General features: G+C 38.5%; 1 long non-coding RNA gene across 1 annotated transcript; it reads right to left on the reverse strand.

The window, feature by feature from the left end:
- Positions 1-8678: 8678 nt before the first annotated feature.
- On the reverse strand, positions 8679-32021 carry LOC138148718 (uncharacterized). The gene is made up of 3 exons (XR_011165130.1): positions 31875-32021; positions 26526-26654; positions 8679-8926 (listed from the first exon to the last, which is right to left on the reverse strand). It is a non-coding gene; the product is annotated as an uncharacterized lncRNA (long non-coding RNA).
- Positions 32022-72089: the final 40068 nt, after the last annotated feature.

Raw genomic sequence — 72089 nt, forward strand, 5'->3', positions numbered from 1 at the left:
CTTGCTCCAAAGAGATAGTTCTCTCCCTTCCTAAAGCTAATCTCTCTACCTGCACTTTGATTCTTTCCCTTTTTTCTTGGACTTTCTCAATAAATACCACTCCTCCTCCCTCAATCTTTCATTTTTCCCCTTCACAGATACCTTACTATTAGCCTACAAACATACTTCAAAAAATCGCTACCTTCCCTTGATTATATCATCTCCTCAAACTATCATATCATCTTTCACTGCTAATCTTATATGAAGAATGGTTGACACTACAAAGCCTACTCTCTCAACAACTTCCTATTCAATTCTTTGTATTCTGGCTTTCTTATTCACCACTCTACTGAAAGAGCTCCTTCCAAAGTCATTATTGACTTCTTAGCTAAAGAAGCCTTTTTTTCTCATCCTTCTTTCTTTGACATTTGGCCTTGTAGATCCTCTTCTTCTTGATAACCTTTTTCCCCCACTTTGGCTTCATGATACTTGATTATCTTTATCATGGTCCTCTCTTACTATGCTTCTCTGTCTCTTTTGCTTCTTATTTCTTTCACTTGTAAAAACTGGCAATCCTATTACAAGTACTGTCTACTTTTCTCTACTAGATCTGTTAAAATCTTTGGAATGTACTAACTCTGCCAAAGGTCATTGCTCATTGTAACTTAGGGATTCTCTTTGGTAATGGAAAACAGGATGCTTCTTAGACTGAATCCTATTGAATAAAAAATTAGGGTGTGTGTGTATGAGGGAGAGAGAGAGAGAGAGAGAGAGAGAGAGAGAGAGAGAAGCTTTTAGGGAAATTAATCTATCCAGGTTTCTTTTTAAAGAAACTTGCAATTCCATAAATGACTTCTATAAATTGAGAATACATTCTTTACAGTAACTCTAAAGACACAAAACATGAAATGTTTCTGAAAGTAGGATAGAAGTGGGTTTCTCTCACATGCATCTAGTTTTTCCTTCCTTGAAGCCAGGACACATGTACTTCCCAACTCCTAGCAAATATAGATATACATGCAAACAGGTGGATAGACATATGGACAGTCAGGCAGATAGATTATTTCTTGCTACTCTGTTGTCAGGAAGAGGGAACAAAGTTTCTGTCTACCACTGGGCTACCAGGGAGTCTCCAATCCTCCTTCTCTTTCTAAGAAAGTGAAGGAAATAAAGGAGATGTAGACAATGTAAAAGAAAATATGTGAATATATTTAAAATTTATGAAATAAAGGAAGACAACAAGCATTTATATAATGTCTACTATGTTCCAGTCAATGTGCTAAGCCTTTTATTTTTTTACAAATGATAACTCATTTGATACCCAATACAACCCTATAAGATATGTGCTATTTTACAGTTGAAGAAACTGAGGGAAACAGAAATGTGTTACCTAGGATAACATAGTTAGTAAATGTCTGAGGACAAATTTTAACTCATGTTTTCTTGACTTCAGGCTCATTGCTCTATTACCTGAACCATCTCTGGAAATACAAAAATAGAAAACCACAATATAATGAAGAGATTGATCCTGGAAAAAAAAAACATTTCGAATCATACTAAGAAAGTGATGAGAATTTCTGTACCTTTAACTCAAATATTTAACTGCTAGATATATATCCAAAGAACTTTAATGATATAAAGAAAGGTCTGAATACACTAAAATATATACGACAATGTTTATTTTTTCTCATAAGAAAGAGCTAGAAACAAAGCAAATACCCATGGATCAAGAATACAAAACATATCATGGTAAATGGGCATAGTGGAATGTTATTGGGCCATAAAAATGAATATGATGAATACAGAGAAGGATGGAGAAACTCTAGTGAATTCATGTAAAAGTAAACAGAGTCAGGGAAAAAATATACTCAGTGACTACAGCAATAGAAATAGAAAGGAAGAATGCTACAACCAAAAAAATCAAAAGTGAATGCTCTGAAAAATAATGGAGGCCACTAGGTGGCTCAGTGAATAGAGAGCACTGGCCCTGGAGTCAGGAGGACCTGAGTTCAAATCTGAGCTCAGACACTTAACACTTACTAGCTGTGTGACCTTGGGCAAGTCACTTAACCTCAATTGCCCCTCCAAAAAAAGCAAAAAAAAAATTGGTTGGTGAAAAATAATGACCATGCTTGGCCATCAAGAATAGCTATAAGAAGTCACCTTTCTGATTTCTATGCAGGAGTCAAGGTCTACAGATATGGAGAATTCTGCATTAATGTAAGACTTGGTCCATATGTACTTACAGGTCATTTGCAATAACTCATTCTGCTGCTCAGAAAGATCCATATTTGTATTGATGGGTATTCTCTTTGTTGCTATAGACTGCTACTCCTTCCTCCGCGTTTCATGGTTTCTAATGGCTCCCAAATTCATTAATCAGTAAACAGCTTGGTGGTGTCTCCTTGCATTTACCCACAGATAATTATAAGAACAATAGAGGACATTTATCTAACATGTTAAGGTTTACAAAGTGCTTTGGATATATTTCCTCATCTGATCCTCACAATAGCCCTGTAAGGTAGGTTCTATTAGCACCCCCCCCCCCATTTTATAGATAAGGAAACTGAAAATAGGAAAGTGACTTACCTGGGGTCACACAGTTACTTAGGTTTCCTTCACTTCAAATATAGTACTCTGTACACTGCATCATTTACCTCCCTTAGAGAACAGACACATAATTTGAACCTTTCTAGCCTGGCAGACTCTAACAAAGGCTTCACCTACTGGCATTCTCTTAAAATACCCAAGTTCACCTCCTCACCATGATGAGGGACCATAGATAACACTTTGGTGGAAGTGGCTTAAACCTCATTTAATGAAGCTCAGGGAGTCAGGGACCCCCTGATACACTGGGCTGTCTTCTTCAGTCCCTTTTGAAACCATTCCCCTTCAAAAGCTCTGTGCGGTGCTTGCTTTATTCTCTTCTTTGCATTTTGAATAATAATTAAAAAAAAACCTGCCTGTGGAATTGAACAAACATGTTTTTATTCATGCCTTAAAATACTTTTTTATGCCTCCCCTGCAAGGCTTTTGTTTGTTTCCTTTTTCTCTGAGATATGAATGATTGTTTATTAAACATAATCATAATAATAAAGTAGAGGGAGGGTCTTTTCATTGGCATTAGTTCAGATTTCCATTTAATCTCTCCCTGGCCTCACTTCATTATAACTCCATCCAGGAGCGTATTTCATAACCAGCATGTGTCACAGTGAATGAAGTCAGGCTTCAGAATAACATGTCAGTAAGATGATTGCTCATGGAACACACAGTACCTCTAGTCTATAATTAAATTAGAAGGAAAAAAACCTGTAGTGAAAAAATAGAAGTAAAAGACTTTCTTTAATCCATAAAGGCCAGAAGATGAAGAGATCAAGGCTGTCCCTTTGAGCACATTTGTCAAATTATGCAACAAACTTGGTACTAGCCATGGTCTGAATGCCTCAGAACCTCTTGCAGGACCAAGAAAAGGACTTGTTGGCCCCAGTGAAGTTAGAAAGAACTTTGATGGACCCAGGTGGCCCACATCCCTGTTTCCCACCAAAGTGAACCCTTAAAGAGGGGGTTGACCCTATTTTGAGAGATGACTAGTGAAGATTTCATTGCTTCCATTGGAAAGAAAAATAAGTGTCAAAGATCTGGTTTATTTAATCTTGGGTCTTCACAGACTTCCACAAAACTAGTCTGGTGCCTCATGGTGGTATGAAGGTAGTTCTGGACTCTCAAGGGCAGTGACTGAAGATCACAAGCTCTGACAGCTCCTTTCAAGTTGTAAAAGACTATAGATTTGGGACTAGATAGAACTGTAGAGCTCATTTAGTTCAATGTAGTGAATGATTGAAGTGGGATTTGAACCCAAGTCCTTTGACTCTGAATCTATCACTCCTTCCACAATACTGTGCTCCTCCTCAGGTATGCTGAATGATCCCAGTGATAGACCATAGGTATACACATTTTCTGAGGACTATCATGCTAAATTCAGAGAAACTCGTGAATTTCCAAGAGCGGGAAACCTGAGGCCTTGAAGTCACATGTGGCCCTCTAGGTCCTCAAGTGTGGCCATTTGACTGCATCCAAACTTTTTGCCTCTGAAACAAGTACTTGGTCTGCTAGGTTTTGTTTCTTTTCAAGAGCTAATCCCCATTATGGCAAAGCTTCTCCATGTGCAGAATCAGCTGAGACATGATGGAAAATTGATTGAATTCTGGGCTCAAACACTGATTTTGACCCTTAGTAGAGAGGTGATCTTACATAGATAACTTCTCTTCTTGGGCATGTTTCTCCATCTATAATCAGATATTAAAATCCAGACCATCTGGGAACTTTTCATGGAGAAGATGTAAAATGTTCTGAGCCTTGGAGATAGGTAGGAAGGATATCAACAGATGGAGTTTGTGGGTGTGAGGTGGCATCCAGTTATAGAGAATGGTATGAACCAAAGCATTGAAGGGGGCGAGTGAAAGTAAGGGGTGTTTGGGGAGGTAACAGAAGAACAGTTCTGTTTGAGGCTAGCATATATGAGAGAGAAGAGTATGTCACATTCAACCAACCAACTAACCAACCACTTATTAAGTGCCAAGGATTATTCTAGGCTCAGGGGATGCAAAGTCTAAAAAAGATGCAGTCATTCCTGTCTTTAAGGCATTTATATTAATGTAGGCAGTATATGCACAAAAAGATATTAATAGATTTTTAAAGAGTTATCACAAAATGGTTTCTACTTGTGCAATACACACTAAAATCAATAAGGTTAGAAACACAGTGGGGTTAGATTTTGAAGGGCCTTAAATGCCAGACTAAGTAGTTTGGATTTTATTTGGTAGGTAATGTAGAGCCATTGTAAGGTTTTAAGTGATATGATAAGAGCTTTGTGTTAGGGACTAAATTAGCATGGTGGCAATGAGAGTGAAAATGTGTGGGCTGATGTAAGGGATGTTGGGAGAGAATCAATGGGACTGGCAACTGATCATCAATGTGGGATGGGAAAGGAGTCAAGGATGTTTGTGTTGTTGCAAGCATAGATGACTGGAAGAACAAGAGGGCCAACGGCAAAGATAGGGATGGCATCAGAAAGAGAAATGGGTTGGGGGAGGTGGGTGGAAATGATGCCTTCAATTTTGGATAGTAGGTGCCTGAAGCAACATAATCTCTCTTATGGAGCAACATAATTTCTCTTAATTTTTCATGGCTAAGTTAAGTTGACCTTGAGATCAAGCATTCACAGAGATTTAGGTGATCGGAAAGCTTCTTGTCGTGCCATGACTTTGTTCCTGGATCTCTCATGCCATGACTAAGCTCTCTGGACATATTCTCACACTAGAGATCAAATTAGCCCAGCAGGTTGGAAGAGACAAGCTCCTTGATCTGCCTCCTGCAGTTACTCATTGGGAATAACAAGCTCTGCCTTCTGACAGCTCTCCCAAGCTCTCTTCCTGCCTGGGGCCAATTTTTCTTTGGCCACATGCCCCTCCATTACTGGGAAAGCCTAGGCCCTTCAAGGGTCTCCTATGGGAGAGAGAATGACAGATACATATTTGTACAGAGTATATATCAAAAATACATGGGTTCTAACCACAACAGAAGGTACTTGGGTGAGATATAAATAACTTCCTGAAGAATGAGGACTGTGAATGTAATAATGGGACAACATGGCATATGGGAGACTCCATTGCCTTTTTTCAAATTATTTGAGCATCAATCAGCAATCAACTAACAAGTAATTATTGATTGTCTATTAAATACCAAGCACTGGGCTAGCCATTGGGGAAACAAAAATATAAATGAGACAGTCCTTTCCTTCAAGGAGTTTATATTCTGTAAAGGGTGATGGCATATACCCAGAAGACAGAACACATGGAATGACTTTGGGAAGGGCAATCTGGAAGTAGGGCCCTGTATGGTATGATTTTTCAAATGATGTGTGAAGCCCAAACTAAGTTCTGGATTGGAAATGTCAAATCTTTGAGGTCAAAATGTCCCTCTTATGGACAAGAACCTGAACTTTACTTATATTGGTATAGGGAACCCTTGTATATGGAAATTCTACCACCTACAATTCATGCTGACATTTTTTTTTTAAATTTATAGGCTGAGAGCTGCCTAGAGTACTGAGGTTAAGTATCTTGCCAAATGTTACATAGCTAGCTAGCATGGGCAAGAAGACTGACTTAAGTACAGGTCTTCTCAGCTCCAAGGTCAAATATTTGCACTTCCATGCTCTCCATTTTAAGAATTGATGATGATAAAATTTACAAGACCAAATCAATGGATAGACAGAACACACACATGTATTTATGTATGTAAATATTTTTGTCTCAGCTAAAATATCTCAACCAGCTGATAGCCATTTATCTGTCCTCACTAATGTCTCAGTGTATCAAAAGGTTTTTTTTGTTCCATCCTCAGTCCAATTTTCCCTTGAAACAAGAGAATTAAAAAGAAGTACAATCAATTATGTTGTTCACTCAATAAACAACATTTGAAGTGCTAACAGCTTTTAAAGAGAGTAGCACTTACTCGGCTGGCAACAAATCCATTTTGGAGGAGCTGTTTCAAAATCTTCACTCCCTGAAACACAATACTCCGGACAGAGGGGAAAATACAGGAATCATACAGGGCCATGAACTGGTCAGGAGATCTGCAAATATTTTGCTAATGATGTGTTATTGTCTTGTCAGGGTATATTGCCCAAGGAGTGCCACTGTCCTCTTGTTTCCAGCCCTGATCTGAATGAGGTTATGGACCTCTCAAAGGTCCTGCTTCATAGATATCTTGGCCCCCAAGTTCACTTCCTAAGTGGGTACGTTCTTTCTTGCCACTCCATCAACTTTTTCCTTCCCTCTGACATTGCCTCCAATTTACTTGTATGTGTCTTACATAAAAAGTTATTCAGACCATGAACTATTTTTGCTTACTTTGTATCCCTCCCAATAGTTGCCCCTTTCATTTGTTTAATCTCTAGGTAACCCTACAGGGAGGAGAGGTTGCGAGCAAAAGGTTTAAGACCATATTGAAGTAAGCTGTCTCTCTGAAAATGTGCCTCCCCTCTTCAAATACGTTTTTATTTTGTCTGCATGTTACATCTCTTTATTTGTGCAAATGTTGTATCCTCCAATGAAATGTAAGGACCCAGAGGGCAGGAACCCTTTATTTTTTGTCTTTCAGGGAAGGCACATCCCAAACTCCTGTTTCTCTCCCGAAAGACAACTCAGAGTAGTAGATAAAGAGATAACCTGGAAACTAGGAAGACCTGGGTTCAAGCCCTGCTTCTAAAGTATACTGACTGTGTGATCCTGCATAAGTCATTTAACTTCTCAGTGTTCTATGGGCAACTGTCTAATGTTTAAGTTGAAAAACAAAACACACCGTCATCTTGGTGTTCCTATAACAATGAAATCCTACGTTTAATCCTTATGCCCAGTGCCTGTCACACAATGAGTACTATATACATGCTCAGTGACTCACTAAGATCCTCACAAACCCTGGAGAGAACAGTAGGGTTATTCTGGACTAGGGGGAGGCTCAAGGAATCTTCTTTCTGTGCTCCCTTGGGTAAAACACACGCAACTGATCTAGAAAGTAATACCATAACCATTGGAGACTAAATACGACTTACCCCAATAGCCATTTTCACTCCCCAAAGTCTATCTTGCCCAGAGTGGTTCTCAATGACAGTATGATCTCTTTCCGAGCTACATCCCTATCAGGGGTTGTCCTTCAGTGTTACTACATGCTTCTGTATATTTTTGTCAGAGCAAGATTTCCTTGCCCTCCACCCCCCAAGCTTAGGGTTGTAAGTTGTTAATACCTGATCCTTTTTCATTTGTTCTTAACCCCAGTTTCAAGAAAACGTGACCTCAAGTATCATCATTGTAGGCAGCTTCTTAGCATACCTAGTACCCTCTTCCATATCGCCAGTGTACCTCTCTCTCACTATTACAGACTCTATATCCTAACATTGGAAGAGACCCTCAAGGCTATTTAATTCAACTGCTATCTGAATAGCCTAAACCCAGCCTGAGAAAGAATCGTATGGAAGTGGGCAGAGTCAGGAGAATTTTGTATATAGTAGCACCAACATTGTGCAATAACCAACTTTGATAGACTTAACTCTTCTTAGCAATACAAGGATCTAAGACAATTCCAAAAGACTCATGATGTAAAATTCTATCCACATCCTGAGAAAGAACTGTGGAGTCTGAATGCAGATCAAAGTATACTATTCTCTCTCTCTCTCTCTCTCTCTCTCTCTCTCTCTCTCTCTCTCTCTGTCTGTCTCTCCTTTTTATTTCTTCTTTTTCATGGTTATATTTCCCTTTGGTTATAATTCTTCTTTACAACATGACTAATGTGGAAAGATGCTTAGAAGAAGTCCTATGCCTACAGTATACCCATAGGTAGTTGTTCAAATAACTCCAAAGAGAGGAAAGACACTATCTTATCAAAGACAGCAGCAGAGTGGGATAATTACAGACTATATAGTAGTTTTGCTTACTACTCCTACAGGAAGACCATTCTATTTTTAGATCACTCTAAATGTTTGGCAGTGTTTCCTTACATGGAGTCTGAATCATTTTCTCTATAATTGTACTTTCTCACTCCTTGTTCTGTGTTTCAGGGCCGGGCAGAACAAATCAATAGAACGTAAACTTCCTGAGGACAGAGACTTTCATTTTTTTTTTTGTCTTTGTATGTCTATTGCCTGGCTAGAACAACATCAGAAACATAGTCAATGCTTGTTGACTGAATGTTAAGGAAATCTCTCTTCTTCATGGTGGTCCTTCAAATACTTGAAAGCATCCCCTCTAAGTTTTTCTTCTATAGGCTAAATATGGCGTGAAGTCCTTTATTACACTCATCGTCATCCCTGGATTCTCTCCAGTTTATCAACATCCCTCTCACCATGAGGTCCATAGGTCTGAACATGGTACTCTGGATGTCTTCTCACCTAGGGCAGAATAGAGGAAGACTATCACTTGCTTTGCCCCTGGGTGCTATGCCTTACAGTGAAGACTAAGATTTTGAACTTTTTTTTTTTTTGCTTTTGGGCAATTGGGGTTAAGTGACTTGCCCAAGGTCACATGGCTAGTTTTTGTGTTAAGTGTCTGAGGTCAGATTTGAACTCAGGTTCTCCTGACTCCAGGGCCGGGGCTCTATTCACTTCGCCACCTAGCTGCCCCAATTTTCAAACTTTTTAAAAAATGCCTTCCTTCATAGGATCATGGGAACATAGAATTTAGAAGTAGAAGGGACCTTAGAGATCCTCTTTGACTTCTACATTTTACAGATGAAGTAACTGAGTCCAGGAGAAATGAAATGATTTGCTCAAGGTCACACAGATAGTAGCTAGTACGGCGTTCTAGCAGTACTTAAAGATCGTATTCAAACCCAGTGCTATTGACTCCAAATACTTTTCTTTTACTACCTCACCCATTCCTGAACATTTTCATTTCCCTGCATTTTAGCAGTATTCTCTATATCAGATTGTTTCTAGCTACCTTGCAGCTTCATGATTAGGAATGCCAGAGCAGAAAGTCAAGCCATGATGAAACTGCTATTGCCAGGGCCTGGTTGCCTAACCCCTTGTTATGGGAATGGGAATCTAAGATCTTCCCTGCTGCTAGACCCTTTGATAGGCTTAAGTGACTCTGAGAACCTTCCTTGATTTGAAAATATACTCTGCCCCCTAACAGGCTGAATGTGGTCACATGGAACCTGTAGTGGGAGGCTTTGTTTTCAGGAATAGCCCACACCTTGGTACTTTGTAATTGGGCAGTGGGGCAAGAGGGTTATAACATTCTCTGACCCAAGAGAAAGCTATATATACCCTGGTGTGAGGTTTGGCTTTGGGGCTCACTTAGAGAAGAGTTGTGTGATTTGACCAGATGAGACTCTGGGCAGCCATTGAGCGCCCTGGCTTTGAAAACCCAGATGTTTGTGCTTCCCTTTCTTGTAGCTGACTAGGTTTGGATGTAATGTTCAGACAGCTGGAAGCCTGTCTGCTGATCTGTTTCTCTGTTTGTAGCTTCTGCTTGTAACTTGTTTGTATTCTCTGAAATTCGGGGTGCTGACCTTTTCCCCCTGAACTAGGTAAATGACATATGTTTGATTAAAGCAAGATTGTTAACCCATTTTGAGTTGCTTTCCTTTAGAAAATAAGATCTAAGAACCTGTGTTGGCAGCCACCCTGGGTAAGCTGGGGTGCTTGCTGCTACACCCCTCCTGCCCATTCTGTTCCTAGTTATATGTGAGATTAGGGTATCTTGTTAGCCTTTTGATCTTTCTTGCATCCCTTGAGCCAGATTTTTTCTAGATCCCTGATCCCCATAGCATGCCCTTCCTTTATTCTTGTAAGTCATTCTTTAGTCAGTTTGGCCAGTTGGGGGTGATTGAGAAAAGTGTGTGCTCCACCATTCCTTTTGCTTCAGCCTTATCTTGACCACTTCTAGTAGTATAGGCACCTCCAAAGTGGAAGATGAATCCCAACTGGAAACTTATTAATATATCCAGCTAGCACATTTCCCATTGCCTATTCCCTAATATCATAATGGCTTCATTGTGCCTATATGCATGATGTATAAGCAGTGCCATTATCCTGCCCCCCCCACCCATGGTTAATGTTTATTCCTGCTGTCCCTTTAATCATCAGGAGGGGGAGACAAAGGCAGGCCTGGGTTGTGGTGATGTGGGAGCTGGCCTAGGAGCATGAACAGGGCCTCCTCTTCCTTGACCCAAAAGAGAATACTATGTGGAGCAAAGCCCATAATATTAGAAAGGAGGATGCAGGGGAGGGAGGGAAAAAGCCTTCTGCCTTGATGGATGCCTAAGGAACCCTGTTTAGGAGAAAGGACTCCATTTTTACCATCAGAAAATGAACCAATCTGCTAAGATGACAGAAGGTACCTGTATTCCACTTCCAACATCATCACTTAATTCATTCATCATTGCTAGGTGGGGGTCAGTCACTTTCAGCTACTGATTCCTTAGTCAGCATTTCACTTTGTCAATGCATGAGCAACATTTCTTGCAAAAGTGGGTTAATTATAGGCTTCATGGTACTTTGCTTACTTTGTTCACAGGACTGTAGGATTCATGCCTTCCCCTGCCAGGTTAACTTGTGTCTGCTTTGTATGTGTCCATATGTATGTAGCACTTATTCTGGGCTACTCCCTCCCCGACTCAGACACACAGATTAGCCCCCCCCCCCCCCCCCAGAGGGTGGCTGCTATTTCCTAGTGCTGGATTGTAATCTGTGCGTCAGTATTGATAAAATTTATAGTTCATAAACTTAATTTTAATAGTCAGCCAATAGATACAATTACCAAAGCAAATGCATTTATTAAGATTGTATAGTAAGAATAGTAGCTATAAAAACATCCTTACTCCTGCCCCATGCCATATGAGATAATATTTGTAAAGAATTTAGCCTGGCATGGAGTATGTATTTAATAAATTTAATCAATTCTTATTGCCTCCCTTCCTTCCCCTCTCCTCCCCTTTCTTTTCGTTCCCTCCCCTCCCCTCCCTTCTCCTTCCCTTCCAACTGGAAGTATACAATTCCACAAATTCACATAGCGTCTGTGGGAAAAGTGGACTCAAGCTTAGTTATTTGGTAGTGAAATCCACATATTTAACACCATGCAACATATTCTGGTACCCATGTTCAGAACCCAACTCTGGTGCTACAAGGCCTACGGGTCCTTTCTCTTCTCAAGAGCCCTTCACATAGCTATGCCTTGTGTTCAGTATCTCTGTTGGGCAGGACACTCAGCTGGCTTCCACGGCCTGGTCTTTCCTCTTCGTCTATCGGTTGCCAGGGCTAGTTCTCTCTGCAACACACAATTATCTCTTTTCTCTACTGCCACCAGACATACTTCTTGAATTGATTCTCTTTTGGAAACAAACAAACGAACAAAGCTTTCTTTGTGTTTCTTCCCCTAAATGGACTCCCTGGAACTGACAAACCCTTTGAATGATGAATATGATGTCTCCTACTAACTGAGTAGCTTTGCTGCTGGACACCAAAGAATGTGCATCTATGGTTCCCGCTGGGCGTATCTCAATTATTCCTAGAATTCTCTAGGACTGATTATCTAACTCCTGGATGGGGAGTGTCTAAAAGTTGAGTAGATATGCACAGTCAGTGGTGGGAGGCAGAGAGGAGAGAGATCCCTAAGGGCTGGCCTCTTGAATAAGCATGGGGGTCACACTCCACAAGGTTGCTCATGGTTTGGCTTGATTTGGACTGATGAACTGTGTCCACTAACTACAGGGAAGGAAGGTCTTAGCTATTTAAAAAAAATTATAGATGTGGCCAATTTTTAGCCAAGCAATCCTGAGCTCCCTTCCAGTTCAATCAGAGAAACATTTTCACACTTCCTAAGGGGACACAGGATTTAGCTGCATTTTTACAGTTAGTTTTATACCTCATTAAGATATTAAAACATCATTATCTTTTAATCTGCCTTTTGCTTCCTGTGACTACATCAACTCAGCTGAGCTAGATATGGAATCAAATCCCTTCTTTCATTTACATATGTGCCTATTGTCTCCCATGTTAGGCTATAAGCATCCTGAGGGCAGGGGTTATTTTGCTTTAGTGTTTGTATCACCAGCATTTACCACATTGCCTGGAACATAGACACTTAAATACTTACCGAATTTAGAACTGGAAAAGGTTTTAAAAATTATCTAGTATACCTCCACATTTAGCAAATAAGTAAACTGAGGCTCAGAAATGAGAAGTGGGGGTGGCTAGATGGCACAGTGAATAGAGCACTGGCCCTGGAGTCAGGAGGACCTGAGTTCAAATCTGGCCTTAGACAGTTAACACTTACTAGCTGTGTGACCCTGGGCAAGTCACTTAACCCCAATTGCCCTGCCTTCCCCCTCCGAAAAAGTAAAAAAAAAAAAAAAGAGAAGTGACCTGTTCACAGTAATGTAGGTATGGATGCAGATCTTATGATCATGAATCCAATGCCCTTTCGAAAACAGAACAAGTTTCTTACTTTTTGCTCCTAGCACTGCCGATATTTCTTTTTAACTAAAGATAGAGATACATTTTTTTTCTTTCAACTTGACCTATGATCTTATCTTTGTTGGGCTCTCTTTATGAGAGAATTCTTCTATGGACTCAGATTCTGAGAATGTTGTGTAAACTATTCCCTTTGAGAGTCTCCTGAAACACTGATGTCTGTTAGGGGGAGGATTTGAACTCAGGCCTTTACTGATTCTGAAATCAGCTATCTGCTAGTCTGTGCTGCCCCACAACAGCAAAGTCAGGTTCTTCTTTTTTTTTCTTTCCCTTTACGTTTTGATTTTGGTAACCTTGCTCTGTTCTTTGAATTTGTTTGTATTATCAAACAAATATAATTTATATCATTCCTGAGGTACTCAAGGAGCAGGATGGCAAAGTGAGTCCCATATCTAATACATAATGATTATGTATGAGCCTGAGTGAGTCACTTAACTAAGAGTGGTATAGACCTGCATTAAGAGAAGGAGTTTCCTCATCTGAGAGTTCCTTACATAGAACTGGATACCATTATGCCTTCCCTCCCCCACTCACCATGGTACCTTCATCCTTATTACATATTCAAAAATTTTTCTTAACCATTTGAGTTAGAAATTCATGTATGTGCTGGAGGCACAAGACATCATTGAAGACTGCCTGTCCTTAAGGGGCTTACATTTTACTGGGAAAGGCAATATGCGCATACATAAGAATAAGAAGAATAGGGGGTGGCTAGTTTGCACAGTGAGTAAAGCACTGGCCCTGGAGTCAGGAGGAACCGTTTGGTTCAGGCCTAAGACACTTAACACCCACAAAAAAAATAAACTAGCCATGTAACCTTGGGCAAGTTACTTAACCCCAATTGCCCTCCAAAAGGCAAAAAAAAAAAAAAAAAAGAATAAGAAGAATAAATATACATACACAAAATGCATTTTGGGAAGAGAGGACAGTAGCAGCTGGGATATTAAGGACTTCATATTGAATTCACACCTCTTAAAGTTACATAGGCATTCTCTAAGGGGATTTGATGAGGAAACACATCTAAGCAAGGGTAATAGCCAATGTAAAAATATGGAGATGAGAGACAGAGGGTTGTGTGCATAAAAACAGAGTGAAGGTCAGTTTGGCTGGATTGTAGAGTGTGGTAAGGGGAGCAGTGTATTATAAAGACTATAGAATGGGATCTGGTAAATGTGCATAATGCTCTGATGACCTCTCCTACTTGGAAATGTAGAAGATCTCATTTCTTGGAAAGTCATGTTGACATGGAATGGAAGTTTCTTTTTGGAGAAACTGTGGCACATGCAGAGACATTCTATACCTGATTCTGGTATGCTAACTGCATGGCTAGAAGAAATTTTTTTGATTGACTGCATCGTTGGAACTGGAAATCCTTCAAAAATGTTGAGTCAGCTTCAAGATAGACTCTGGTCTCATTCTTTTCATGTACATGATTGAATTCCTTCACTCATGGTGACTGGAGAAAGAAATGCTATAAGGGTAGAGACCTTGGGGTCTTCTTTCCATTGAGGCTTAACTCAATGGTAGTTGAGACAAAGAAGTATCAGTCAGTGATGTCACCTTTGGATGTGAACTTAGTAGGGCCAATGTTTTGTGAGAACTGAGAAAAGTTTGAGATCACTTCCTCTGGAGACCAAGGTAATATAAGGGAGAATATGCCCCCCCCCCCCCCAGGTATTGGTGAAAATGTTTGTATTCTGTTCTTTCTTTCTATCTCTTCAAAGTAAATATCCCTTTGCGAAAATTGTTATGTTAAGTGGTTAAATAGACCTGGGGCACTAGTCACTAGTACTCAACAGTAAATAGAACATGACCCATGGGGCTCAAGTCAAAAACAATAGAGAAGAGACACCCTCCCCCACCCCCTCAGGATATCTAGTCATGCCCAGAGCCCTGGAAGATAGAAACTATTATTATGCCCTTGTTACAGTTAAGGAAACCGAGGCAAAGAGAGTTTCATTGACTTGGCCAGGATAACACAGCTAGTAAATAGCTGAGATTGGATTTGAACTCAGGTCTTCCTGACTCTAGGCCCAACACTCTATCCACTGAGCTACTTAGATGCCTCTAAAGTACCAAGCTGCCCATGTGATGAGTCCCCCAGGTAGTTAGGAACCTTTTAAGGCTCCTCTTAATCTGAATCTATACCCTGATCGATATGGTCACAGAGCAAGAAGATGAATAAGCAATAGTCAGTTTTATCAGTGAGGTTGAGGATGAGGATTGTGTTTATATTGGAAAGGGCACTGGATCCAAGGCTTAGCTCAGTGCCTGGAACATAGTAGGAGCTTAATAAATGTTTTTTGTGGTTAATTGTGTTTGACTGGTTGATTTGGAGTTAGAGGACATGGGAAACAATCTTGGTTCTCTCATACTTTTTTTCTTTCTTTGTTTTTCTTTTTTTTTTTTTTGCCTTTTAGAGGGCAATTGGGGTTAAGTAAGTTGTCCAAGGTTACATGGCTAGTTTTTTTGTGTGGGTGTTAAGTGTCTGGGTCCAGAACCAAACTTGGGTCCTCCTGACTCTGGGGCCAGCGCTTTACTCACTGTGCCACCTAGCCACCCCAGTTCTCTGCTACTTTCAACCCGTGTGATCTTCCCTAAGTCACATAACCTCTATTTGCCTCAATTTCCTCATCTCTCAAATAAGGGAATAGGACTAGTTGATGTCTAAGAGCTCTTACATCTATGATCTTATGAGCTTGATGAGATCCATTTTTTTTTTTTTAGAGAACATTTTTGATTTCTATTTATTTTTCTAATTATATTCCAATTTATTTCCATTCTAACAAAGTCCTTCATTACTGGTTTCCTGGTAAACTGATTAACAGAATGAATGCCATAAAAACCCTTTATATTACACGAAGATGACCTTATGTCTTGCCAATGGCAAGGACATGTATTGGAGTTGTTTTTCCCATTAGATGAATATCTTTTCCCTAAGTCCACCCCCACTCTTGCCCTGTCACCTTCATAACCAAGGGCAGGGTTGAGCTTAAGATGTGGCTCTGGAATAGAATTAAGTTGTGGTTCTCTTCCAGACCCAGTAACATAATACACAGCCCAATCAACAGAGGCCTACCTAGTATTTTCTGCAGAGGATGTTTCTGTATATTTAGATTCATTTTCAAGCAAAATGTAATGTATAAACTAAATCATTGTGTTTTTATGTTCATTCAGCAAACAATGCGAAATAATTCCCTTTACTGAGTATTTCTTAAGATGAAAGTGCATTTATTTACTCACCATCTTTAAAGAAAAAGACAATCTTCATTTTCTTATATATGCACTGAAAAAATCAACTTCCCGAGGGTACGATGGAAGAGGCAGTTTGAAAAAAGTTCCAAGAGTCCTAGGAGACTATAAGCTCAACACATGAGTTAATTGTCTGACATGGCAGCCCTCAAAACTAATGAAATAGAATGAATTGAGAGGCATAGTATCCCAGGACTAGAGAGGTAAAAAGATCCTGTCTAATCCATGTGCACAAGAATTAATTAAGTACCTACTATGTGTAAGACACTGTGCTGGATGATGGGGAACATGAAGAGAATAAAATAGCCCCTTCCCTCAAGAAAATGTCTTCCTCCTGAGGGGATAAAACATTTAAACAGGTAAGTATGTACATGGAAATTTGAGGACAAAGGGCACCTGGAGTATCTTCTGCACTTCTGGGTACCATATATGAAGAAAAACTGTGATAAAATGACAAGCATCCAGAGGAGGGTGACCAGGTTAGTGACAGGGGCTTGAGGTTACTCTCAGTTAAAAAAGAAACACCTTGGTGGGGACATGATAACTACTTTCAAGGCTTTCTCGGAATTCCAGAATTGGAGAACTGGAGGGAATGTCAGCCACCATCTATGGCAACTCCTACTCAGAAGAATCTCCACTACAATGTACATTAGAAATGGTCATTGGTCCTCTGCTTAAAGACCTTCAAGAATGGGGGACCTGACTCCTGTCAAAGCAGCCTTTTCCACTTTTGGAAAGCTTGAATTGTCAAGAAGTTTATCCTGATATCAAAGCTAGATTTGCCCCTTTTGCAACTTCATAGTATGGTGGGGACACACTATTTTCTATTTGAAGGTCTATTTTACAGAAAAGGGATTGATTAATTGTACTTCGCTCCAGGAGGCAGAGCCAGCAGGTTAAAAGTGAAGAGATAATCTGAATAATCTCCAGTCTCAAAGAAAAGGTCACCCTTTTTGTCACCAAAGCCATTCCTACCCCAAACATTTAGTGTCTGACTTCCTCCTCTCCCATTTGGCTCGGCAGCCTGCCCTTTTGATAATCCTTTCCCCTTATCTTTAATCTTTCCTTTAGACCTTAGCTTAAAAAGGCCGTGGTCTCTCACTGCACCCAGGGTCACTGGATTCCAATGACTGGAAGAGACAGTGACATTGATGACTTTGCACAGCCTGCCTCCCTTCATTTCAATTCACTTACAAGTCAAGACCATCCTGATGCCATTGGTCCTCTTAGGGAAGGAAGGATGAATGACAATAATCTTTCCTTTATGTCGAACACATGCCCACAATTCCTCTGTGATAAAACAAGTTATCCTCTCAAGTTAGCCTCCATCTCTTGTCTCTTTTACCAGCTCCTAGAAAAAACTGTGCCTATTGGTTACTTGTTTGCTTTTTCCCCACACACTTCTCAACCCCTTGCAAGTTGGATTTGGACCCCAGCGCTCTGCTTAAATGGCTTTTTTGAAGTTTATTCAAGATCTCTTAACTGCTTAAATCCAGGGACTTCTCAATCTTCAGTGCTCCCAATTTCTTTTCAGCCTGTGATATCAAGTATGATCATCCTGGATACTCCCTCCTCCCTCCTGACCCTCCTCCTGTTTCTTTTGCCTGTCTTCCTCATTACTCTTTGTTGTGTTATCATCCCCATTCTAAACTCAAATTTTGGGTATCTTACACAACTTTGTCCTGGGACTTTTTTTCTTTCCATACTATCTCTCAGTAATCTTTTTACTTCACATAGGTCCAATTATTAACTCTAAAATAATATTACTAAAATTTATATAACTATATCTGTCTATCATCTATCTATCTATCTATCTATTTATCTATCTATCTATCATCTATTTATCTATCTATCTGTTTTATATATGTTGTCTCATTTGAACCTGAAAGCAGATTTTATTATTCCCATTTTCCAAATGAGGAAAGGAGGCAAAGGAAATTTAAATAACTGGCCTTGGAATAAGCAAATGGTGTTTGAGGTCAGATATAAAACAATATTTTTCTGATTCTGACTTCACCACTCTCAATATTAGGCAATGCTACCCATCTAAAATGTCCAGAATTATACAGCTTAAATCTCTCTTACAAGCTCATGGCCCACATGGTAGACATAGCATTGAACTTGGAGTTAAGAGGAACTGAGTTCAGGTACGAATGAGATAATATTTATAAAGTTTTAGCATAGTGCATCTTTGTTGTTCAGTCATGTCAAACTCTTCATGACTCCATTTTGGAGTTTTCTTGGCAAAGATACTGGAGTGATTTTCCATTTCCTTCTCCAGCTCATTTTACAGGCAAGGAAACTAAGGCAAACAGGGTTAAGTGACTTGCCCAGTGTCATGTAGCTAGTAAGTCTGAGGCTGAATTTGAATTCATGAAAATGAGTTTTCCTGATTCCAAGCTCCACTGTGCCACCTAGTTGCTTAATGCTTGTTTCCTCCCTCCCCATTCCAACTCAAAAGAAAAAAAAAATTGGAAATCACTAACTGGATATCTTTCTAAATTCAAGCTCTTGAAAACAGAACTTGTCTCCCTTTCAAAAGAAGCAAGTAAACAAAATGTACCCCATCTCTAAACTTGTCTATTTCTGTTTAGGGTGCCATCATCCTTCCAAATACCCCAGATTGCAATTTTGGTGTTAATCTCTAATCTTCTCTCTCCTTCACCCTCAACATCTAATCAATTACCAAAGTTCATTGTTTCATCCTCCTGCAAATATCCTAATTTGTTCTCTTCTCTTGATATGCATGGCCACCACCCTAATTCAGATCATCTTCCTTTTGATGTAGCAGCAGATTGTTTTTTTGCTGTTTTTTTGTCCTGGGCCTTCTGGATTTTAGTCTCTTCTCTGCAACTTCTAGACTCATATTCTCTTGATCAGTCAGAGTCTGCCATATTTAGCCAGTCCCAAACTCCTGACCATACTTTGATCTGACCATTTCCTGCCTTGCTGAGCCAACACTGCTGTTAGAGGAATCCTGCTCTAGGCCTATATTGTTCTTATTGGTGAAAACCTCTTATACCTAGTTGGTGCTGGACACCAGACTCCTGACCATCATTTAGTCCAGCAATCTTTCTGCTGTAGCACCATTCATTAATCCAGCCATCTTCCCACCTCCTATTTTGAGAACAGTGTTCAAACTAACATGTTCATTGCTTCTGGAAAGGGTGTGGCATTCTACAGATTTATAGCTCTGACCATCTCTGAGACCTCCCAAACCAAAATTCTTTTCCTTTGCTACCATTCCCTTATTTATGTTGTTTCCCTTATTAGAATGTAAGTTCCTTGAACACAAGGAGTGCCCTTTTAACAATTCATGGCCCCAGTGCTTAACATAATTTCTGGAACATTAGGAAGCACTTAAAGTATTCTTTTTCCTTCCTTCTCCCCTCCCTTTCTTCTCCTTTCTCTCCCTCTTTTCTTTCTTCCTTCCTTCCTTTCTTTCTTTCTTTCTTTCTTTCTTTCTTTCTTTCTTTCTTTCTTTCTTTCTTTCTTTCTTTCTTTCTTTCTTTCTTTCTTTCCTTCCTTCCTCCCTCCCTCCTTTTCTTCCCTTTCCTTCCTCCTTTCTTTCCTTTCTCCCTTCCTTTCCTCTCTCCCTCCTTTCCTTTCTCTTCTCTACAATCTGCTAAGACAATATTCTTTTTTTTGCTTGTTTTTGGAGGGGGGGAATTAGGGCAATTGGGGTTAAGTAACTTGCCCAAGGTCACATGGCTAATTTTTGTGTTAAGTGTCTGAGGCCAGATTTGAACTCAGGTCCTCCTGATTCCAGGGCCAGTGCTCTATACTGCACCACCTAGCCGCCCCAAGACAATATTCTTAAAGCCCCAAAGTCTGATAATGTATTCTCCTGCTCAAGAACCCTCAGTGACAGCCTACTCTCATTGAATGAAATATAAGATTTCAGCATGACATTAGAAACCATTTTCTGAACTGCAGCTTCTTTCTTTCCAGGCTTATTGCACATATTTAATGTTACAACTCAACCAGGGATGCTACATCCCCAACTTGAAAACCTTGAAAGAATCAATTTCATTTTAGTCAATTAAAGAGAAATAAAATTGTACCACATAGATACCACTTCCATCCCTCCACAATATCACTGAAAAACCATCATCTAGTTATTATTTATAGACTGATACAGCAAGGGGAACTTAACCACTTCCTGAGGCTGGCTGTTCTATTTGAAATAATCCTAATTGTCGGGAAGCATTTTCTTTTCTTTTTTTTTTTTTTTGGAGGTCAATTGGGGTTAAGTGACTTGCCCAAGGTTACATGGCTAGTAAGTGTTAAGTGTCTGAGGCTGGATTTGAACTTAGGTGCTTCTGACTTCAGGGCCAGTGCTCTATACACTGTGCCACCTAGCAGCCCCAGGAAGCATTTTCTTAATTAGTCAAAACCTTTATAATTTCTGGCTACTTAATTCTTTCCTTTTCGGCTAAACTGACCAAGCCCAGTACCACAAAGAAGCTACATAGTATAGTAAAAAGAGGGCTGGTCCTGAGTTCAAATCTTGCCTCTGATTCTTATTTATATGTATGTGTAGCAGCAAGCACCCCAAGCGTCCTCAGGGTTTGCCGCCACCACAGGTTCTTGGATCTGCTTTGATAAAGGAAAGCAACTCAAAATGGGTTAACAAGCTTACTTTAATCAGTCAGACATATATCGTTTACCTTGTTCAGGGGAAAAAGGTCAGCACCCCGAACTTCAAAACATACAGGCAGAATTATCAAGACAGAAACAGATCAAGTAGACAGATTTCCAAACTGTCCAACCATTACATCCATACCCAGTCAACATCTGAGTTTCCACATCTGGGTTTTTCAAAGCCGGGGGACTCTCAACAACGGCTTCCCAGAATTCAGATCAAATCACAGAACACTTCTCAAAGTGAGTCCCAAAATAAAGCTACACATCAGGGCTTATATAGCCTTCTCCTGGCTCAGAGAATGTAACAACCTTATTGATCCACTGGCCAATCAAAAAGTATCTACTGAAAAACAAGCCTCCCTCCCCAGGCTTCTGGTGCACTTTACCCTAGGGGCAGGGAAGATCTTCCAAATTTGCATTCCCATTACAGTATGACATTGGTCAAGTCATTTAAGAGCTTTGGGGCTCAGTTTCCTCATCTGACAAATGGAGGGATGAGACTACATAACCTCTGAAGTCTTTTACAGCTTTAAATATATGATACAAAGACAGATGCCATGTTTTCCCTAAATCTATTCTTTCCACTGCTAAATATCCCAGTTGCCTTCAGCTAATCCTCTCGACGTGATTTTGAGGTCCTACGCCATTATGGCTGCCACTTATACTTTCTATTTTATCAATGCCCTTCTTAAAATGAGATATTCTGGCTATGAAATGGTCTCTGATGAGACTCTAAGATTATTACTTCCTTTATTCTTGACAATATGCCTCACAACATAGGCCAAGGTTACATAGGCATTTTTTGACTGTCATATCACATTCCTGACCCCCAGTGAGCTTGTGGTCTACCACAACCCATGGATATTTTTCAGAGAAGTGCAACTTAGTTATGGCTCTCCTAATCATTCTAGCACTGAAGAACTGGTAGCTATCATTGATTTTAGCTTTCCCCAAGACTAGAACAAAGCTTAACATTTCCTCCCAAAAATTCTGTTTTATTACTTTACTAGTGAATGCTGTTGGCTTCTGTTTACATGTGACCGAAGTGGCTGGCAAGGAGAAATATTGAAAAGCTGAGCAATTTATTTCCATTAACTCAACAGCTGTCGGTTCTTCCAGGTGGGTGGTGTGATTCACAAAGAAAGCATGGGGCTGTATCTCCCTCCTCATGGTTTTTGCTATACCATCAATTGCCATCAATCCTCCCAATGGAAAATGTTCAGCCTAGGCTCTAACATCCTACTGTTCCCTTTTGTAAGGAATTAGATCCCATCATCAGGGCCACAGATTCAGATTTACTAAAATAAATCTGGCTAGCTTCAAAAAATATTTCTGAGAAATCTTTTATCAGTATTAAGATGGAGAATGACACATGATCCCAAACCCTAAGGGGTTGGAGGTAGTAGCCATCCTTTATTGAAGGGGACTATTACCCATTGGAGTTCCCCAGCCTTTCATTTTGGAATGGGCAGTTGACTGCCCTCCAATTCCACTCATCATCCCTATGCCTTCTCAGACTAAAACACTCATACCTTTCTACTACTTCCTGAAATGTCTTATTTTCTCCTACTAGCATGTAAGTTTCTTAAGGGCATAGAATGTAATTCCATAGAATGGAAGTACATTCTTAAGAATGTAAGTATTCTTAAGAACAGTCTTTCCTTTGTACCCCCAATACTGAGTATAGTACCTTTATTTCTGGGAACTCAGAAATTGGGATCCACATAGTAGTTCCATACATAGGACGTTTGCTAAATCAGTTTTCAACCATTTTGTGTATCATGTACCCATTTCGCAGGCTACTGAAACTCATAATCTCAGATAATGTTTGTTGCTTACATTCATAATGAAAAGAAATGCAGAAATGCTAAATTCCAAAGAGAGGTTAAGGAGTCAAAGGAACTGGCTTCAAATAGTGCTTCATTCACTCATGGCCTAAGTGACCCTGGGCAAATCAGTTAACCATTCTAAATCCCAGGTTTCTCATCTGCAAAATGAGATTTGATGCAAAGACTTTTAAGATCCCTTTTAACTCTGAATTCATCATCCTGAGATCCCCCCACTCCCTTCTTTCCTTCTTTCATCCAGTCTCTGATAAAGAGGTGGCTTTTTTCTTTCTCCCTTCAAGCTTTTTCCAGGTTTATTTTGGGTATGTATATATCTAGATGGACAGATCCATCTAGGGAGGTTCCAGGGCACTCTCAGGAAATATCTCAAGTCTTTACTCCTAGAGGCAGGCCAGCAAAGGATAAAGTCAATCACATTTGTCAGCATGTCTCACTCTAACCTGAATCCTTGATGTTTCAACGTGAAATGTTATTCCAGGAAGGTGTCTTGAGAGACTCCCTAATTATTTTGCTGAGATTTGATTTTATCCTGTTCTGCTACCTTTTGATCAAAGGGAATTTGTGAGCTAGCTGGTATTTCTGGGGACTGGATGCATGTAAACAGAAACAAGTTAGCTACAGTTGGCCTTACACAGCACTCATTATATGCTAGTAGTCAATCATTGCTCATTCAATCTATCCACAAGCATTCATTAAATGCCCAAGAAGTGCTCATTTCACACATCACCAGTATTTTCAAATAATTATGAAATTGGGACTTTTTTTTAAATGGGGTTGTTTCTAATAATTTCTTGTCCCACTGGCCTTCTAGAATGGCTACAATTCTAGTGGATTTTAATCTGAGACCTACAAAAAATACAGCTAAAGAGAATTTGAATTCTAGCGATCACTACTTTTTTTTTTAACTTGTTCTTTGATTTCATTGGTATAGGGAAAAGCCAATGTGAGGAGATGCCTTCCTGTCAGTCTGCACTTCCAGTCTTTGGGAGTTACCCAGGTCACTGAGAGGTCATACCCAAGGTCATGTTTGAGTCATCAGAGGGAGCACTTGAGCTTATCTCTTTCTGATTCCAACGCCAATGTTCTGCCACCTATCCTATGTTACTTCTCACTTTATAGAATCTTAATGTTATTTCAAAACAATTCTAAGTCCTTCTCGAACTAATGGTCATTCAGCTCTCATCTGGAGACCTCCAGTGAGAAGCATCCCACTACTTTCTAAATCACCCCATCCATTACTGGGCAGTTCTAATTATTCAATAGTTTTTGCTTAGAATGGGATGAAATATTCCCCCCTCCCCACATATAACTTCTGCTCTTGGTCCTCTCCTCTGTGTCTCAATATGGCAAGTCTTCTTATATGCCAGTCCTTGAAGTCAATTCTGAATTAGTTAGATCTGGGGTCAAATCCCACTTCAACACCTGCTAGCTTTGTGGCCTTGGGAAAATAGCATAACCTCTTATAGCCTCAGTTTCCTCATCTATAAAACGGGGATAATGCTTATAGTGTTTCTTTCATAGGGCTGTTGTATCAAATGAAATAATGTGTATAAAATGCTTTATTAATGTAAAAGCATAACATACAACTTTAAATATTTATTAGTGCTTCAAGAGTAATGATCATGAAGAGCATTGTTGCGACCACTTCTATTCCTTGAAGACTGTTGCCAAATCTCCCTTCTGTTTTCTCTTCTCTAGGTTACACCTCTTCAGTTTTCTTAAATGATCACCATATGACACCTTGCCAACTTCTGGCTAGATTTTATCCCATCAATCAAGCTATCCTCCTATCCAACTAATAAAACAAAACAACATCAACAGTAGTTGATATTCATATAACGCCTTAAGATTTGCCAAGCATTTTGTAAGTATGACCTCATTTGATTTTCACAAGAACTCTGGAGGTCACTGTTATTATTATCCTCATTTTACAGATGAAGAAAATGAGGCAGTCAGTGGTTAAGTGACTTGTCCTTAGAGTCACAGCTATTAAGTGTCTGAGGTTGAGATTTGAACATGGTCTTCCTGACCCCAACAGGTGGGTAGGTGTTGTGGTGCATAGTGTACCAGGACTGGAGTCAGGAAGACTCATCTACTTAAATTCAAATCCAGCCTCAGATGCTTAATAGCTGTGTGACCCTGGGAAAGTCATTTGACCCTGTTTGCCTCAGTTTCCTCATTTGTAAAAGAAACTGGAGAAGGAAATGGCAGACCACTCCAGTACTTCTGCTAAGAAAATCCCAAATGGGGTTATAAAAATTCAGACATGATTGAAAAATGACAGACTTCCTGACTCCAGGCCCAGTGGTTTATTTCACTCTACCCCCCTAGCCGCCTCAGAGGAATACTCAGGACCACATGGATACTGAAACCTAAACTGCTTGGAATTTCTTTAAGGTCTCCTTTAGAAGTTAAATAGAGAAAGCGCAAATTGTTCTTAAGACTCTCCAGGTCCTAGCTTTTACCTCTACCATTTTTTTATTCTTTCTTACAGAGTCTTTTTTTGCCCCCCTTCTACAAATCTCTTAAAATATTTTATAAAGATTTGAAGTAATTGCCATGGAAAATGGTATGTGATCCACAAAGTAATACATTGTGAAGTGTTAGCGCTCTATGTTACCAGTGCCAAAGGCCTCCCACCTCCTTGAAATGAACAAACAAAACACCTCGTGAGGGATTTCTATTCTTTTCACGTCTATGGAGACCTTTATACAACAATTTGTGTGTGTGTGTGTGCATGTGTGTGCACATGTGCCTATGTGTATTGTACTTCATGCAAAAGAAAGAATAAAGAATTCAGTGCTTCAGTATGTGAAACTGTTGCAGGATAAGAAAAACCTTTTCTTAAGTCCTGACAATTACTTTCATTCCACTCAGTTCTTAAGTGTTGGGAAATCCAGAAGTAAAGTGGTCTTTATTTCTATTTTTATTGTGAGTTTGATTACTACTCCACCTGTGAAGTTAGAAAATGACCTTGACTATGAGATTTGATAGATCTGCCACTCTTTCTTTCCCTTATGTGTTTTCATTAGGAAGAATACCATGTAGACCAGCCTGCACGGTTTATTTTTTTGACATTGAGATGATCAGGCCAGAGAGGAAAGTTCAGAGGTCAGGGATGGCAGTTAGGACCAGGTGGGAGCAGGGATACCATAAAACCGGAGAGAAGTTGGAGTGTTTAGGATTGTGTGTGTGTGTGTGTGTGTGTATGTGTGAAGCCAGTCTAAATCAAGCTAAAACAAAAACATTAGAGAGTAGGAAGAAATACAAAAGATTTGAGAAAACTACCCTTGAACACCTCACACAAAAAGATACCTTCCTGCTTTTAGAAGAGAGTATTCAGTTCTCATATTCCCATACTCCAATGAGTTTATAATCTTATCAAAGTTGGTATTCCTTCCACCAATACAGATAGCAACTCATCCTTGATTATCAAAGCTGGGCATGTCTTATTAATGTCCTTCCATAGGTTCAGCATACCAGGTCTGCCCAAAAAGTTGAGAACTTTTCTTAAGTTCTCCTGTCACCACCAAGATACCAGTGGAGCTCACAGGCTATGCCATCACTCAGCTTTGCCATGTGTTCAGGCTCTCTTCTTTTTCTATGTTACATTTCTTTGCTAACATACTTTGTACTCTTTCACTTTCATAATTCCCCATTTGTAATGTGAGGACTTCTTACCTTACAAATAAGAAATTAATCTCAAATAGTGAGAAAAGAAAGAAAAAAGATCCTTGGCACCATATTTCTATAGCTCTTTGACTTACCACATACTATCTATCTTTGTCAATTGCCGAGATTTTCTATATGGTCCCCTTTCTTCAGACAAGGAGGAAGTATTCTAGACCATATTCCTAGTGGCAAGAGGATAGATGAGAAATCAAGTCCTTGAAGCTCTGAAACATAGAAGAGGGATCAAAGTTGTTTAATCTAGAAGGTAAAAACTAGAAGCGAGGTCAGAAATTGCAGAGAAGTGGGTTCCAATTTGATATAAGAAAAAATCTCCTACTAACCAAAGAAAGGGATGGGCTTCTGTTATGGGAATGGGAATTTAAGATCTTCCCTGCCCCTAAGCCCTTTGATAGGCTTAAGTGACTCTGAGAACCTTTTTTGATTTGAAAATATACTCTGCCCCCTAATAGGCTGAATGTGGTCACATGGAGCCTGTGGCAGGAGGCTTGTTTTTCAGGAATGCCCACACCATGATGCTTTGTGATTGGGCAGTGGGACAAGAGGGCTGTGACATTCTCTGATTCAGGAGAAGGCTATATATACCCTGATATGAGGTTTTGTTTTGGGGTTCACTTTGAGAAGTGTTGTGTGATTTGACCAGATGAGATTCTGGGCAGCTGTTGAGCCCCTCAGCTTTGAAAATCCACATGTTGGTGCTTCCCTCTCTGGTAACTGACTAGGTATGGATGTAATGGTCAGACAGCTGGAAGCCTATCTGCTGATCTGCTTCTCTGTATGTTTGTAATTTCTGCTTGTAACTTGTTTGTATTCTCTGAAGTTTGGGGTGCTGACCTTTTCCCCCTGAACTAGGTAAATGACATATGTTTGATTAAAGCAAGATTGTTAACCCATTTTGAGTTGCTTTCCTTTAGAAAAGCAGATCTAAAAACCTGTGTTGGCAGCCACCCTGGGGATGCTGGGGTGCTTGCTGCTACAGCTTCCACAGTACAAAGTGAGATCTTGGTCATTTTAGGTTCTTAAGTAGCAACTAGATACTGGTTTCTCCTGCTCAAATCAGCATTAGACTGACTTCTAAGGTCCCTTCCAACTTGGGTCATATTTGATTCTATTGAGATGTTTATTTTAAGACTATGTAAAGAGTGACAAGAATTCTCCATCCTATCTCACCACATCCTTCTCCTTCCTATCTTTATGCTTTTGGTCATCATAGAACCACAGCATTTTAGAAGCAAAATGGGAATTTAATAGTTCTCCCCTATCTCCATCATCCATTGTGATCATCTCACACATCGGTTTCAGTCATTCTTTGACCTTCTTACCCCTGCCAGGTTAAGAACAAACCAAAATGAGTGCCAAAAATCTTGTCTGTAGGAGTCATAATTAGGCTTAGTTTATTCTGAACTTTAGTGCTTCTGACACCATTCTTTCTGAACCGAGAACTTTTTTATATTCCTCCTTTGTTACCTGCCCTTGATTCCATCTACCCTACATGCTCCTTTAAAATTGAAGTTGGTTTGTTCTTCATTCTAATTCTTTTGTTTGGACTATGTCCCTCCAACCTCATTCTAGTCAATCAAAATTCTATCTATCCTTTGAGACTCTTTTTGAATTACACTTCCTTCATGAAGCTTTCCCTGATCTGATCTCACTACACATTTGTTATTTGGAGCTTATTAATGGTCCAAAATATGTGGATGTTTAACGTGCATTCCTTGTCTCTTCTACTAGATTTTATGTTATTTGGGAACAGGGCAATGTCCTCTTTTGTATTCCCCATAGTGCCTAGTACAGTGATAGTCACACAGTGCTGACTCAAAAATATTCTTTGGCTTAAGTTGAAGCTTGATTTATGAGTTTTGATTAAGTTCCCTGATTCACATATTATTCATGTCTATACCCTCTCTCCCCCTTCCTTTCCCCCTCCCAACATAAATCCTCAAATCCGACCCTTCATAAGCATTTAGTGAGCCAGGGTTTGGCAGGTGAATTTAGAAAATTTCTTTTTAAGGTTCAAATTGGGGGAGTGCCTCACCTTCTGACTCAGAACTTCACACTCTGACAGAGACAATGTTCAACAAAATGAAAACCACATGAAAGCTGACGAGGAGACAGCTGGTGCTGAATGGGGGAGACACATTCCGAGCCAAGTCTCTGAATGTCTCCTGTATTTCCAGGGCTGGGAACTCATAGACACAGGCCTGGCACTAACATCAGGTGAGTGCTAGAGAAAGGGAAGCTCGCAGTCCAAAATGAGTGCCTTTCATCATCAGTTCCAAGTGTAAAGTATTGAGGGAAAAATCATGAAACCTGGGGGGTGGGGGAGGAGTCCTGCAAAGTCTGCATCTCTTTCCTGGCCACTGGTGTTCTTGGGTCTGAAAGCAGCTTGGTTGTAATGGCTTAAGGGCTTTAGATCTAGAGGTAAAAGGACAATACTCTTTCCAGTATGTCATATTTCTTTATGTGGATTGATATCACTTTAACTAATTATTGAAGAGGAAGAGGAAAACATGTAAATATGATCAACTTTTTGTTTTAATAATTATGGAAATTCTGTAGTTTTGAAAGTTACTCGATGGCCAATGCCTTTTTAGTGTTTTCTCCTCATTTAAGTATTTCTAGTACATTAAAAACATTCTCTTTTGCCCTTTTGCCCCCGTTTAGGTTTACACACATTTCTGTACATAAGATCAAAGATCAGAACTTAGAAGTTGTTTAGTCCAATCTCTTCACAGATAAGACAGAGTCTATGATGAAATAAGTTGCCCATTCTCAATTAGCTATTAAATAGTATAGTGGGGATTCAAGCCTACATCTGACTCCAAATCCAGTCTATTCCCTAACTCTCCTTTAGATACAAGTTCTAGAGGCAGGAACTACATTTTGTCTTTATATCCCCAGCAGTTAGCAATGTGCCATATACATATATATATATACATACATACATATACGTGTATGTACACACACCTATAGATGCATACATATATACACATATGGACACTTATATACATACACAATATACCCACACATATAGGTATATACACACACACACACACACACACACATATATACTCACAAGCAACAGGGGTTAAATAACTTGCTCAAGGTTACACGGCCAGGCATTTCTGGGTGGGTGCTAAGTGTCTGAGCCTGGATTCGATCCCAAGTCATCCCAACTCTGGGGCTGGTGCTCTTACTCGCTGTGCTACCTGGCCGCCCCAAGAAGATTTTTAAAGACCTAGAATTAGACTTTTATGTTTTTTGTTTTAGGACCAGTCGAAGTTGGGAGAGCTTTATCAGTTAGCCTAAAGCTGATGGGCTTTTTCAGCTATGTAACTCTGGAAGGTCATGGGCTGTAGGCTATTGGGGGGGGGGGGGTGTTATAAGAAATGTCAATCAAGAGAGTAGCCAAACCCACAAAATCAATGAATCAGCAACCTCATAAGTGTATGTGCTTCCTTTGCTTTTGAAGATTGTATGCTTCTGTAGCTTTTGGGCTGTGCTTCTGAGATAATATTTGTAAAGCACTTATGTACTTGGCACATGGAGGACTTGTTATTTAGATGTTTCAGTAGTGTCCAACTCTTCATGACCCCTTTTTAGAATTTTCTTGGCAGGGATAGTGGAGTTTATCATATCTTTCTCCAGCTCATTTTACTGATGAGGAAACTGAGGCAAATGGAGTTGTGACTTGCCCATGTCACATAACTAGCAAGTGTCTGAAGCTGGATTTGAACTCAGGTCTTCCTGACTCCAGGCCTGGCACTCTATCCACTGTGCCACCTAGATTACAGTAGGAACTTAATCCTTCCTTCCTCCCTCCCTCCCTCCCTCCCTCCCTCCCTTCCTTCCTTCTTTCCTTCCTTCCTTCCTTCCTTCCTTCCTTCCTTCCTTCCTTCCTTCCTTGTAAATGCACTGAAAGGATCTACTCAGTTCCCTAGAGAGCTTTCATTTAGTATTTTGTGAATATAAGGGAGTTGGTCAGTCTGTTTACCTGTTATCTCTCTCTTTCACTACAGGACTGGCTCACGTTGATTTTAGGTACCTGCAAGTGCTTTCTCTCCCAAAGTAGGGATAGAAGCCTTGTGTATACCAGGTGAGAGTATGCCCCTGGTAATGGTGCTGGGAATTATTTAGTAACTACTGCTCTTACTATATCTTCTCAGAAAACCTGTTTGTAAAAACTAACGAACTTGATTGATTATGAGAAACATATTGCTAGAAAGCCCAGTGCCTCAGAATTGTCTCTAGAACTTGGAAGGTAGGAGCATGGTACTCAGTTATTTTATGGAGACGAGGTCTTTCAATGGGAGTAAAAGTGCAGTGAGTGAGGAGGGGGGATCCTATCCAGATGCCATGAAACAAGGTGGCAGGGCAATTACAGGGTGTTTTGACCCAACTCCCAGGACATATAGAGATGATATCTGCATGCAGAATGATTGCTCTTATGGGTCTGAGTGTGATCACTTCAAACAGAAAGTACTGGAAGCCTTTGTATGCATGTGCACATGAGTGTGCATATGTGTGTGCACATATGTGCAAGTGTGTGGAAGTATAAAGTAGCCCAGGGACGGTTGTGCATAGCTGATGCAAAGCCAAGCAGGGGGAGTCACCCCACTCATCCATTCACAAAGAAAGAAAAATGAAAACGTCTTTCCTGAATTTCGCTTTATCACCTCTGTAACTTAGACATATCACTTGTGATTCTCACTTTGATTCGGTTACCTGCCAAGTGCAATCAGGGTGAAACTAACTATTCTCCTTGGGCCTCTTTTTAAACACTGGAGACTTTGTCCTGCAAATCTTGTCTCAATGGGTTTTGCTTTTGAAGGGACAAATGCTTCTATTTCTAAGGAAACCAGGACAATAGAGAGTATGAAAATCTGAGCAGTAGAGAATGTCTAAAGAAACCTTGGAAATGTCTTGGCCTTTTTCTTCATTGTGTCCCCTCATTAAGAAGATAAATTAAAAGCTTCATAGCTTTCTAATGACTCTAGCAGGAAGTTGTTACCAAATAGCCCCTGCAGTCCAGGGCCCTATCAATGCAGAGTTGTTAAGAACTGTCTTTTTGGAAAGTATTTCCAGAGAAGGCTATGCCTTCTGTCAGTGACAGCATTACCTCATAAAAGATGGGGAATATGAATGATACTACTTCTCTCATCCATCTGGAGGAGCCCAATTCCCAGATGACAGTCTCTGGGCATGAGTTACCACCATGCTAGACTGATCCATAACTGTGGGGTGATACAACAGGAGACAGAAATTGATACAGATATGTTATATTGATTTAGCTGTGTCTAGATTGTGTCTTTTTCACCCCCTGCCCCAGCTTCTGCCTTTAGCGGAATATAAGATCTTAGGCAGGGCTGTTTTGATTTTTTCCTTTGTATTTCCATCACCTAACAAAGTACATAGTAGGTACTTACTCAGTTTTGTGAAAATAAGCATTTGCAGTGTAGAATCTAGGGAGATCAAATATCCAAGAGGTTCAGGTTGGCCTAAGACTTGGGGCTTCTGCTCAACTCTGATCCCTTCTTGTTATCTCTTGAATCCTATTACCTTCTGGTAGAATGTAAGCTTCATGTAGTAGACTAATACTTTCAAAGACATAAAAGAGAGAAGAAAAAGACCCACATGAACAAAGACAGCCAAAGCAGCATTTTTGTCATGTCAACAAACTGGAAACTAAAGGGTGAACAATTTATGGTCTATAGATGTATTGGAATACTATTGTGCCATAAGAAATAACGAAAGGGATGATTTCAGAGAAACCTAGGAAGACTTGTATGAACTGATGCAGGGCAAAGTGAGCAGAACCAGGAGAACAAAGTATACAAAAACAACATTATAAAGGTTTAAGGACACTGATCAGTGCAATGAACAATCATGTTTACAGGGGACAAAGGACAATGTACTTTCTTTTAGGGAGGTGATGGATTCAGGCTGCAGATTGAGACATTTTTTGGATATGGTGAATATGGGAATTTTTTTGATTATGTATATTTTGTATAAGGGTATTGCTTTTTTTTCTTTCAGTAAGGGGAGGAGGAAGGGAGAGAAAATATTTTTTAATTGAAAAATAATTATAATCTTCTTGAGCATAGAGATGGCCTTATTTTTACATTAGTATTCCCAATGTTTAGCACAGTGACTGGCATATTGTAAGTATTTAATAAATGATTTTTTATTTATTCATTAATTTATCAACTCATTCATTTATTTCTCTTCCTTAATTTAAACTCTCTCTGCTTTAGGCAGTCCAGATTCATCACAGTGCCCAATTCTAATGCCTTCTATTTACCATTTTCATCACTCCCAACACATACCAAGCCCTGGCTGACTCTGTTTTTTCAAATTATTCTATACCTTCCACATGGAAAACCTTAGCCCTCTTCTTTGCTTGTCAAGTTTGTATCCATCCTGAAAGACCCAGATCAAGTCCAAGATGTTGAGCAGACCTTACCCACTACAAATTTGTATTACATACATTCATCTGGACCCTTTCCCAAGCTTTGCAACAAACTTTTAGTTTCACCTCATCAACCCCCTTTCTCTTTCTTCATAGTCTCTGTTCAAAATATGTTCATAATTTCCCTTCCATTTATCTCACTCTGAACCTCAAACTTATAACAGTCTAGCATCCTACTAAGAATGAAGAGACTCTCTGAGAACTCTCACAGACCTCTCCTCCATTCTTACAACAACAAAATCTAGCAGATTACTTACAAGAAACTTCAGTTATGTGAAATGGATCGGAGAACTAACCCTTTGTAGTTCTCCACAGCCCTGCTTTACCCTCTGTTTCATTCTCCACAGCATATATAACAGACCTCTTATCTCCTCACCTCAGCCATTTGGATGTTCACCATGCTTTTTTACTTCTTTAAGAAAGTTGAGGCCATCTCAAATGATCTCATTGAGTACCTCCTTGTCCATTCTTCAAATCTTTTCAGTGTCATCATACTCTCCCCCTTCACACTAATCACAGAAGACTAGGTAGCCCCAATCCTTACTGACACTAATCTCTCTGAATATACCATTGACCCTTTCCATCTTTCTTCTCTGTACCACCTTGCTCTAGCCATCAGGTTATCTGCATTAAAGATCAGCAATCCATCCCTTTCTACTTGCTTTAATTTGTTTACAAACATAATTAGGTCTATTTAAGCCTAAGAAAATACTCTTTCCCAGACCCTTATCTCCCATTAATGTAGCATTCTATTTCTTATCTCTTATTCATTGATAATTTTTTTGAAAAAGTCATTTCCATTTCCTTATTGACTAATTGACTTCTTTCCACATAGTTTCCACCCTTTACTCTATTTATAGTTACCAATTACTTCCTAATTACCAAGACAATTGACTTTTTTTCTGTCCTCATCTATGACCTCTCCATAATTCTTGACAAATTTAACTATTTCCCATTTTCCTTGGTTCCAGAGACAGCACTTTGCAGATTTTTCTCCTACCACTCCAAATTCTCTTTCTCTATTTCCTTTTGAGTTGTTCATCCTCTTTATGACAATAAAAATATTCCTCAAGGGTCACATTTAATCACTATTCTTTTGTTCCAAAGACCATCTCATCAAAATCACATTTGCTCTCATAATTTCCACTATCACCTTTATTAAGATGACTATAAACTTATGTTCTCTATTTCTGTTCCTGTCATCTCATCTGAACTCTAGAGTTACATCCCCATTTGCTCCTAGGTTATCTCTACCTAGTTTAACCAGTTTCTCAAACTTAACATATCAGAGCTAAACTTATTAGCTTTCTTCCCATATCTGCTTCTGTTGACAATTATTTTTCTCTGTATCACCTCAATTTACTCTGAACCTCAAGTTCTTAACCTTGGTATTATTTTTTAAAACTGCAGCTTCTTTCACTTTATCTATCCAATTAGGTATCCATCAATTTAACCCCACAAACCCCAGTCCACAGAATATTTTACATCCCTTTCCTCCTCTTCATTTCCCTTTTCATTGCTCAAGTCTGTATAGGAAATAATTAATGTTAGCCTAGACTGTTGCAATAGCTCACCAACCTGTCTTTTTCTTCTCATTTATTTCAATACATCCTTCATACCAATGACAGGAAAATCTTGCTTATGCAAGATACTGAATTAAATATTATTTAACCTGGACTCTTCTTAAAGAAGAGAAAGCTATGCTCAAGTTCTAGGCATTCTTTGGGTCAGGAATGATTCAATCCATAGTCTACAACCCCACAGTGGCACTTCATTTTTCTCTGCTTAACAGATAACACATTACTTGCTTCAAAGTAATGATCCTTTAATTAACATAGAACAGTAAAGTTAACAATAAGGAAAGGTCCCAAATATGTGGAAGGGTACATTCTTCCACAGATTTCTATGCAAGTGTGAGAGGAAGCATGTGTAGCCTAGATAACTTTTGCTTCTAGAGTGACATCCCACTTGGAACTCCTCTCTGACTTGGAAGCTCCTGTCTGCAGCTTCTCTGAAGAGATTTGTGTAATCTGTGGTCTAATAATGACATCTGTCAGACTGGTGCTTCCAATGTACTACCATTGGCCATTTTTCTGCTGAGCTGTCTCCTACTGCATCTTTGGTTGAATTTCAGCTGCCAGATGACTGCTTAGCAACAGTTGAATGGTCACTGCTATTTTGTGAGTTGAGCCATCATCTTAGGGTTTTTTTGTTGTTGTTGAGTAAGGCCCATAGCCATATCCAGGCAACACATCAAAAATCCATGCCCATCTCTCTCATTCTCTCTCTCTCTCTCTCTCTCTCTCTCTCTCTCTCTCTCTCTCTCCCTCTCTCTCTCTGTTAAATATATATATATATATATATATTTATGTTATAAATGTATATATGTAGGTATACTATATATTAGGCCTACACAACCTGCAGCTCCAAGGCCACTTATGGCCTGCTGTTTGTAGCATGCCAAAAGATTTTTGGGAGACTGTAAAACAGTCTCTACATTTTTCTTGGGTTGCCTGAAATTCTTTGGTATACCCATGGAGCCAGAGGCTGTGCATGCTGTATCTACATATATATATATTGTAATACACATACACAGACACTATATATATTTATACACACACATATACACACTTGTGTGTATATATATGTGTGTGTGTTTAGTTTATATGTATATATAAAGAGACAGAGAAATATGATTATACTTTTTGTAGATGTACATATATGTATGTGTATATATAACAAATAAAATATAAAACAATATTATATATAAATATTTAAATGTTCTATATAACTCTTCCTTTTATATCTGTATTAATATCTACATCTCTCTATCTGTCTGTCTGTCTATCTATCTATCTATCTATCTATCTATCTATCTATCTATCTATCTATCTATCTATCTGTCTATCTATCTTACTCTGCTTTCTCTTCAGTATCACTTTCCCCAGCCCTGCCTGGGTTGTTGTGAGTAAATTCCTTTCAACTCCCATCATGCCCCTGGTAGCAAACACTAGAATCATGCTGATTACTCTGGGACTTCACTGAAGAATACTGCAGGAATGGGGCTGTTCTACATTTCAGCAGCTGCATTGAAATCACTGACTCCCTACATGTGTATACTTTTGGTTATAACATTTCTGCACTTAAAAATATCTCCATGGGCTCCCTTATTTTCTCCCAAGTAAAGTTTAAATGACTTATATTAGAATTCAAATCCTTCCATAAATCTAAAATAAGCCTACAATTCCAATTTCATCTCACTTTAATTTCTTCTACATAGCCTATGCTCCAATTAAATTGTCCTATTCTCTCTTTTTAAAATGCATTTTGATCTATTATTTACCTACTACCTCTGCGCCTTCATTCATTCCATTGTCATTGGTTGGAATGCTATTCCCCCTTCACTCTTTGAATTCCTACAAATATTTAAAATCCCAAATCAAATGTCATCTCTTACATGAAGTCTCTCCTAATTTCTCTTTTCACTAGTGATTTTTCTCTTTAGGCTTTACATAGTACTTTGTCTTGTACTGTTATAATTCACTTGCCAATTATTGTGCATTGTAATTATACATATATCTTATTTCCCTACTAGTTGTAAGTTGCATGAAGGCAGGAATTACATTTTATATAAAGTTTGTATCTTCCCCAGCACTTAATGTGGTGATTTGTACACAATAGGCATTTGACAATTATTTCTTGAACAGATGAAATCCAATTCTTCTGGAAATCATTCTGGAGAATGGGATTGCTTTTCTTATAATACTCAATAGCAGTTCCTGTCCAAATGCCCCTAACCTGAGGATAAGTGTGATCGCTCTGGGGTTGACAGTATTCCCACCCCCTCCTAGACAACTAGTCTTATTTCTGGCCTCATCCTGACAGACATTGTTCAGGCATGCCACTGCTGTGAATAAAGGTCCAGACATTTCCATCAGCTTCCAACCAACTGCCATGCACAGAGAAGGCAAGGTAGATTAGCTGAAATAGTGAGGTACCTTGAAGAATCATGTGTCAGGAAGGTCGGATTATCACTACTTTGAATATCTCTCCTCAGATTCCAATGAAACTAGCCCATGATCCTGAGTTCAGGAACCTTTGGAATAACAGTGCTTCCAACCTAGTGTTAAATGGTTCAACATCAAAAACTGATATGATTGTATCCACGAAAATCACACTAAGAAGCATCATTACCTGCCTTTTTGTTGTACTCTAAGGACCATGGGATTTTTCCATCTGGCTTGTAGCTGAAATCTTCTACATATGGTATCTCTCCTTGAGAGTAGGGACACTTACTTTTCTATTTGTATCCCCAGAACTAAAAAGAATGCTTTGCACACAGAAGATGCTTAATAAAGGTTTTATGCATACAATCATTTGGTCTATGTAAATCTTTCAGACAAACCTAATACCTAATCACCTCTTCCTTCTCTGAGCTACTTAGAAGCTCTTAGAGATTCAGGAAGCGAGTTACTCCCCTAAAATCCTAATAATCTGGCATATCCATAAATTGAATCTCAAAATCTACCCAGGGAGGTTAGACTGAGACCATTTCTTAGCAGTTACTTCTCTCCCTCAGCAACTAAAGAAATTGTTGTAATTGTTGAAGCCATGCTTCAGACTTCAAGATTACAATGATCATCCTGTTGAATGTGTTGAGATATAAGCTGTATTGGGGTTATACAACATGTCTCCTTCCTGGGGATGTTTCTAATCTTCATCAGAAGGGAGGACAAAATTCTTTCATGAGTTCACTTAATTTATACCACTATGAATCAGCATCTAATGATTTCATAGTATTAGACCAATCCTACTGAGAAATTTGTTAATGTATTTTTTTTTAAGCAATCAGGGTTAAGTAACTTGTTCAAGGTTACATGGCCAGTTATTTTTTGTGTGTGTGTGGGTGCTGAGTATCTGAGGTCGGAATCTATCCTAGGTCTCCCGATGCTGGGGCTGGCACTCTTACTGCAACCCCTAAGCAATTGGGGTTAAGTAACTTGCTCAAGGTTACATGGCCAGTTATTTTGTGTGGGTATTAAGTATCTGAGCCCGGAACTGTTAATGTATTTTTAAAGGGGTTCTCTACGTAACCAAGAGCTCAACTTGTCCTATTTGGATCCAGGCATTGGATTCAATATACTTGAAAGTTGGGCATATCTTTTGGTCCAAGAAAAACAATTGAAGAATATTTTCACCACAAATTCAAGCTAATTAATCAGGGTGAATTGAGGGACATTTAGAACTAGGGAAGTAAAAGTCATGTTGTCTTCTGTCATAGTCAAATCATGTCTGAACTATTATGTTCTGTTCCAGTCACTATATTTTGGGATGTGCATTGGGATCATTTAAAGAAATATGCAAATGCAGAAGGACCTTGTCATCTGTCACAGATAAATCAGTTGAAGGGTATAGATAAGTTTAGCTTGGAAAAGGGAAGAAAAAAAAAACTTAGGGGGAACATGGTAGAGATCCTCTAGAATCTGAAGGACTCTCATGTGGAAGGACTAGATTTTGCTTAACCTGAGGGTAGTTCTAGAAGTGGGTAAAAGTAGCAAAGAGGAGATAATGAGATGCTTTGGAAGGGAGTGGGTTCCTCTTCAATGGGGGGGGAGGGACTTCATCGAGTGACCACTTGTCAAATATGCTGTGGGGTTGGAATTAGTTCTTGTCTAGCTGAACTAGCTACTTTCTAAAGTCCCTTCCAATTCAGAGATCCTATCATTCTGTGAATACACCTGGGAAACATCTACACTGATCTTAGAGGCTACTCTGGTAGTGTCAATGTTGGGGTCTAGGGATACTGGGAACCCTGAAATGTAAGGGTAAAGGGTGTGGGTCTGCCTCAAAAGAATTGGATCACTCAAGCCCTCTTTCAATCAGCATCTAATGATTTCATAGTATTAGACCAATCCTACTGAGAAATTTGTTAATGTATTTTTTTTTAAGCAATCAGGGTTAAGTAACTTGTTCAAGGTTACATGGCCAGTCACGTAGTGAGTTTATTTGTGACACCAATACAAGCAGGCCAGTTTTTAAGAACCCGAGTACTCCATGAGGATACAATTGATATTTTAATACAGAAAGACTGTGGGAAGATCTGGAAAAGATTAAGGAGTGGGAAGTATCCCAGAGTGGGCCTGGTGCAGACAATGAGGGTCATAATGAAAGGGCAGTTAAAAGGATTATTGACTAGGATGGGCCAGGTGCCTCAGACAAACATCAGGGATCTGGGCTCAGGAGCTCAATATCCCCAGGGCCTTTTAGGTGTCCATTATTAGTGCCCCGTCATCAGTACTGAAGTCTCTCAGCAAAGTGTTGGTCTGCAAAGATAATAAGCGAACTGTGAATAAGGAAAATTCTAATTCAATGCTCATAGTCAGTTAGCTCCCTTTTGTTCCTTATGGGGGAAAGTACTTGCAAGACTTGACCTTGACCTTCTTATCAATGAAGCTACTCTAGATGTCCAAACAATCACCAGTCATGTAGAGGCATTCTAAGGTAAGTACTTTCTGTATCTATTAAACATTTTCTAGGGAGTTAATATATAAGTGATAATGGTTTCATTCATTCAACAAATATTTAGTAAGCGACTAAAATAAGCAGAGCACTGTGGTCCAATTGTTTTTCAGTCATGTCTGACTTCGTGTGACCACATTTGGGATTTTCTTAGCAAAGATACTAGAATGGTTTGCCATTTCCTTTCTCCAGCTCATTTTACAGATGAGAAAATTGTGGCAAACATGGTTAAGAGACTTGTCTGGGGTCATACAGCTTAGTGTGACCTGAGCCAGTCAGAAGCATGAATCTTCCTGACTCCAGGTTTGGCACTCTATCCATAGCACCACCTAACTGCCCTGGTGAGGGGGCAGTTTTTATAATAGAGTTTACCATCTAGTAGGGAGATGAGATAGGAATACACATAATACTAGTTCATAGCATTATAGAATTAGTGTCTTAAAGAGATGTAAAACTAAGTGACAACTCTAAAGTCTCATATCAGCAGTTAGTAAGAAACCAGCAAAGTTGGGAGTGTGACCTTGGGGTTTGGAATTAGGGTTAGAGTCCATTTATGAGAGCGAATGACAAGGATTCAGAGAAGGCATGATATTCCCATCATGCTGATCTGAGGAAATAACTGAGGGATAGTGATTAGAAAAAGAAGATCTAAAAATAGTAGAAAGGCACAATAATATTGGCTTAAGTTTTTCCTGGCTATGTGAATAACAGGAAATGGGATAAGGAATGTTATTAGGTACAATGTAATAGCCTTAGATTACAGCCAGGTGTCAGGTAAAGTGGAGAAAGGGAATCAAGGTGGTTGGAAAGTTCAAAAATGTAGGTTGCATTTATTGAAAATAGATCATTGCATAGTAGTATGGATTAAGAGATTGAAGATTTGAGAATGAGTCAATTTAGAGAAAACAAAGGATAATTAAAGTCAGTATCAGGTTCAGGAGGGGGCAAATTTAGATAGATATTTTGCACCAAGAGGTATCTAGGGGACCAGAATTAAATTATGTCTCTTATAGAATATTTAGGAAGGAAACAGATTAATGTGGGCAGGTGAGAGATGGACAATTAGGTTAGTTCGGAAGTAGCTGAATGACCAGAACTAAAGAATAGCCATTTGTTAGTAAATGTCAAAATGGAAGTTCATCTGAATGAAGTGTCCCCAAGGAACTGTCCTTGGTCCTGGGGTGTTTAACAATTTTATCATCTTTTTTATCAGTAAGATGCCACACACCATGATGTGAATGAAGGTATACCTAGAACATTTATCAAATTTGCAGGTGACCCAAAGATGAGATATATAGCTAAAATGTTGTGTAACAGAGTCAAGATTCAAAAAGATTCAGGCAAATGAAAATATTAGACTAAATCTAAAAAGATGGCATATACAAGGAATAAATATAAAATCTCACACTTGGGTGACAGTATATGATTGGAGAGAAATGGCTAAATAGAAGTTTGTCTGAAAAAATCTGGGGACTTTAGTGGATTACTTGCTCCATATGAATTAAAATCTCACACTTGGGTGGCAGTATATGATTGGAGAGAAATGGCTAAATAGAAGTTTGTCTGAAAAAATCTGGGGACTTTAGTGGATTACTTGCTCCCTATGAATTAAGAATGTGATATGGCAGGAAATTTTTTTATTTGATCTTAAATTGCATTAAAATAAATATAGTGTTTACAACGAAGGAAAGATAATATTATATTTGCTTTTGTGTGCTACATTTTAGGGAGATCCTCTCCAAAGCAGGGCAACCAACATGATTAAAGGCTGTATTCATGTTATATCAAATGAGGATTTGGGACTGAAGATGTTGAGCTTGGAGTTTGGACTTGGGGAACATGATCAGTGTCTTCTAATAATTGAAGAACTGTTACATGCTAGGATTAAACTTTTTCTGCTTATCCCCAAAAGCTAGAACCAAGAATCAGAATTATTTCAAAGTCAAATGACCTATCTGGGGACTGTGATCCCCCTCATGGCAGGTCTTTAGGCACAGGTTGGATGATCACTTGTTGGGGATGTTGTAAACAGAATTCTTGGTCAGGCACACCATTGGTCTATATGCTCTCTCCCTGGAAATTCTACAATTCTGTGATCTTTGTATCTCCTCACAGCTGCTGTACACAGTGCCTTGTACATAGCAAACACTCAGTAAATATTTGTTGATTCTTTCATTAATTGAAGTTCTTTGTTTGTCAGCCTCCTTGAATACCCTAGGGGTTCTTACCTCTACATTGCGTCCCAGTTCTGTTGTACCAATCTACCATCTGGGCCCTCTCTCTAAACAGCAAAGCTTGATCACAGTTCAGTCTGTTTGTCAAGTGTAGCACTCATTCCCATTCCATTCATGCCTATCTCTAAAGTAATTACTCCCCAGAGATATTACTTTTTTTCCCCAAAGTTCTTGATAGACCTTTTTGCAAAGCTCAGAGTTCCTTAGAAAACACAGATCTCAGATGCTCAGGAAAACTTCACCACATTTATCTGTGGTTAAACTCATATAGCCCACTATATTTAGTAGATTCCAGTCCAGTCTATGTTTCTCACCTGATCCAGTCACTTATGCTGGTCATCTTCTTGCAATGCATGCTTCTACTGAACTCCTTGGTCCCTGGACCTCTAGGGGGAAGTTAATCCATTCAGCTTTCAAACTCTTGCCCTTGGTCCAGTTGTCCTGATTGCCACAAACTCATATAACACACTATATCCATCTGGTCTCAAACCTGGCAATGCTTCACAGACTGTCTAGCCATTGACCATGGTCATCCTCTTTCAATCTTCGCTGCAGAACCATGAATACCAGGCCCTCCCTCTTTTGCTTTGTGAATAATAATCAAATCAATATCACCATTGTTTCAGGAAATGTTCAGTCAATAAGATGCCCTATGGCTCCACATAAAAAAAAATATCCTTCTCTGACCACCGCTGTGGTCTCTCCTGGTTGACCTTCAGAGAAGGGACTATCTTGCTCCTTATTGAATATTAACCCCTTCAAAGAAGGGACTACTTTGCTTTGTATTTGTGTCCCCAGCTTAGTACAGTGCTTGAATATAGTAAGCACTTAATATTATTCACTCATTCACTCATTCATTGATTAATTCAATGATTCATTCGTCCTTCTGGTGGAATAACCTATCTTAATGGTCTTAGTATGCTTTTATCAGTAATTAGAAAAATAGAGCAGTTGAGTTCACATGGAATTCCTGCATGAAAAAAGCAGCATTTAATCAAATGATTGAAATCTTAGATTCCTATTATTGGAAGGGGCCATCTATTTCAACTTATACTCAAAATAATACAAGTTTTTCTGGCAAATGCCCCAGCTTCCAGCATTGGGGAACTTACTCCTATGATATTAAACTTAGAATATTTTAAAATGGGAAGGCACAGAAGTGAAGAGAGCTTCGATGTAGGTAGTACAAAGGATAGAATGCTGGACCTGACGTCAGGAAGAATTGACTCCAAGTCCAGTCTCAGGTACTTACTAGCTGTGTGACTAGGTAAAATAGCTTAACTTCTGCTTGCCTCAGTTTCCTTAATTGTAAAATGGGAATATGAATAACACCTACCTTCCAGAGCTATTGTGAGGATCAAATGAGATATTTGTGAAGTGCTTAGCATAATGATTGGCACATAGTAGGTACTTAATAAATGGTCATTCTTTTCTCTTCCCTTTCTCCTAGCAGTGATGGATAAGTTAGGCTTAGCTGGACACTGGTACTCTCTACTAGTACTTTGAGTCCTGTGGTAGAATGTGTATGGGTCCTGGTGCCATTTTCCATGGAGGGAGATCAGCACAAAATCTTTGATAGTGAAGCTCTGGCAGATATGATTTTGTGATTGGTGTGGTTCAAAGCCCTCAATTTCCATATGGGAAAAAAACACCAAACACATGGTCTAGACTGATGCTAGCTAAATATAATGGGCTATCTTGACAAGTAGGCACAGTGTGTGTGTGTGTGTGTGTGTGTGTGTGTGTGTGTGAAGCAGAGGGGAGGACTGTATCACATGACACAGCCCATTATACTTTTGGACAGCAGCTCAGATCCCTAGGTAGTTCTTTCCCATGCTAAGAAGAAATCTTTCTCCTTTCAACTTCCACCCATTGCTTCTAGTCCAGCCCTCTGAGACCAAGCAGAGAAAGTATTTACATAGACACACTTAGAGCCCATCTCTGTGGAAAAGCCTCTGAAATTGCAATTACAGGAACCAATTGCTTTAAAATGAGTCCATTGACTGTGACTATTTGTATGCAAAGAAAAAAAAAACATTAAAAATCACACCTGGAACAAAGCCCTTTGAGATTATTGGGAGCTTCATCAGAGAATGTTTGTAACAAGCCTGAAGCTCCCAGTAGCAGCAGGGGAAGTGAACATTCACCTGAATAAGCAAGCAAGAATCCAATCAATAGCTAAAGCCTCTTTCCCCCCTACTCTCACATCAGAATCCTTGAGTAAAGAGTTATATAACTTCCTCTGTAAATATAAATCCCCACCACTCAGCTAGAAACCCTATACTCTCTGGTCCTTGAAGGAATACAAAAGTGTTGGAGTTCTTCTGTCATTAGAGGGTGGCAGTCACAGACCCTGAACCAACCAATCCCTCTTCCTTCAACTTGCGACCAACCAAGAGAAAGGCTATGGAACTTGTCCTTTAGTCTTTACTTTATCCTTGAAGCATGTTGCTAGAACAAAGCTTCACAAAGCAAAAAAGCACAGATTGTTCCACACCCTGAGTTTTGTCCTCTACAAAAGGATCCATAATTTTTTTTTATCTTTTTTTGTCTTTATTAATCTGCTTATTTTTAGTTTACAGGATTCAGTTCCACGATACCTTGAATTTCAAATTTTTTCCCCTCTCTCTCCTCCCCTCCCTCCATGGCAGCATGCAATCAAGTATGGAATCTGAAAATACTTTCACATTAGACATCAGTCAGGTTGTAAAGGATTATAACTGATGGAATGAACAATGGGAAAGAGGAAACAAAACCAAACACGAAAAAGAAAGACAGCAGGTAGTTTGCTTCAATCTGCATTCAACATCTGTAGTTCTTTCTCTGAATGTAGACATCTCTTTCCATCATGAGCCTTTTGGACTTGTATTGCTGAGAAGAGCCCAATCTATCAAAGCTGGTCATCACATATACATTGTGTCTGTAATTGTATACAAATTTCTCCTGATTCTGCTCTTCTCACTCAACATCAGTTTGTATAAGACTCCCCAGGTAAATATGAAGTCTGTCTGCTCCTCATTTCTTATAGCCCAATAGTGTTCCATTGCATTAATATACCATAACTTGTTTAGCCATTCCCCAATTGATGGGCATCCCTTTAATTTCCAATTCTTTGCCACCACAAAAAGTGCTGCTATAAATCTTTTTGTACATATGGGTTTTCCTCCCACTTCTATGATCTCTTTGGGATACAACCCTAGAAGTGGTATTGCTGGGTCAAAGGGTATGCACTTATTTATAGCCCTTTGGACATAGTTCCAAATTGCTCTCCAGAATGGTTGAAAAAGTTCATTAGTGTTCTGATTTTTCCACATCCTCTCCAGCATTTGTCATTTTAATGTTCTGTCATCTTAGCCAATCTGACTGGTGAGATGTTGTACTTAAGAGTTGTTTTGATTTGCATTTCTCTAATCAATAGTGATTTAGAGCATTTTTCCATATGCTTATATATATCTTTAATTTCCTTCTCTGAAATCTGCCTGTTCATATCCTTTTACCATTTATCAATTGGGGAATGATTTGTATTCTTATAGATTTGACTCAGTTCTCTATATATTTTAGAAATGAGGCCTTTATCAGAGACACTGGTTGTAAATATTCTTTCCCAATTTACCATTTCCCTCAATCTTTATTACATCGGCTTTGTTTGTACAGAAACTTTTCAATTTAATGTAATCAAGATTATCCATTTTGCATTTGATAATGATCTCTAAATCTTCTTTGGTCATAAAATCTTCCCTTCTCCATAAATCTGACAGGTAAACTATTCCTTGCTTTTCCAGATTGCTTGTAGCATCAGCCTTTATACCTAGATAATGCACCCATTTAGACTGGTTTTTGGAATACGGTGTTAGATATTAGTCTATGCCCAGTTTCTGCCATCCTATATTCCAATTTTCCTAGCAGTTTTTGTCACATAGTGAGTTCTTATCCCCAGAACTGGGGTCTTTTGGTTTATCAAACAGTAGATTACTATAGTCTGGCTGCTGAGTCTTGTGTATCCAATCTATTCCATTGATCCACTACTCTATTCCTCACCCAGTACCAAGTAGTTTTGATGACTCCTGCCTTATAATACAGATTAAAATCTTGCATGACTAGGCCACCTTCTCTAGCATTTCTTTTCATTAATTCCCTTGATATTCTGGATCTTTTGTTCTTCCAAATGAATTTTGTTACTATTTTTTCTAGTTCTATAGTTTTTGGTAGATTGATTGGTATGGCACTAATTATGCAATTTAATTTAGGTAAAATTGTCATTTTTATTATATTAGCTCGACCCAGCCATGAGCAACTGATGTTTTTCCAATTAGTTAGATCTGACTTTATTTGTGTGAAAAGTGTTTTTTAGCTGTGTTCATATAGGTGCTGGGTTTGTTTTGGCTGGTAGATTCCCAAATATTTTATACTATCTACAGTGACTTTAAATGAGATTTCTCTTTTTATCTCTTGTTGTTGGATTTTGTTAGAAATATATAGGAATGCTGAGGATTTATGTGGGTTTATTTTATATCTTGCAAATTTGCCAAATTTATTTATTGTCTCAAGTAGTTTTTTTACTTGATTCTCTAGGTTTCTCTATGTATATCATATCATCTGCAGAGTGATAGCTTAGTCTCTTCTTTGCCTAATTTGATTCCTTTAATTTCTTTTTCATCTCTAATTGCTACTTCTAACATTTCTAGTACCAAATTGAATAAGAGGGGTTATAATGGATATCCTTGTTTCACCCCTGATCTTGTTGGAAATGCTTCTAGCTTATCCCCATTACGTAGACTACTTGCTGATGGCTTTAAGTAGATGCTACTTATTATTTTAAGGAAGACTCCATTTATTCCTATACTTTCTAGTGTTGTTAATAGGAATGGATGTTGTATTATGTTAAACACTTTTTCTGTATCTATTGAGATACTCATATGATTTCTTCTGGTTTTATCGTTAATATGATAAAATATACTACTAGTTTTCCTAATATTGAACCATCCTTTCATTCCTGGAATAAATCCTACCTGATCAAAGTGTGTTATTCTTGTGATAAATTACTATAGTCTTTTTGCTAATATTTTATTTAAAAATTGTGTCTATTTTCATGAGGGACATTGGTCTATAATTTTCTTTCTCCATTTTGTCTCTTCCTGACTTAGGTATCAGTACCATATTTGTGTCATTAAAAGAATCACCAATTTGTGTCATGAAAAGAATCACCAATTTTCTCAAATAGTTTGTAGAGTATTGGAATCAATTGTTATTTAAAGGTTTGATAGAATTTGTTAGTAAATACATCTGGTCCTGGAGATTTTTTTCCTAGGGAATATGCTGATGGCTTGTTCAATTTCTTTTTCTCAGATGGGGTTAAGTAATTTATTTTCTCTTCAGTTAACCTTGGGCAACTTATATTTTTGTAAATATTCATCCATTTCCTTAAGATTGTCAAATTTATGTGCATACAATTGGGCAAAGTAATTCCCAGTTATTGTTTTAATTTCCTCCTCATTGGAGGTAGATTCATCCTTTTCATTTTTGATATTTGCAATTTGGTTTTCTTCTTTCTTTTTTTTATCATATTGACTAAAGGTCTATCAATTTTATTGTTTTTTTAAAACAAAACCTACTCTTAGTTTTATTTATTAATTCAATAATTTTCTTAATTTCAATTTTATTTATCTCTCCTTTGGTTTTCATTATTTCTAATTTAGTATTTAATTGTAGATTCTCAATTAGTTCTTTTTCAATTGTACTCCCACTTTATTGACCTCCATTTTCTCTACTTTATTGATGTATACATTCAGGGATATAAAACTACCCCTAAGAATTGCCTTTGTTGCATCCCACAAGTTTTGGTATGTTGTCTTATTATTGTCATCATCTTGAATGAAGTTACTGATTGTTTCTATAATTTCTTGTTTGGCCCACTCATTCTTTAGGATTAAATTATGTATTTTCCAATTAGTTTTTTGGCTATCTTTCCATGGACCTTTATTGCATATGATTTTTATTGCATCATGATCTGATAAGGATGCATTTAATATTTCTGGCTTTCTGCTCTGAATTGCGAAGTTTTTATGCCTTAGTGTATCGTCAATTTTTGTGTATGTGCTATGTACCACTGAGAAGAAGGTATATTCCTTTTTATCCCCATTTAGTTTTCTCCAGAGATCTATCATATCTAGCCTCTCTAAAATTTTATTCACCTCCTTAACTACTTTCTTGTTTATTTTGAGGTTAGACTTAACTAATTCAGTGAGGGGGAGATTGTGGTTCCCCATTAGTATAGTTTTGCTATCTATTTCTTCCTCCAATTCCCATAACTTTTCCTCTAGGAATTTGGATGCTATATTTTTGGTGCATATATGTAAGTAATGATATTGCTTCATTCTTGATGGTGCCTTTTTTTTTTTTTTAGCAGGATATAGTTTCCTTTCTTATCCCTTTTAATTAGATCTATTATTGCTTTTGCTTTATCTGAGATGAGGGTTGCTACCCCTGCGTTTTTTTACTTTAGCTGAAGCATAATATATTCTACTCCAGCCTTTTACCTTTTACCTGTGCATATCCCCTTGTTTTAAATGTGTTTCTTATAGATAGCATATGGTATGATTGTGGTTTTTCATCCATTCTGCTATCCACCTCTGTTTTATGGGATAATTCATCCCATTCACAGTTATGATTACTATCTGTGTCTTTCCCTCTATCCTATTCCCTCCCCTGTTTTTGTTTCTTCCTTCCCCCTTGCCCTCCTTAAGAGTTTTCCTTTTGACCATCACCTCCCCCAGTATTCCCTCCCTGTGACCCTCCCCTTTACCTACCCTGTACCCTTACTACTATTTCCCTCCCTTCAACCCCCCACTTTGTACCCTCCCCTTTACCCCTCTTACTGCCTGTTGGGCACAATGGATTTTTATATTTAATGGAATATGTTATTCCCTCTTTGAACTCAAACTGATGAGAGTAAATTTCATACATTGCTCCTCTCCCTCCCTCCTTTCCCTCTATTATAATGAGTTTTTGTGTTTTTTCGCATCAGAATCCTAAACTTAACTGATTATGTTGATCCTTCTTTGAACCAGAACCAAAGAAAATAAAGTTCATATCATATTCATCTTTGTCCCTTTTTCCCCTCTTATGTTTTTATGCCTCTTCATGTGACATAATTGACCTTTTTCTGCCTCATCTTTTTCTTTTCTCCATTACAATCCCTTTGTACTCCTTAATAAGGTTTATTATTATCAGATTAGTTTATTTATACTCATACCCTCTATCCATGTATATCCCTTTTAAATGTTCCGATAATTATATAAATTTCAATATTGACAAGTATCAGCTTCTCATATAGGGATGTAAACAGTTTGCTCTTATTGAATCCCAAGTTATGTGTGTGTGTGTGTGTGTGTGTGTTTTCCTTGTTTACTTTTTTACATCTCTCTTGAGTTTTGTATTTGGAGATCAAATTTTCTTTTGAGTTCTGGCTTTTTCATCGGGAAAGTCTGGAGGTCCCTTATTTCATTAAATAACCATCTCCTTGCCTGAAAGATTATGCTCAGTTTTGCTGTGTAGTTGATCCTTGGTTGCAGACCTAGCTTTTTTTGCCTTATGAAATATCAAATTCCAATCCCTCTGATCTTTTAAGGTAGAAGCTGCTAGGTCCTGTGTAATACTGACTGTAGTTCCATGATAATTGAATTGTTTCTTTTTGGCTGCTTGCAGTATTTTCTCCCTGACCTTGAAATTCTGGAATTTGGCTACTATATTTTTGAAGTTTTCAATCTGGGATCTCTTTCAGGAGGAGTCAGGTGAATTCTTTTGATAACTGTTTTACCCCCTTATTCTAGAACCTCAGGGCAGTTTTCTTCGACAATCTCTTGGAGGATGTTGTACAGGCTCCTTTTTTGATCATGGCTTTCCAGTAGACCAATAATTCTTAAGTTATCTCTCCTGGATCTGTTCTCCAGGTGAATTGTTTTTCCAGTGAGATATTTTACACTTTCTTCTAATTTTTCAATCTTTATGTTTTGTTTGACTCTTAATGCATCATAGAGTCCTTAGCTTCAATTTGACTGATTCTAATTTTTAGCAAACTATTTTCCTTGGTTAGTTTTTGAAGCTCCTTTTACATATGTTCAGTTTTCATTTTTTAGGGAAGTATTTTCTCCAGTTAGATTTTGGACCTCCCATCCCAGTTCACCAATTTTACTTTTTAAAGATTTATTTTCTTCAGTGAGATATTTTTCCAGTTTGGTCTGTGTAGATTTGAGTTTATCTTCTACCTCTTTAATTTAACTTTTAAAATCTTTCTTGAGCTCCTCCAAGAATGCTTTTTGGACTTGATACCAGTTCATATTTCCTTCTGTGGTCTCAGGTGTGAGTATAGAGTCCATGTTGTCCTCTGTATTTGGTTGTTCTTGCTCACTATAATAAGATTGGATAGTTTTTCTTGCTTTTGATTTCTCAGCTTCCTTCTTACCCATTGTGATTGCTATTTCCTGATTACACTTCTAGGGCTGGGAGCTAATGGCCTGGTTGTTGACTTTGTGTGCTGTAGCCTCTGGGTGTCTGAGGCCAAGGCCAGGACTCTCAGTGTTTCCTCTGAGTTACCCTGAGGCTCACAGAATAACTTGTGGGGGAGGGTTGGTCAGGCCACTTCAGGTTTCTGCCTCCATGACCTGGGCTATAGCTGAGGCAGGCTCAGAATCTAGGGGCTGGCAGCCCTGGTGTCTTCATTTTCGCCTGGTGGTGCGAAGGCATACTCAGGCATCTGGTCTTAGGGCTTGCTGGCTCCACCCCCTGGGCTTAGGAATCTCCCACTGGTCAGCCAAGATGGGACTTGTTGGGGGGCCTCCTGCCCTTCACTTCTGATTCTATATTTCTTCAGCTGAACCCTTCCTCTAAGACTCCAAAGCATGAGTCTGTTTCCACTATTTCAGGATTTTACACTGGGTGGGATATTTATCTCTGGGTTTTCTGGCTCAGGGAGGGGGAATCAGAGCAGGTAGGGTTTACTCCACTATCTTGGTTTCTGGAAGTTCAGGTAGGTGATTTTTAAATCTCCAGGCTGTGGGCTGATAGCCCCAGGAGAAGCTGCTTTGGGCCCTGTGCTTTCTCTTACCCAGCTTTTACTGATCCTCTGTCCTGTGGTGAGATATTTGTGAATCACCTTTGGGGTGAGTGAGTTTGCTGGCTGAAGCTTGCTCTCACTCAGCTGTAGTCTGCTCTCAGTTTCATATTGGCACAGCCACCACATGGTCCGTACTCCCCCTGCCCAGACGTGGGCACTTTCTTGGGCTGGGAATCTGCCATGCTCCATCTCCCAAAGGATTCTGTCACACAAAAATCTGTTCAGAATCACTTTTTAAAGGTTAGTGACAGAATTCATGGAGGAGCTTAGAAAAATTCCTACTTCCTTTCTGCCATTATGGCTCCACCCTTTGGTCGATAATTCTTACATACCAGCTTTATATGGTTCCTACTTATTTTGTCCTAATACTTATTTTATTGATTTTTTTTAGTAATTTCCATTCAATCCAAATTTAATCTATCCACTCATCCTTCCATGCATTTATTAATCCATTCAACATTAATTATGAGTCATCTATGTGTAAAACCGTTTGCTTGCTGAAGTAAATATAATGTTAAATAAATAAGGAATCTACAATGTAGTAGGAGAGATTGCATGTGCCATTTTCATTTTCAAGGTGAGGAAAATGAGGTTCAAAGATACACAAATTAATCTAGTGGTTAACATGTAGTTACAATAAGAGAGTAGAACTTTGACTGGAATGAAATATTTTTTTCTTTGGAACCAGGATGCTTTCCACTATACCACAGTGTTCATTACTCATGTAAGCAGATGTAAATAAATATGGCAGGGGGAGAGAAAGAAGAAGAGATAGAGACAAAGAGAGAGACAGACATATACATACATACAGAGAGAGAGAGAGAGAGAGAGAGAGAGAGAGAGAGAGAGAGAGAGAGAGAGAGAGAGAGAGAGAGAGAGAGAGAGAGAGAGAGAGAATGCGACAAGTGAGTAAGAGATGAAACCCCCATGTAATAACAGCACTCTTTGTACTATGAGAATGACAAGGAGGGGGAAGATAGTTTATCATAGAGAGAACCATCATAGGCTTCCTGGAGGAAGTGGTATTTGAACTGATTCTTGGTATATAAAAAGGTTATCAGCAGATCTCAATATGCATATTGGACTTTCAGGAATGAAAAAAGTAGGAGGCACGGATGTAGCAAAGTAAGAGAAGCATTTGTAGAGTGAATAGTGTGTAGTCTCATTTCACTGAAAGGGTATAATATAAGAAAAAGGTAGGTCGGAGCTGGAAGAAAAGTCCTTGGATTTCAGATGGAGGAGTTTGGACTTTGTTCTGAAGACAGTAAAGTTGGGATTAACTTTAGTGAATTAGAAGTCAAATTTATTTGCTACAATTGTAAGAGAAGAAAGTGAAGTTGAGAATTGAAAAAAAAGTTATTTACTTTTAATTTATGACATTGAGTTCCACAGTCCCTTGAGTTCTAAATTTTGTCCCCCTCCTTCTCCTACCCCCCCCAATAGTGGCATGCTATCTGATATAGGTTCTACAAACACCATTGCATTCAACAAAGAATTATAACCAAATGGAGAAAACGATGAGAAAAAAGGAATGAAACAAAACAAAACAAAAGAGAGAGCAAGTAGTTTGCTTCAATCTGCATTCAGACTCTCATTCTTTCTCTGAATGTGGATAGCCCTTTCCATCATGAGTCTTTTGGAGTTGTCTTATAACCTTGCATTGCTGAGAGGAGCCCAGTCTATCAAAGTTAGTTGTCATAGATATGATGTGTCTGTAATTCTGTACAAAGTTCTCCTGTTTCTGCTCTCCTCATTCAAAATCAGTTTATATAAGTCTCTCTTGGTTATTATGAAGTCTGTCTGCTCCTCATTTCTTATAGCACAATAGTATTCCATTACATTCATATACCACACCTTACTTAGTCATTCCCAAATCCATGGGCATACCCTTGATTTTCAATTCTTTGCCAACACAAAAAGAATTGCTATAAATATTTTTGGACACATGGGTCCTCCTCCCACTTGTATGATTTCTTTGGAATACAACCCTAGAAGTGGTATTTCTGGGTCAAAGTGTATGCACCTTTTTATAGCTCTTTGGGCATAGTTTCAAATTATTCTCCAGAATGATTGGATCATTTCACAACTCCACCAACAATACATTCGTGTTCCAATTTTTCTACATCCTCTCCAGCAGTTATAATTTTCAAGGATTTTTTTAGCAAACAATGAGACAATGGGTAGTCAATAATTTGTAAATCAAAAAATTGCCAAGTGACTGAGAGGGGCTACCTGGGGATGGATATAATGAAATTATAATGGCTGAACCTTGTGCTGTTTTATGACTTTCTTTAGAAATATTAACTATCTAGGGGACAATTATATAGTAAGACTTAATATCCAAAGGTTAGCAGAAAATGGATAACAGGTCAGAGGTATAGGATCATAAGGTAATTGTGAGAGATATTAAAATCTGGCTAGCATCAGAGACTCATAGTTTTAGAGCTAATGGGGAGCTAAGAAGCCTTCCAATTCATCCTTCTCATTTTACAGAAGAGGGAGCTGAGACAGGTTAAGAAATTTCCCTAAGGTCACACAAGTAATTAAATGGCAAAGCTAAGACTCAAACTCAAATCCAGAATTCTTTCCATCATATGATGCTGGCATAAAGGTAGAAGAAGCTAGAACAAAGATAATGATCTGGGAGTATGGATGAGGGACCAGAGGATATTATGAGAACAGACAACAGGTTGAATACAAGTGGGAGAGGAGGCTAAACCATGTTGTAGATCTGAATTTCAATGTTTAGGATCTTTGAGGTGGTGTAAGTTCTATGGGGTGGTAAGAGATAACAGTAAATCGTGGTCATGGGGGTGTAGGGAGATTTAGGGCATTGGATTTGGAGAAGTCAAAATATTGCAAGGTTGGAGTAACATTAGAATCATCAACATTAAGGTCACAGATGATGAAGGAAAGGAGTAAAGAGAAAGATATGGGGCAGCTGGGTAGCACAGTGGATAGACCACCAGCCTGAAGAAGAAAGACTCATCTTCCCGAGTTCAAATAAGGCCTCAGACACTTACTAGCTGTGTGACTCTAAGCAACTAACTTAATCCATTTGCCTCAATTTCCTCATCTGTAAAATGAGTTGGAAAAGGAAATGACAAACTACCTCAGTATCTCTGCCAAGAAAACCCCAAATGGGATCATGAAGAGTGAGATACAACTGCAGTGACAGAAGAACAAGAAAAAGGGAAAGACAGGTACTAAAATCACTGAGGAAGATGGCAGGGTGCTTTGGAAGTCTGTGTATGACAGAAAGGAGGATGGGGAGATGGTGAAAGAGTACAATTTCATGGACTCCAAAGGAGTGAGATGGCAAAACAGAACAGCACTAGGGAGATAAGGAAGGAGAGGTTTGCTTTTATCATTTCCTTATGTGAGAAGGTTCAGGAGCTCCCCATTGCATCTAGGATCAAATCCAAACCTGTTATCCATTGAAATCCCTTCATAAACTAACTGTGGTTGACTTTTTGAGTTTCTAATGCCTACTATTGTCCCTTGTATATTCTAAGATCCAACCAAATTGTTCAACTTCCTGTTCCCCACATGTCCCATCTCCTGCCCTTGTGCAGAGTTCAAATTCAGCCACAGACACTTACTAGCTATGGGCCTGTGGCCAAGTGACAACTTATATTTTGCTCAGTTTCCTCATCTATAAAGTAGGAATACTAATAGCACCTATCTTCCAGGGCTTTATGAGGATCAAATATGATCATTTTTGTAAAGCCCCTAGCACAGTGCCTGGCACATAGTAGGGATTTACAAAGGCTTATTTCTCTCCCCACCCTTCCACAATCTCTTGTTCTGGACACTGGCTCCTGATGAAGCCTGGGATGACTTTGGTTTTCATTTTGTTTTTGCTTCTGTTTATCATTGCTATTGCACACTGGCATTTCATTTAAATGGTGTTTGCAGTCCACTAATAATACATTGTATAGATTATTGAGAATTTTCTTATTACAACATCAAGACCCTTTCAGGGAACATCTAGTTTCCAGAAGGCACTTAACCTCTGGGAGCTTAAATGTCCTTACCCATAAAATGGAGTTAATGATACCAATAATACCCACCTCACAGGGTTATTTTGAGGATCAAGTGAGATAATACATATAAAGTACAATACAAAATTTCAAGGACAATTTAAATGTCAGATGTTATTGTTATTGTTACCAGAGAGAGAAAACATGGAAAAGTGAATAGAGAGGCAAGCCTCAGAATCTGAAAGGCTTAGATTCAAATCCCACCTCTGACATATGCTGGCTGGAAGGAAGGAAGAAAATAAGCATTTATTAAATGCCTTCTGTGCACCACACACTGTGCTGAGTGCTTTACAAGCATCTCATTTAATCCTCATAACAATCCTGGGAGGTAAGTGCTATTATCATTCCCATTTAATAATTGAGAAAAGTGAAACAGTGATTACCTAAGTTACCCTGGCTAAATCACTTAGCTCACAGTGTCTCAAGAAAATCTAAATTGTACAGGAAGTGCTGATCTGCATTGAAAGAAAGATTTTTCTCTATTAAAAATTCCCCATACCAATGGAATTATGGGACTAATCTAAATGTGTGTGTATAATATTATAGTATAATATATAATGTAATTAATATAGTAAATGTAATAAAATATAGAATATATATCCTGAGTATTAAATATATGCTATATATTATGTTAACTTTTAAATAAGGATGATTAACAATATTAATAAAATATAGTCTAATATATTAGCCTATATTTAATATTTTGTGTATGCTTAGACATATACACACATGCACATGTGCATACACATGTACATGAACATATGTGTATATATGTATGTTTGTTATTCCTTAGGACTTAAAGTAAAGGGGGATGAATTGAGCAGGTAGACTGCTCTGTGGTGGCCAAAACGGTTTTTCTTGCTCACATGCATATTATCTCACTGGACTTCACACCAGCCCTGCAAGGCAGATATTATCTTCATTTCTCTGATGAGGAAACTAAGGGAGAGAGTTTAAGTAATTTACCTGTATGGCACAGCTAGTCAGTATCACATATAAGCAGGAATTGAACTCTGGTCTTCTTCATACCAAATCTATCTTTCTATCGCTCTCAGTACACTGGCTACCCAGTGTTTGTCACAGGAAATAACCTGGTCACATTGCTCCTTTCTGAGTCTTTCCAGAGAATTTCAGTAACAGTATTTGAAACTTGACCTAAATTTGGCAACTAGTGCCCTAGAGCAACACATTTTTCTTTCCCCTCCCCTTTTCTTTCTTCCTCAAAAACTTAAAAAAAAAAAAAAAGAGATCTGGCTCTGGGCGGCCAGGTGGCTCAGTGAGTAACAGCACTGGCCCCAGCGTCAGGATAACCTGGGATCAAATCCGGGCTCTGATACTTAGCACCCACCCAGAAACACCTGGCCGTGTAACCTTGAGCAAGTTACTTAACCCCTAAAAAAAAAGAGAGAGAGATCTGGCTTTTACATTAAAAAAAAAAAAAAAGTGAGTTCCTAGAGCCTAAGCAAACTGGTCAAACCCTGGTAGAAGCAGTGTCTGCTACAGACGGGGTGTGTTCATTCCTATGAGCCCTGTGTAGTTTTGACACTATTTCCAGGCAGCAGGGGGCACTCTGGGCATTCTTTGCAACCCGACATCTGCACAGGCAAGGGCACAGGTAGCAGGACAGAGGACTAATTGTGCCAGCAGTGTTATGGGCTGCGGTACGTTGGACTAATGAAAATGCAGTTGCATCTACCTTCTCTGCAATGAAGGTGGCTGATGAATTAGACTCAATTTTCTTAGAAGTCAGGAGGAACAGTAATGAATGAGCTAATGCATCCATTAAACTGGGTCAGCAAGTATCTTGGAAACTAGGAGCCCCAGTGATCATTTGGGTCTGTCTTATGGGGAAAATACCATACCATTCAAATTTTTAAAGCCTAAATATTGGAGAGGAGGTGTGGCATGTTTTCTCTGGCATCTATCTAACTTTGACCAAAAGTTCTCCACATTGATTAGAGAAATTACCTCATGTCAAATAATGCTAATACCAGCTGGTTTTTGATGCTGTGCTTTAAGATTTGCAAAACACTTGATAGGCATTGTCTCATTTGATGCTCAAAATAATTGCAGTAAGTATTATTTTTAATCCCCATTTTACTGACAAGGAAACTCAAACTCAAAGACATTCAAAGATTTCCCTAAGGCCTCACAGTGAGCATGTGTCAGAAGCAGGATTTGAGTGTTTCTGAAAATCAAGCCAGTTTGTTCTATCTCAGAAACTTTTAACCATGTGTGCATGTGTGTGTGTGTGTGTGTATGGTGTGTGTGTGTGTGAGACAGAGAGAGAGAGGAAGAGAAGAGAAGAGAAGAGAAGAGAAGAGAAGAAGAGAAGAGAAGAGAAGAGAGAAAATATCCCTTTGGCAATCTGGTAAAGCTGTTGGATCCTTTCTCAGAATGATATTTTTAAACAATTTAAGGAAATGCTAAATTAGAACTTATTGGAAGTAAAGATGTCATTTTTCCCATTCAAGTTCAGGGACACTCAAAAATCAGTCCATAGATCCCTTGGAGGGGGGTGTCTGTGGATCCCAGGTAAAGATGTTACACCATACTTCTTACATGACTTTCTGCTTGTATTCCACTTGATTCATGTGTATCTCAGTAGAAGTCTAGCTGTGTGAAGTAGAAAGTGATTTAAAGTACCAGATATATTATTGATCACATAGAAATACTAACATATACCGATAAATCACACTAAAGGTCACTTGGGTTATAAAATGTAGGAAAGAATAAAAATAACTCATATTTTGTAGCACATTAAGGTTTGCAAAATGCTTTCCCTACAGGAACTCTGTGAAGAAGGTAGTCAGAGGCTCACTATCCCCTTTTACAGATAAGGAAACTAAGTTGTTGAGAGATAAAGTGAGTTCTCATGATCACGTAGTAATTGTGTTTGAAAAAGAATTTGAAAGCATGTCACCAATTCCAAGCCAAGATGTCTCTCTACTATGCTATACTAACTTTAAAGTCAATGTGGTACAGACCACTGAACTTAAAATCACAAGATTCTGGGTCTGAGTCCTGTCTCTTACTGGTTGTGATACCGTAGGAGAGTCATCAAAACCTGTCTAAACCACTCCATTTCCTCACCTTTAACATGGGAATAAAAAAGCAGCTAGGTGGTACAATGGTTAGCTCTCCAGTCTGAATTCATGAAAAATCATTTTCCTGAGTTCAAATCCAGCCTCAGACACTTACTACTTGTATGACCCTGGACAAATCTCTTAACCCAGTTTGCCTCAATTTCTTCCTCTGTAAATGAGCTGGGGAAGGAAATGGCAAACCAATCCAGTCTCTTTGCCAAGAAAACCCCAAATGGGGTCACGAAGAGTTGGGCACAACTGAAATGATTGAACAACAACAAGATGGGAATAAAAGAACCTGCAAGACCTCTTTTAGGTTGTCATGAAGCTTATGAATGTTTTGTGACTCTTAAAACCCTTTAGAAATGGGAACTAATACCATGATGACTGCTGCTGCTACAACTGTCATCATTGTCATCACCTCAAAGGCTAATTGGTCACTTGCTTTCTGACCCCTGGGATCATCCTAAATATTGGGGAGTAGAGAAGGGGTGAAGAAAATGAAGAAGGAAGATCAAGGCACTAACCTGCTGTCCATGCAGACTGTGACTCATGGCTCAGCATCTTGAGAATTTCCCTGGCTGGCTTTTCAGGAGCCATCCAATGCTGAGCACCATTAATAGAAATGCTCTCACTCTCATTAGCAATGCACTCAGCTCCCCAGAAACAGGTATTTCTTCTCCAGCTCCTCCCTTACAATGACAGCTCCTGCTCTCTGGTTCCATCCATCAAAGCAGTGTTACCAATTTCCAGCATAAGTGGATATTTTCCAGAAAGGAAACAATGAGCCAATGCAAGATGAAGTTAGCCCATACATGAAAAAAGTTAGCTAAAGTAAGGAACTTTTCCCCTTGAGTTTTCCAAGATAAGCAAATCCACATGTCAGTAGTCATTTCATGTGTGAAATGTCTCAGGGATTCCATGGTAAGCTTCTGATAAAGCAATCCTCAGAAAGGCTAATTGCAGCAGTATGAGAATGATAAAGAATTCATTACCCACCAACCAAAATGTAGTGGCAAGTTCTCTGGAACACTTCAAGTCTGACACTAGCTAACTGGGCTTCTCTGGGACTCAGTTTATTCATTTGTAAAATGGGGTGATGGTAGTACTTTATAAAGGGTTTCTAAGTTTCTGGGGTTAATGATATTCAATTAATTTTCCAGTGACCCCAATCATCTCCAGGTTGCTGGGTCCAAAGTGACTGATATTATATCTATCATAGTGTTGCTAAATGTTGCTGATTTTTTAAAAAAAGTCATTCAGCTTATTTTAGCAAACAAAGCTACATTTTCTCCCTTGGGTCACCATAAGCCTACTACATAGATAGTTCAGATATTTCTATTTCTATTTTACTGGTAAGGAAACTGAGGCTCCAAAAAATTAAATGACCACTAATATTACAAATCTAGTAAGTTTCTGATTCAAGGTTTGAACCCAGGTCTCTTAAAGGCAAGTTCACTATTCTTTCTACTGCACCTTCATGCCTTACAGGTTATTTTGATTAAATGATGGTTAGTAGTTCTCTGAATGTGGAAATTCAAAGCTAAGAGTTGAAATGGAGACTTTGTTCTCTCTTTCCTGGAGCTGGTGAAAGAGTAGGAGATTTACAATTGGAAGATGTGGGTTCAACTTTGCTTAAGCTCATGTAGCTATCCAATGCTATAGCCAGGATTCTATGGTCTACTTCAGTATTCTTCATGTGATAGATTGGAGCTTCCTGTGTGAACTAGGGCATGACTTTACCTCTTTGAGTCTCGGTTTTCTCAACTGAAAAATGGGAGGGAGTTTAGATCAGATAATTTCTAGTCTCCTTTATAGCTCCAAATCCGTGATCCTATTATCTTGAATTATATTCATCAGAAAAGGAGAAAGGGGTGAAGAAAGAGAAAATTTCTTAGTATCTCTGTAATTGTGTGACTTTGAGTAAGTAATTTTATTTCTCTAGGCTTCGATTTTCCCATATGTAAATGAGGAAGCTATCTCTAATAACTTCTGGGGATTTTTCCCAGCTCTAATCCTGTTATGTGGTTTATGGATATGGCAGACACTGGAATCATCAGTAAAATAATCCTGAAATCCACTTCCATTTCAGGAGAAAAGTTCACAGACATAATGAAACAGTTAGATGATAACGACCATGCAGATAACCCCCTTGTCCAGCTTCTTCTTTGCAGGTATATTGATGAGAGAATGTCTTGAGACGTCACAGTAGGTAAAGATATTGATGGCTTTTGTGAGATCTATTTGTAGCCTGTATGTTTAGGTTAATATTCCGTGGTCCCTGATCTCCCAGGGTGTGCGTGTGTGTGTACTTATTAAACAAGCTGGTATTCCAAACTTGGAGAAAGATATAATCATGACTGGCAGATACAAAATATTGGGATGCCCACCGTGATGCTTCTGTATACAGATGGCAGGTGGGAGAGATCTGGTGATGCTGCTGCTATGACAATCTCATCACTAAACTCCCAAAGAGAAGTTGAAACACTCCATATTTCTTGCTGATGTTACCATATTCGATGCAGGGATTCCTAATATAATCATCCTACATATGGTTTAGGAAGGAGCAATAGTCATTGATATGGGGAAAAATGAGCTTCAGGATGTCATTACTGCCAAATCCAAATGTGGATTCCTTACCCTGGTGCTGATGTCCCAAGTCTAGTGCCTTCTTTTGCACTAGCTATTAGAGACCTTGAATTAGAGGTGGTAGGTAGATAGCGTAATTGATACAATGCTCAATTTGGGGTCATGAAGATCTGAGTTCAAATACTGCCTTGGACACAGTATCTATGTGACTCTAGGAAAATCACTTAACCTCTCTGTGACCTCTTTAGTTTTGTCATATGTAAAATGGTGCTAATCATTCCACCTACATCACAGGGTCATTGTAAGGATCAGATGAGTGCTTTGCAAACCTTAAAGTACTAGATAAATGCTAACCATTACCATTATTACTAAAAGTCACTAAGGAGACACCAGTATATCAGAAGTGTTATTAATTCGGACTCAGGAAACCTGGGTTCAAATCCCAGTTCTACCCCTTATAATATATGTGATTGACAAAATCTCTTTGGGTTTCAATTTTTCCATTTACCAAAAAAGGGAATTTGACTAAAAGACTTCTAAGGTTCATTCTAGTTCTTTAATCTACCTATAATCCTTTGATTTTTCCAGATTTTGTTAATGTCTTGGTATATAGGTAGTTCTTCTTGGGTGAGAAATGCTGCAGCCAGAAATGTGACAGATGCTTTATCAGAATAATGTATAGAAGACATGTTGTGAGCCTTAGAGTGTTATATAAATGTCAGATATAATTATCATCATTATTATTAATTATCATCATAATTAGGCAAGAACTTCCCATCCAAGAAAGTGATTTGGGAAATCTCGGGGTTAGGGGGTCAAATGAGGTAGGGTAGAAGAGATGGAGATGTTACCCCAGACCAGGGAGAGATGAAAATGGGATTGGTTGTGAATGAGAAGAGAAATGATCTATATTTCTATAGCACCTATACATTCATCATTCTTCTATTTGATTTTTAAATCCATCACACATCGGCCACAAATTAGATTGCCATCTGCTCTGGGATTGGAGCTGTGAATGACAGAAGCAGCAATGTCTCTGTCCTCCCTCACTCATTTTCCACCTGTAGAGTCATAGATTTCCACTATAATCCTCCATCCCAGTCATTACTCTTTCTGTCTCTCAAACTATCAGTGAAAATCGTACAGCCTCAATACAATGAGAAATTCCAACAAGAATGATTATACTCTATAATTGTTGAAACAGCTAGCATTAGATGTTCTCTCCCTTTCACTAATATAGAAAATTAAATTTGAAATCTGTCAATTTTCCCTGCACTTTCAAGCCCATTGTCATGACTACTGCATCACACAGAAAGCTGATTCCAGCTGTGTTCTTGAATTGTAAAGGTACACAATGCCTGAAGGACGAGACTCTCTCTATACCTGCAAAAGCTACATTTTTTCTAACATGAATGAGAAACTTGATCCAATAGATGTGACCCTAGGTTCTTAAGGGATATACCCATGGAACATGACTTCTATAAAGCCCCACCACATCATAAACACTCTTAAGATGCTGTTGGTAATATTCTTACATCCTGAAAAGAACAAGTCACAAAAAATTACAATCTTAGAACTGGCCTCCTTGATGAGCGTCCCCAGAAGTTTGGCCACTAAGGAATTTTTCAGCCACATGTAGTAGCAAGCACCTCAAGCGTCCTCAGGGTTGCTGCCAACACAGGTTCTTGGATCTGCTTTGTTAAAGGAAAGCAACTCAAAATGGGTTAACAAGCTTACTTTAATCAGTCAGACATATATTGTTTACCTCGTTCAGGGGAAAAGGTCAGCTCCCCAAACTTCAAAGTATACAGGTAGAATTATCAAGACAGAAACAGATCAAGTAGACAGCTTTCCAAACTGTCCAGCCATTACATCCATACCCAATCAACATCTGGGTTTTTCAAAGGGGGAGGGGGTCTGGACAACGGCTTCCCAGAATCCATATCAAATCATAGAACACTTCTCAAAGTGAGCCCCCAAAACAAAGCTACTCATCAGGGCTTATATAGCCTTCTCCTGGCTCAGAAGATGTAACAACCTTATTGACTCACTGGCCAATCAAGAAGTATCTACTGAAAAACAAGCCTCCCACCCCAGGTTCCAGGTGCACTTTAGCCTAGGGGCAGGGAAGATCTTTAAATTTGCATTTCCATTACACCACAAAAATCCAAGATAGAAATTTACTGGTACATAGAGTGATTGCAGTCTATGCCAGTGTGTGTATGTGGGGCAGGTGGGGAGGGATTGGGAAGGTGTGCAAAATACATGGTGGAGACAATACCCTTATTGATGAAACTGCAGATCCTTGAAATATTAAGACAAGAATTAGAATATATTGGTCCTCATATATTGCCTTACCAATAACAGTCAACCTTTTTTTTAAATTAACAAATACTTCAGTAATTACTACACTAATCAGTTAAAGAAAATACAAAAATATCTACAAAATTCACATGTGGAATTATGGCAGATATTTCAGAGAATAATAGAATTCTAGAATTGATGGGCTCTATCTTCACATTTTATAGTGGAAGGACCTAAAATCCAGAGAGTTTGTGACTGGCCCAAGGTTACACAGGTACAAAAGGCAGAGTTGGGATTCAAATGTCAATTTTATAGCACATTTAATGTTCTTTCATTGAACAACACTTCCTTGAGCCCTAGTCAAATTATTTTCTTTCTTTACTGACAAGAAAGAGAGGTGCTCAAACTGCAATGGGTCCACAGCCAATATAATGATTTATTTTGCTTGACTATACTTACTCTCTACAGAGAGGCCCATCTATGTGAGGATGAGTTAGTGCATAGTAATAGAGACTAAATAAAGAAAGAAAAAGAAAGAGGGCATCTACAATCATCAAAAATACACAAAGGAAAATCAATACAAGTTCAGAAAGGTACAGAAACAAACAGCAATTTGTTCATATCTTGTTGAATTTAATTTATACTTTAAAAGAAATAAACTATATAACAAAAGCGAAATTTCACATGCAGTCATCTGCTCTCTTTGTATTAAAATGTTTGTGTTTACTCATGATTAAGTTCATGATGAAAATTAAAAAAAAACTACAGCAGAAAGGAGACAGGTTAGGTAAGATTTTAAAATCTTATAACATAAACAAATAAGCTTCAAATGAAAATTTAGTTTGATGGTAAAATTGTATAGAGGATTTGTTGTGGTAAACTGTTTTTTAATAGCTTCTATTTGCTCCTCATCCTACCAATTACCAACTACCTGTATCATGTTCCATGTATAAGTCTCCTTCTCTATTCTGGGAAGTAGTATTAAAGATTAGTGTTATTTTCTTTATCTTTTTTTTTTTTTAGTTTTGAACCACAAGCCAGAGACAACAATTCTGGCAAAACCCATCAGTGTGAGATAGCTCTTGATTTATTTTTTGGATATATTCTCTCCTAGTTTCTTCCTGGTTACTGAATTCTCATCCTGATTTGCTAATACTGATGATTACCTAGTGTTTAAAAAGATAATTTTTAAAAATCTAAACAAAAGAAATAGCTCTACCCCACTGCCCAGAGGAAAAGAAGTCAGTATCCCCTTAAGGAGCTCTTTTAGAGATTGGAGATATAGGATCATTGGTTTGGCATCTTTAGTTGGGGGTAATGGTAGGGTTTAGTATAACAGCTTTTGCTTTAAAATTTCTGAGAGCATCATTACAAGCAACCTTTTGTGGTAGTTGCCTCTGTTGAGTTTCTGCTTATCTAGGCCATGTGATTTCCTGTGTACCCCTTTCTATAGCACCATGTTTCTTCTGCTTGTCTGGATAGGAGTTAGGTTCCTTTTTGAGTCTGACTCCTGAACTCAATGAACTGACTTCTAAAGGATACCTTCGTCTTATGTTATTTCCTTTCTGATTCATTTCAAGGTAGCTCACAAGGAAATCCCTTGATGTGTCCATGTCCTTTACACGTAATTAGCTTGTCCTTGGTGACTTCTTTTCTGTGATTCATAGCCAATCTCTAGTAGGTGGTGCAGTGGACAGAGTATTGGACATGGAGTCAGGAAGACTTGAGTTTCAAACCTATTTCAGATATTTGGACAAATCCTTTTACCTTTCTCAGCCTCAGTTTCCTCATCTACAAGTTAGGGAATAGTAACAGCACATACCTTATAGGATTGTGATAATCAAATGAGATAACATAAGCAAAATTCTTTGAAAACCTTGAAACAATATATGAGTTCTATCTATGGAGTAGTAGCAGTGGTGGTGGTAGTAGCAGTAGTGATTAGTATGGTCTCCTCCTTGTATAAGCAGCCCAAAGGGGACTGGAGATTTTTTTTTGGTGGTAACAGGATAAAAGGGGAATGACTTCCTGTGTCTTGTAGACACTATGATGCCTGGTGACTTACTCCCAAATATGCCATTTAGATATAGTTGTATTCTTTTTTTTTTTTTTGAGGCAGTCAGGGTTAAGTGATTTGCCCAGGGTCACACAGTTAGTAAGTATCTGAGTCCTGATTTGAACTTAGATCCTCCTGACTCCAGGACCAGTGTTCCATTCACTGCACCATATAGCTGCCCCTAGTTGTACTTCTTTGAGGAAAGATCTAATGGAGTGGTGACTTATTATCCCATAGCTGAAACAATTTATTTTGTCTTCCCTATATTTTTTACTTAGCTTGTTAGGGATCAGTATCTGGCCTCTATCCAGTCTTTTTAGCTACTATCTGTCCACCTCTGACTTCTGTTTGTTCTCTAGGTACTGTCTGCCCATGTCTACCTTCTCTTCCTTCAAGGTCCAAGTGTCATCTGAGTATTTACTAAGGCTGATGCTTTGGCACTGAGCTTTATCTTTTGGATATAGAAGAATTTCCTTGAGCATTTTGCTCCCTGAGGAGAAGATGGGCTCTGATTTCCTTCCAGGATCTGTATTTCCAAGATGTGCTCCATCCTGTTTCTCTACAATCAGAATTCTCACCAAGCCAAGAATTACTTTTTGTCAAGTCTGTCAAATCATCCCTAGCAAATGTTTCTCTCTCCAACCGCTGTAATGAACTGACAGATGGGTGTCTGATCTTCATGAGTTATAATAAAGATTTACTTTCTAACTGTTAGGACATGCCAAGGTTATCATACAAAGAACTGACACCCTGAAACTGCAGTCAAAACCAACAAAAACAAATGTAGATTTCATTGGCCAGCCTTTTCCAACATTACATGTATAATCTTGTTCTACCTCCAAGCCAGTCAGTATTAACCAAGTACCTTTAAGGATAAGAAAATTCAGGACTATAAAATGCTTTTTTGTTGTTGGAGTTTTCTTGGGAAAGATACTGAAGCAGTTTACTATTTCATTCTACAGCTAATTTTACAGATGAGAAAACTGAGGCAAACAGGGTTAAGTGACTTGCTCAATTGACACAGCTAGTATGTGTCTGAGACTGGATTTAAACTCAGGTTTTTCTGACTCGAGGCCAGACACTGTGTCACCTAGCTGCCCTATAAAAGGTTCTTGAGGCCTTGAAAATAGAGCTATGACAATTGCATCTGAAGACTGTCCTAACAGGCAGTAGTGAACCTTCGCTCTAGTCTACCTTCTCATTGATTCTAGGTTGCGGACTTGGATTTCCCTATTTGTACTTTGTCTTTCAGCTTTGAGGATTTTGGACCCTTTCATCCTTCATATCCATTGGACTTTAGGTTCCCAAAGGAACTGTCTAGTTTTCAAGTTCCTATACAATCTAGATTCCATCCTTATCTCACCCCACTCTCCTTTCCATACTCCAAGGAAATCCAATTTCTCATTACTCCTTGGATCTCATCTTGCTTGTCTGTGATGCCTTACGTGCCTTACATTTCACTGCTCCGTCTGCTATAGCATGGGCTTGAATCTTGACTCTGTTACCTATTGGTGATATGATTTTGACCAAGTCATGGGACATCCCTAGGTCTCCATTTCCTCATGGAATAAATGATATTAAAGCTCCCTTCAGTTCTAGAATTATTATCATATTATTCTATAGGGTCCTGTTGAAATTCTTTCTGTCCTATGAGGCCTACTTTTAGGACTGCTTTCTCTAAGAACCCTTCCATCTTCTTCCTGGCTTTGGTGATCTCTTTATTACTAAGAATCTTTCCTACCATTTTGTATGGATCGTATTATAATTTATAACTATGCATTTTAAATGTATGTAAATTACATAAGTATATGTAAATAGAATTTGTCTTTGCCCATTAAATCATAACCTCTTTGAATCTTGTATTTTATTTGCATATAAATAAGCATAGTATTAGGGTTAGGGGCAGCTAGGTGGCACAGTGGATAGAATACTGGGCCTGAAGTCAAGGAGACTTATTTTCATGAGTTCAAATCTGGCCTCGGACACTCACTAGTTGTGTGACTCTGGGCAAGTCACTTTATCCTTTTTTGCTTTCATTTCCTCATCTGTAAAATAAACTGGAGAAGGAAATAGTAAATCATTCCTGTACCTTTGCCAATAAAACCCCAAATGAGATCATAAGTCCACCACAACTGAAAGATGAATGAACAAAACTGATAACAATAATAGCTATCAGGCTAGCTTCAGAATCAAGAAGACCTGTGATTATGTGTTGCCTTTGACATACACTTGCCATGGGACCATAGAAAAGACATTTCGCTTCTCAGTGTCCCAAGCAACTTTTTTTTTTTAAAGCTATCGGGGTTAAGTAACTTGCTCAAGGTTACATGGCTAGTTATTTCTGGGTGTGGTGCTAAGTATCTGAGCCTGGATTCGATCCCCCAGGTCATCCTGACACTGGGGCCAGTGTTCTTACTCGCTGAGCCACCTGGCTGCCCCCCAGGCAACTTTTTATGACTATAAGTTAGAGATATCATTCATCAGGAAAGGGAGTTTCCTTACTAGGATTTTCCTACACTTACAAAATCACAGTTTCAGACCACAAAAAGAACAACTCTCCACCTATCATCAGGTATCACACATAGTAGGTACCTTATGATCTATATAGGACAGAATTAAATTGAACTTAACTCTTAGACTCTGTTTTGTCCACTTACATTTTTCTTTTCTTTTTTTCAAGCAATACTTTATCCCCCCAATTACATTTTAAACCATTTTTTAAACTTTAAACTTTTTGAATTCCAAATTCCATCTCTACCCCCCTTCCCTCCCTGAGATCACAAGTAATCCAATGTATGCTATACATGTGCAATCAGGTAAAACCTTTCCATATTAGTAATTTTGTACAGGAAGACCCCCAAAAAAGAATGAAAAGAAGAAAGTGAAAAACAATATGCTATAGTATGTATCCAGTAAATATAATTTCTGCCTCTGGAGGCAGATGGTATGCTTCATCATGAGTCCTTTGGGATTGTCTTAGATCATTGTATTGCAGAGAATATCTAAGTCACTCACAGTTGACCATCATATAATATGACTCTTACTGTGTACAATGTTCTCTTGGTTCTGCTCACTTCACTTCTCATCAGTTCATGTAAGTTTTTCCAGGTCTTTTTGAAATCATCTTGCTTGTCATTTCTTATAGCACAATAAAATTCCATCATAATTGCATATCATAGTTTGTTCAGCTCTTCTCCAATTGATGAATATACCTTCAATTTCCAATTCTTTGCCACCACAAAAAGCTACTATAAATATTTTTGTACAAATGGGTCCCTCCCTCCCTTTTATATCTCTTTGGGATATAGATCTAGCAGTGGTATTGCTGAATTAAAGGTATGCACAGTTTTATAGCCCTTTAGGCATAGTTCCTAATTGTTCTCCAGGATGATTAGATTAGTTTACAACTCCACTAATAGTGCATTAGTGTCCCAATTTTCTCACATCCCCTCCAGTGTTTATCACTTTTGTCATATTAGCCAGTTTGATATTTTAATTTGCATTTCTCTAATAAAAATAATTTAGAGCATTTTTCATATGACTAAAGATGACATTGATTTCTTTGTCTGAAAACTGACCATTTATCAGTTGGGGAATGACTCATATTTTTATAAATTTGATTCAGTTCTCTACATATTTGAGACATGAAGCATTTATCAGAGATGCTTGTTGAAAAATTTCCACCAAGTTTTCTGCTCTCCTCTTAATTTTGGTTGCATTGGTTTTGTTTGTGCAACTTTTTAATATTATATAATAAAAATAATTATTTTGCATTTTGTAATGTTCTCTATACTTTGTTTGGTCCAAAATCCTTCCCTTATCCATATATCTGGCAGCTAAACTATCCTATGTTCTCCTAAGTTGCTTATGGTATCACCTCTTATGTAGAAATCATGTATCCATTTTGACCTTATCTTTGTAGGCAGTATGAGATGTTGATATACAGACAGTTTTTTTTTTCATACTGAATTCCAGTTTTCCCTGTAGTTTTTGTCAAATAATGAGTTCTTGTTCCAAAAGCTTGGATCTTTGGGTGTATTATATACTAAATGACTATTGTTATTTATCATAATGTAATGTGTACTTAATCTATTCTGCTGATCCATTACACTATTTCTTAGCCAGTACCAAATTGTTTGGATAATTATTGCTTTATATACTTATTTTTCCTACCTCTCATAACCAGGAATGTTTCTTTCCTCCCAATATTATGGTTACTGAAAAAAACCCAAATCATTAATAAGGATTTTCTGCTCATAAACTCAGGAATACTCCATTCTGCAGTGGCCCAGTCTTCTGTTGACTGCTCCAGTATACTCCTAGGGTTGCAGCCTTTCTTGTATTATGATGATCAGAACATGATTTATCAAAACCTTTATGCATTCCATGGAATCTTTAGATATTTTTACATGTAAAAAGTCTCATGTTTATTGATAGACAGCTCTAAACTATTCTCATGGAGGCAGCTAAGCATCACAGTAGATAAAATGCTGGGTCTGGTATCAGGAAGACTTTTGTTCAAATCCAGCCTCAGACTTTTAATAGCTATGAGAACCTGGTTGATCACTGAACTTCTGCCTCATTTTAAAATGGAGATCATCATAGGACTCACTTCACAAGAGTGTAGTGAATATCAAATGAGATAGTAATTAATAAATGCTTGTTCCCTGTCTCATCTTCTGAGTCTTTTCAACAGGAATAAAGCAGGTTCCTCATTTCATTTTTTTTGTGGGGATAACAATATCTATGATTTCATATATGTAGGAAAATCCCATTAAGGAAAGTCCTTCTGAGAATGTTGATCATTATATAAACTAATCCTTTCAGTCTTCTAGTTAAGTTACTTGCCTAGGGTCACTTGGCCAGTTTATGACAGAAGAAGGACTGGTAACCAGATCTCCTTGACTCTGAAGTCATCTCTTTATCCACTTTCACATGTATAATAGCAAGCACCCTAGCATAGTCAGGATAGCTGCTAGCACAGGTTCTTTGATCTGCTTTACTTAAGGAAAGCAGCTTTAAAGGGGTCAACAATCTTTAATTAAACACACACATACATGTGTGTATATATGAAAATAACACAATACAACAGTCCAACTGACAGGACTTCTAGCTGTCTGACCATGACATATATACATAGTTAATTACCAGAGAGAGAAGCACCAACATCTGGGTTTTCAAAGCTGGGGGGCTCAATGGCTATTCAGAGTCTCATCCGGCCAAATCACACAACTATTCCCATAAGTGAGCCCCAAAGCAAAATGCTAACCTCAGAGTACATATACCCTTCTTCAGGGTCAGAGGATATCACAACCTTTGTGAACCTCTGCCTAATTACAAAGTAACAAAAGGTGTGGGCTTTCCAGAAAAAACAAATCTCCCCCCCAGTCAAGCCCCTCCTGTTGGATTCCACGTGAGGCTCATTAAGAGGCAGGGAAGATCTTCAAATACTCTTACCATTACAACATGTCTGCTTCACATTTCAGATAATGTGGGTGAAAGATCAGTATGTAAGGTCACAAAAACCAGTACAGAAAAACAATCTAGACTGCTTTAGACCACAGATCTTTCAGTCATAGAAAAGAAAGACATAGACTGTAAAATTAGATATTTTTACACAGTTGAATTCATTTTTAGATGGAACCTATGATTTTATGCATATAGAGAATTTCCTTCTATGGAAATTTATTCTAACAATGCAGATTTCTAACTGTTCTACAATTTTCGGTCTTAGAGCATTTCCTAGTACAGTAAGTCATTAAGTAACCATTCCAAGGACACAACCAGTATACATTAGAAGCAAGATGCATAACCTAGGTCTTCTTGAGTCCTGAAGCTGTCTCTCTATTTACAATGATATTCTGCTAAGAAATTAATAAAAATGCCCCAAGCAATTAATTTCTAGCTTTCTTAAATCTCTGTTCTACCTATTGTCCTCATTTGTGCATGTCCAAAAAGAACCTCTGAGAACTCCTGGCACTGATTTCTCTGAATGGCTCTGAATGAGCTCTGTTTCTATTGCTACAGGATCCTCCCTTATTATTATTTTAAGTGATTGGTTCTTGGAAGGAAGCTCATAGTCAGAAAATTGCTATAATATTGCATTTGTTTTTTTTTAAACAGAAACAGACAAGAATAACAAATTAATACCTCATCATAATTGTTCTCTCTACCTGCACTCTCAAAAACAGCAGCAATAATACTTCTAAGTAGCCAAAATGTCACTCTGAATGCCAGGGTGAATGAATTAGTTCAATACCCAGAGTTAACAGTGCTAGGAAACCACACAAAAATAAAATGTACTAAACTTTCAATGGAAATTATGGAAATAATTTATGCTCTGGCCAAAAATGTATCAATTTAGCAACATATGAGCAATTTGCAAAGAGGACCATTAGTTCAAACAACAGAGGAATCTACATTTCTTGTTTATTTGTTCAGTATGCCTTTTGATGGTTTGTAATTAGATAAAAGACATGTTAAAATGTCCTGAAAGAGGAGTCTCCAATGAATACCCATCCATCAACTTGGTTTGAGTGGGCATCATAACTAATGGCCTCACCTAAGAGGACACCATTCATTCTTTCCTCAGAGTGTTCTGTGGTACATTCATGAAGATATATCCTGCCTTAGCTTCAGGCATAGAATAGAATATAGAGACCTGGTGACATAGAGATCTACTTGGAGTTGGAAAAATCTGGGTTCCACTCTCTTTGGCATTTAGTCATTGGGTGAACATGGGGAATTTCCTATGTCTCTATCAACCAGCATTTATTAAATGACTACCATGTTCACTGTGTTAAGCACTGGGGATACAAAAAGAGGTAAAAGACTGTCCCTGCCCTCTTTTGTAAAATAAGGACAATGGTACCCACTTTACAGGGCTAATATGAGGCTCAAATAAAAAAGTGTATGTATAATTCTGTACAAAACAATTCATAATCTGCATTTGATTTATTACTTTCCCTTCCTTTCTTTTTTAATACTTGGAAGAAAATAAGGAAACATGATAATTGTCAAGTTTTGAAGGGTTTTTAACATAGAATTGGAATTCAATTTATGCTTAACTACAAAATGAAGAACTAGGAATAATGGCTGGAGGTTGGAAAAAGGAAATTTTAGGCGCAATGTAAAAACATATATCCTAAAAATAGCTATCCAAAAGTAGCATGAGTTGGGTTTAGAAGTAATAAGTCTCACTGGGAATCTTCAGACAATGACATGATAAT

The sequence above is a fragment of the Petaurus breviceps genome, unplaced genomic scaffold (assembly GCF_028583685.1).
Source record: "Petaurus breviceps papuanus isolate PSGF00001 unplaced genomic scaffold, PetGlider_PUasm1.0 90825, whole genome shotgun sequence".
Taxonomy (NCBI): domain Eukaryota; kingdom Metazoa; phylum Chordata; class Mammalia; order Diprotodontia; family Petauridae; genus Petaurus; species Petaurus breviceps.